Genomic DNA, 72,089 nt, shown 5'->3' on the forward strand with positions numbered 1-72,089 from the left:
CCGACGAGATATGCATGCGATATATGCTAGAAAAAATTTTTTTCTAACACAAAAAGGGTTTCAATTGCTGGATACTAGAACAAAAGTACTGCTGGTTCCAATAAAATGTATATATTTATTCTCTTTCACTAGCTTTGTAGTCAGGTCATATGTGTTGTATTCCAACTGCCCTTTGTTGTACCATTTTCCGTGCAATATTAATGAGTCAATATTAATACAACCAAAATTTTACTAAATTACCCGATTTGTATTTAAACCTTAATATTTTATTCTACTTGCTTTAAACGCTTGCGCAAGATATGCTACACAGCAACTCCATCACCCATTAAATATTTTAACTGCTTTAAGTTCTTCGCTTTCTATTTTCATCACCTGGCTCATTCTCTCGCCATACAATGCAACAGTGTTGCATACAAAATCATTTTCCGCCATTCGCATTCATTCACGATGCTTAATATTTAGTCCGTGCCTGCATTTCAATACCTCACTACAAATGCGCAGTCGTTTTCCACTTCCATTTGCGGCCTTCAAACACTTTTTTGCTTTTTGCGTTTCTTTGCACTATTTCTGTTTTCCATTTCACTGTTACTTTATGTGTTTATCTATAACTGCTTTCATTCACGCTCTATTCTTCTCGTGCTTTAATTTCTTCCCATTTCTCAGCTAACTGTGCACTTTTCCCATCACCGTTAAGTCGCATTTGCCACTTTCTTTCACATCTTAACTTCTCTAAATGGTTTTTGTAGTGCCTCTCTATTCGTTGCATTTACCCATTGTGAGTGCCAATGAATGCATTTCCACAGTCAAGTTGGCTCACTCAAGTTGAGTTACCGTTTCTAGCTCCTTTTTTACCATCGCTTTGATTGCCGTTTTTATGCCTTCACCAGTCGGTGAATTACTTCTGGTCTTGTTGAGCATTGGCGTTAGCATTGAAAAAATTCAAGTTGCTGGAAAATCACAGTAAAGTGAAAATGGAAAAACAAATTTAAATTGAGTTCTATTCTAGTTTATTTACGCCTATATACACATTCTACATTTTACTGTTGATCCGTGATAATGTGTACGTTAGAAAGTAACTTTCTGCAGCAGTTTTCTGTTTAGACTGAAATTTTCTTTCTAGGCCGAAAATTGGCAACAGTGTTCTGATAAAAAAAATTTTACAAAAATACTATGCCCAAGTCGCTATATTTTTGAACACGTACAATAATGGTGCTCTGTTTTATAATAAAAATACAATTACTATGTAACATAATTTTGTTTCATAAGATACGAAAATGGGCAACAATGCACTGCAAGATCTTTCCCTTTGGTTGATTATTAAAATTTTTTTATTAAATATACAAATGTATTCATGAATATAATGATTATTAATCTCTCATCAAGAAACCTCAAACAATGCGTTATGAGTACATGATTAAATACTATACAAAACAAACAAAAAAAAACCAGGTAAGTAATTTATTGTAGTAATTTAGAATTTTCTTTTTTAATAAATACTCTAGAAAAGTTCAACTATAGATTTCTCGCTAAATTTAAATTTTATTTCATTTAAACAAATACGTACATCTTATTTTCCATTTATAAAAGCTCAAGGCCACCGTTCTAATGATATCTAAATATATCATTATACCTAGCCAATAGCTTGATACCGCCGTCAAACACTGGCTACTCATTATAGATAAACAATTTTTTCTTCGAAGTCAGTTTTTTGGTTCAATTCGTGAAGATCATTCTACCCAAGATATAATTCTGCTTTTCCGATTTTCTCAAAATCTTCTTCTCACATCTAGTGTATACAATGTTTTAAATTGAGTACAATTAGATGTACTACATGATCTATTTATTGATATTCATTGAGCAAAACAAACAGTATGTTTTAAGAAGATCGGATCTCAGTTGGATGAGTAATTATTTGGCGCAAGGCATTGGGGTTAAAATTTATTTTTAAGAACAGTGTAACAACTTCTTGGTGCGTCTTTAATAGAAAATATGAACAGGCTAAAGTCAAATAAGGTTCAAAAACATTTACCAGTCGAGTAAGGATGCTTTGCCTATATTACGAATATGTCAGTCCAATTGTGCGTTACTTTTTTCAGCACAACCGGCCTATTCTCGGGCTTTAGCCAGTTAAAGCACCCGATAGAGTTCCAATCGAATCTTTCATATGATTCACTCCACAAAAGAACCCCCCAATGCTATATCATTTTTGTGTACTTTGTAAACTGTTATAAGATTGATACTGATACTGCTTAGAGCGCTGGATATTGAGTAGAACGTTAGCTTCAATTTGTATTTTAGAAAAGTAGAGACGTTTAAAAATAAAATTATAAGAAAGAGTAACTTTTGGTTTTCATGCTAGTAGACCAAAGACACACCTCTGAAATGTATCTCCCCGCTAAAGATGGTTTGCAGAAAAAAATGTAATTCACGGCGGAGAACGCAAGTTTTCGTAATAAATACCCAAGATTCTTTAAAGTTTCTCCGAAGACAGTATTTGCTTAGTAATTTTTAAACACAAACGAAAAAACAAAAAAAAAACTAATATATATGATGTAAACTAATGCTATTTGCGCTTAAAAGTCGCGAGACGATAACAGCATCTTAAAATGCCAGATTAAATTTCCCAATAACATCAACGTAATGCTCCAATTCAATTTCCTCGCGCGCTCCGCTAATCGATAGCGCATCAATGGCAGACAGAGATAAAAAAGATTTAAAAACAAATGAGACGCACGAGGCTATGCTTACTTTGATTAACATTATTAAATTACATTTTAATTTACTTGTATCTTCCTGCAAAAACCGCTGCGCAGCATTTAGCCGATGGAGATCTTAAAGTGCGCTGATAAACGCCTTGTGTCGCCGATGTTTGTCGAAATTTGCTCAACCGCAGGCTAAAAACAAACAAATGTCTGGGTCGCATTATCCACAACGGCGTGCTACTGACGCCACAAAATGGGGCATCGAGCACCTTTGTCTGCACTAACAACACATACTTGTATATATGTTTATATAAATATATATTAAGGTGTGCGCTGGTTTATAGCACCGCAGTGCACTTGTACGCATGTGTGTGCGTTTGGAGGAAAGTGTGTGAAAGCATTTGCTCCATATCCTAAATATTCGCCACATTGTGTACCTTTATGTCTGCTCTAGTATACAAGCTATCAGCTTTCTATGTCGTTGTACTGATGTACAAGTATACAGCTGTATTGACGTATGTATCTATGTAGTTGTATATATGTGTATTTGTTTGTTTTTGTATGTGTGTAATCTTTGCTGCAGGTGTTTTGGTAATCGCAAGCTTTTGGAATTTGAAAACAGATTTGTGGTATTTTAAGTGGGTCAACAAAGTTGCCTAGCGAACAGCTGTGCTGTTAGAACCCGTTAGTACGATATTTCGTTCTGCTATTAATTTGATTGAAAACGACAGTACATTGTGGTTTTGTAGCCGCTGCACAGATGAATTGCGAAATGTTTTTGGGCCAGTGGCAAGAGTTTAAAAAGGAAAAAATAATAATAAGAAACAAGTTAAAACAGGAAAAACACGTTCACTTCGGTTGCGCCGAAGCTATAATACCCTTTACAAATAAGAAAGATTATACACAAGAACTTGATTTTGATTGGTCAGTTTGTATGGCACTTAAACATGAGTGATTCGATTTGAAAATATTTTTTGAAGATTGTACCGTTGTTTTATACAATAAGCCTTGTCAAATTTCGTGCAGATATCTCGTCAAATAAAAAAGTTGTTTAAATAAGCACTTGACTCCGATCGTTCAGTTTGTATGGCAGCTATGTGCTATGGTAGTCCGTTAACGGTTTTTTACAAATGAGCAGTGTATATAAGTACAGTATATACAGGGAGACTTTGTTCGGGTTATAAATAAGTAAAATTTTGATATGAACTTTAATAGTGCTGAGTAATGTTCAAGATAAATTAAATACTGATCTATGTGTTTCTTCAAACTTCTGGTTGTCCTTCCTCCAGAGTAAAGTATTTTAACCGACTCTTTAACTTGACGAATGAACTCTGAATTAAAATTGGACATTGGTAGACATATATATTTTATGGCTGGTGGTTGAAGCATTCCGCCATCTGAATATGGTGAGATTACACACAGCAGACGTAGCTGCTTGGCTAATGAAACAACTGACATTGTGACGGTAAAAAATTGGTTGGCTGCAGAGATGTCGCTCACAAACAGTATGAAAAGGACCGGCATGGAGTATTTTTTAGATACTTCCGGAGCAGGACCCTCAGAGCACGAAAAATCGCAGTGACCAGCAGGAATTTGACGGTAAGTGAAGTGAGTAAGGCTTTCATATACGGCAGTATCTCTAACACTAGCAGGGACACTCTTTAAAATTAATGAGGAGTTCTACGGAAAATAGAGTAATAGTTAAAAGACGAATACTACGGCTGGGAAGCCCAAATCGTACCGTCGACTTGCAATAAAAATTTTGGAGCGCTTCAGTTGCAATCATGCTGAACAGACATCATAATACTTGACTGGAGGGTAACAAGGTTAGAGAGAACAGAGAAACCTTAAAGGGATAAGCCATCTGACCTGACTGGTCCACTGAGACTGAACGCGCAAACCGAACCGATTAACAAACACACACACATTACTACATTGGTGCAACTTTTTTTTATTTTCGTATGAAGGTTTATCTCCATATGTCAATTAGTATGTGTTTGGCAGCTGTTTGTTTGCGACGCCTAAAGTTTGTCGAACGATTTTATAAGAAGTAGGAGTTTACTTAAAATTTTGTGTTTCCAATGGAATAACCGCATCATAATCATTTAAAATGTTGCACAACGTTTTTAGGTTTTAGCAGGTCTCGTAGCGAAATACCTGAAAATATAACTTTACTGTTGACGAGACGTGGGTATATGAATATGACGTTGAAATTGTTCAACAATCTAGCGATTGGCGCTCCAAAAATGAGCGAAAACCGAAAAAAAAACCCGCGCTGAAGGCACTGAAAGTCATTCCCGCTAAGGCTTATAATAATTGGATAGAGAATTGAATTAATCCTTGAAGCCGATAATAAAGATTTTCAGATTTTGTTCTTTTTGCCATTGCGGATCAAATTTGATCAGATCAGATTGGTATCGGCTTTTACCATGAGACTTTGAACTCACACAATGCAAATATTTAGCGATATTTTCAAATACAAATTATTAATCTTGGTCTTTCTCGTGTTAAATAAGGATAAGACAATTCAGCGATATCTAGAAGACGAGACCACCCAAACCACCCAATAAAATCTATACAGAAAAAGAAATTTTTTAACTGATTAAAAGCGTATCCACTGTGCTTTTGCAGAGACAAATATGTATGCATGGTTGGGAGTGTAAAAACAAATCAGCTTAAAACGTTGAGTAGTATCAGAAGATTAATTTAGATTTCAAACTATTGTTCTTACATAAATTTATTACTCGCTCTTCACACCAGCAGCGTAAACTTAATCACACAACAGTCTTATATAATCGTCAAGCGTTCTACTAAGCAGAGGCTGAAATGGAATTTTCAATTTCCTGTTTGGTCTAAAATTCAATATTAACGAGTAAATAAGCACAGCAAACGGTTATCTCTTAATCCCGGCAAACACTTACACGCACACACACACACAAACACCCTCTAAATATTTACTCAGAAATTATGCGTTTAGCAATTGAAATCCTGCTGGCGTGCTAAATAATACAAGCTCAGCAAATTGAAACAGTGGCGACGAGGGAAAGACAAATTGTGATAAGTAATCAAGTGCTGTTAGAGAGTGGGTAAATATATCAACGATTGTAACAGAAACTAAATTAAAATAAAATAGAAATTGAAAATATACAAAAAGGACTTTGCATATGGAAAAGGATTATTATTTTACACGAAGAGCAGAAAGCTGAAAGCATCAGTAGAATTGAATATTATATTTATTTAAAAATAAATTTAAGGATTGACTACAAATGTCGTACAAAAAGATATAAAACACAACAAAATAATAATAAGAATGCCTAGATTTTATCTTTCACAGTTTTCACTTAGAAGATACACTAATATATCTATATATGTATATCTATTTTAGTTTACTTATAGTTATATACTTTTTATTTACAGTTCCAACTGCATTTTATCCTTCACCTTAAAGTGCTCACTCTGCAGTGCCCGTTGTCATGGTGTCTGCTTTCAAAACTACTTGAAGCTATTTTCCTTCAATGTAAGCAATCGACAAACCGCTTGAATAAATTAACCACTTCGCGGTGGTCAAAAGTGCTGAGCGCAAATTTGTCTAAGCAGTCATTTGTGTCTAGAGTTCAAATAACGTTGGTAGGCTTAGTAGGTGTGGGGCTTCATTGCTTAAGGTGGAGAAGCTGGATTTCCTATGGTTGGATGGAGTTCGATGGAGTCGAAGGGTTGAGCAGGGGAAATTCAGGTATAAGCCTTTTATTATCACTGGAAACTAGAAATTTGGAGAAGTGGGACTACAACTGTGCATAGTAGGTCAAAAAAACAAACTAGCCATTATGATCAGGTACTTAAGAGTTAGCCTTTATTTATAAGTAAAATTATTTTAAAGTGAAAGTCCTTGTTATGACTTAGAACTTTCTCTCGACATTAAAATATTATATGAGGATGTCGAACTAATGACTACCAAGAGTGTCAAATAGGAATGGATTGGCAGATATGTACCTACAATGGTAGCGCCAAATTGCAACTCCTCTAACTTTTCTGTTAAAAATAAATATGATGTGATGTGAAATATGCATTGTACCATATGATTGCCATGTGATGACACATCTTATGTGATATTTCTATATCACATAATATAAAATTTAATTATTTGATGTCCACCAAAGAAGCGATATTTTAAAATGTGTCGCAATGATATTACGGGATTTCCAATCACATGATGTTTCTCATATCAACCCAAGATAAGAACCGAATATCATATGATATAATGATAAGATTTATAATCATTTAATGTTCGCGTGTTCTATTTAAAGTACTTCTTCCCGTTAAGCCATCAACGAAATAATAGTTGCAAAACTTTAGTTTAACTATTGTATGAACTGCATTAATTGAACAATATGCGTAACAAAAGAAACCAAGTGTTATCAAACATTAATGTAAGAGAGTCGCCTGATTTAATATCAAAATATTGACAGTAAATTGGATTTTCGATAAAATTTTATATTTTTTTACTATATATATTTGTGTATGCAACAAAATACGCTATTCAAGTAATTTTTTTATGGAGTTGCCACCCGATTTAAACTCTAAATCACCTAAAAATTAAATATATAAAAATTTTAATTAACATGTGTTGGTATAAGGTAGTATATTTTCAAAAAACATAATTGAACTTTTGGTTTTAAAGTGATTGCCACATGCATTTTATTTATATGTAATAATTAGCTTATAATTACAAAACCCAAATTGAATATTACAAAATAAAATGTTTTCAAGAACATAATTTTACAAAAATAGCTTATGATCCGACGATGGCGCCACCTTAATATAAAAAAAATATTTTTTATTATTTAAAAAGTTTAGTTATTTGAAAATGTGCGTTACAGAGAAGAGTGAAATCTCATATCCAAGGGTTTTTTATGCTTTGTTGTTGCCAGTAAAATTTTTTTAATATTATATATTATTCATTCAAGTGTATAATTTTTATTTTAACTAGTAATACATCTTTATGATCATTAATTCAATATATTTACCTAAAAATCGAAACCTGCTTTTAAAAAACGTTCTGTATGGTTTATTAAAAAATATTTTGATATTTTGATATTTTTTAATACATTTAATATTTTATTTTTAAAACATACATTTACATAAAATTATTTTAATTTTTATTTACAAATTTTTTTTTACTTTTCTTTTTATAAGTGCAAAGTTGCTGCTTTGGATTTTTTTCGATTATTTTTTGTTTAATATAACAGTATCCATCTATGTGCCTATGTAAGAAAATATACGTATGTAAAAAGGAATGCACAATAGGTCCCACTGTATCAATTTAACATGTTACTGGTGCGGTTGATCAATCAAATTTTAATTTAGAAACAACAACAGCAACTATCAATTTAGTAGCATATAACTTATGCCATTCAGTGGCAATTAAATCCAATTCAATCTCAAAAATTTCCCACGCCAATAAAATAAACAAAATTCGCTGTTATTAGTCAATGCAATATTTTAATTTGCGCTACTTCAACTTGTTTTGGCGTTAAAATAGTTTGTTTTTGTTATATTCTAATGTCGTTGCCACACGTCCCGCGCATGATCGCGTCTAAATTTATGATTTTCATCAAAACTGGCGGCGATTAGTTTGCGGTTTTCGCATACCTAAATGAGCATAAACAAGCGAATTGGCGTAAAATTCGATTAAAACCGCCGCAAATATCAAAAGCGTGGACGCAAAGCAATTACCAGCCAGTTATGAATCTAGCAAAAATGACAAGTGCACAAAAACAAAAAATTTTATAAAAAAAATGAAATTAATAAACAATTTTAGTTGCTAGCATCTTTTTGACTTTCGTGTGCACAATGCAGTATGGGCACCTAAAAATGCAAATCTCGTTAGCGTTACCATGACAACAACAATTTCCGCTACTTCCGCTTCCGTTACGGCATTTCCGCTGCCACTTTGCAATTGTTTGTGACACAAATGGCACTAAATTAATATGAAGCGAGCTTTCGGTGCTTTTGAAATTGTGTGCAATGATGTGTGTATTTTTGTATCTACTATGTTCATACATATATTTGCCAAAAGTGCTACTTCGTCAACACTCAATTAAATATTTGAATCACTGTCATGTCATTTAAGTTGTTTCAGTATTTTTTTTTTTTTTTTTTGCTTAGTGGAACTTTGTATTCTCATATTTGCCAATGACATGTCGTTTTTAATCGCAGCCTCCATTGGCATTTTTTGAGTTTGATGGCAATCGCAAATATGTATATGTAGGAATGTATATATGTTCATAATTTTCATATCCTTGTCCCATGAAATTTTAATGAATTAACATCACAATGCTTTCATAGCAGCTTGTTTGAAATTTTGTTCTTGTCATGTCCATATTTCTATAGAGGAATAAAAATTGTTTAATACTTTTTTGTAAATAAATAAAAAATATATAAAAGCACCCTAAGCAAATACGAAAGCTTCCAAAAAAAAATTTATTTTGAACGTGCAGTTTGTATGGCAGCTATATGCTATAGTGGTCTGGTCTTAACATTTATTTCGAAGTGTGCACCGTTTTTGGACAATAATTCATGCCAAGTTTTGTACAGATATCTTGTCAAATAAAAAATTTTTCAATACAAAAACTTGATTTTGATCGGTCAGTTTGTATGGCAGCTATATACTACAGTTGTTTTATTTGAATGATTTTTTCGGAGTTTGTAGTAATACGTTAGGTAATAATCTGTGACAAATTTTGTGTCGTGATCTTGTCAAAAAAAAACGTTTTCCATACAATGACTTTAGTAGGATCGGTTAGTTTATATGACAACTACAATATATGCTATTATGCTCCTATTTGAACAATTTCTTCGAAAATTGTGGCGATATCCAAGGTAATAATCTGTGCCAAAATTCGTGGTAATACCAATGTCAAATAAAAAAGTTTTCTATACAAGAACTTGAGTTGGATCGGTCAGCTTATATCGCAGATATATGCTATAGTGGTCCGATATCGACAATTCCGACAGATGAACAGCTACTTGGTGAAAAAATGATGTGTGCACAATTTCAGGTCTGAGGGACTAGTTCGCTTTTATACAGACGGACAGACAGCCAAGCCTGGCTGAAATAAAATATACTTGTATGATATGCTGTAGTCAATCTTCCCCCCGTTTTAAGGGCAGCAAAGCAACCTTTTGATAAAGTTTTCAAGAATCTATGTCAAAATCTATACAAAAGGCATTTATTTATAATGTGCTTGAGCGTTCATAGAATACAGAATGCAAGCTTGACACTTAATTATACTATTATATAACTCTTTCTTGCTACGTCATTAAATTTAAAACCTCTAAGAGTATATGCTGAACTCTTGCATAGAAAAATTCTACATTTATCTCATCTTTTGTTTAATTTTTTTTTTTAATGTAGAGATTTGCCTCGTTATTTCATAAATACATAAAACAGTGCACTGAAGTAAAATATAGGACCCTTCCGTTAAGTCAATGCAGTAGCCAAAAACCTCAAATGGTTTATATCGTCAAATACATTTATATCGTAACATGTCACTTCAAACCGCTGCTCATTTTTTTTTCTTTTCTTTCTGCTTATACCTGTGTGTACCCTTTCATATATTTGCCTCATTAACGCATAATTTTTAGCTTCGTTTGATATAAATACTTCTGAACAGATCTTGTATATTATTTTAGTTTCATGTGGCTCAAGTTTCAATAGATGAATGCAATATAGCCGTGAATTGAACAGAGTTTAAATATGTGTGCTTTGAGAGCACTCAAATTTATGAATATTTGTTAAAGCTGCTGGTATATTTACAGGGTAGTACTATTATACAATAAATAAACTTTAATTACAGAAATTGGAAAAACAGGTTTGAAAATATATTATATGCTATAAAAATTTAATGTAAAAAATTTAATTAATTAATTTGATAAAACTTTATTAATTAAAAATTAGTTATTAATCAAATTGTGTTAAATTTTTCATTTCTTTGTGGAAAAAATACAATTGGAATTTAAAGAAAATGTTTTTTTTTCAGTTAGTTAAAAAAATTTAATTTGATTGAATTTGAAAAAAAAAATTTATGTAAAAGAACTGATTTTTTTATTTAAAGATTTTGAATTATTTGAACTGCTTGTGATTTTACTGTGAGAGTAATTCGAAAAAAAATATATATATGTAACCATAATTAATTATGAAATAAATAATGTTAATTTTTTTAGATTTTTAGACAAAAACTATAATTTTATTTTAAAAATTCTGCAAGTTTTTTTAATAAATTAAAAAAGTTTAATTAAAATTATAAAAATTAATGAAAACACAAAATATAAAATTAAATAAAACGACGGACGTTTGAATTACAATTTTTAACGTCTTTGGAAAAAAGCAAATTTGTAAAAAAAAATTTTTAATAACAAATTAAATTTTATATTTTTTTTTGCCAAAAAAATTAAATTATAATAATTTAAAATTTTAGTTCTTTTATTGTCTTTTACCTAAAAATATGTATTGTGATAAAAATTAGTTTAAGCAATATCAAAAACTAGTTTTTAGGTAAATAATTTAATTAAAAAATATTAATAGTTCTTAAAAAAAAATTTACATACAGAATTTTGTATACATATATATTTCTATTTTTTACATTATTTTAAAGTTAAGTTTATTATATTTTGAGCTTGTTCTTTCAAAATTACAGTTTGGTGTTACTTCTTATTTAATTTAATTAAACATATTCAATTACAAATTTCAAATTAATAAAAATATTAAAAACTCTAATATTTTTAATTATAAAACAAAACTCAAATTAAGCTTAACCACAAAGTTTTTTTTATTACAAATTTTAACGTTTTTTCCAAAAAAAAAAATAATTTGAACCAAAAACTAATTAAACCGCTAATTTTTACTATTTTTAAAAAATAAGAACAAATAAAAAAATGGTAAAAAAAAGTCTTTTTTTTTTCAAACAGTCGCCATTTCGTCAAAAAAAAATTTTTTACTTATCGCTAGTTCATACAATTTCGACATCATTGCAGATTAATAATCTTTTTTTTTTCATAGATGACTAGGAGTGTTGAAGTCATGGGTATGCTTTTTTTTAATTTTTTCTGTACTCTTGTAGCAGTAATAAATAACTGATAAAAAAATCGATAATAAAAATATTGATTGTGCTTTTTTACGACACTTAAAATTAAAATTCATGTCTCTAGAATAGAATACCCCCTCAAAAAACTAATTATTTAATTATGCATTTTTGTTTTTTTTTTTCAAAAAAAGGCTTGCCTTAATCTACATCTGAAACGTTTTCTAATTTTAATTAATTAATTTATAAAAATTTTCTACAAACTTTTGCATATTGATATTTTTTATATGCTCTTTTAATTTTATAATTTGGTTTTTTTAATTATTATTAATATTTATTTTAGTTTTTTCAATGATTATTTGAATTTCCATATTTTATCAACATCATCTAATTATTAGAAAATTTTTAAAACCTTTTCTTATTTCTTTCTTCTCAAGAGCTAATGACCCAAAAAAATTTTTTTCAATTAATCTATTTTTGTTTTTCGCGCCACGCGAATCGAAATTTGTTTATTAAAATTTTATTTGTAAATATGTGCGCAGATTTGCATGAGATTAGTTGTGGTTTTATGTTTCATATTCATTATTTTCATAACACACGTTCTGGTAATAGAATATTATTTTATAATATAATGTAACTTATACATACATAAATAGAATTTGTTTCTGTTATGAATCTCATTAAAAACTAAAACATCTATATATTTATGGAAATTTGTATACAAATAAAACAAAAAAAAATGCTTATCCTACAAATGCCTGTAAATTTAAGCTCAATCAGCGCACACGGCGTATACGTAACATCACTGCCTTCATATCAAACGTTACACATTTGTAGGCCGTCCCCTATCACGTGTGAATATTAGCGTAAAATATTGTGTAAGCATGCAACCAAATCATACTATGAGTAAAAAAATCACAAACACATTTATCTTTTCTATATTTATATATAGATATGATTTTCGTTGGCTTGCCTACAAACCTATTAGGCCAACAGCGCTTTGTTTGTATGTTTTAATGAATGTTTATGCGCGTACGCTTGTCTTTGACGGCCATAAATTTTTGCTGCTAAATTTAATTTGACATTAGCATCCGTTAACTGTAATAATAGCTGACACTTTGGCGTAAAAATACATAAACATTTTTACATGCGAGCTACTGTGCTCTCTGCATATTATAATATATACATGAGGCTGCGTGTGTGTAAATATGTAGAAACATAATCACATATGCTCTGTTTATAATTAAATGCATAAACAAAGGCAGTAAATAAACGTAGATAAACAGTGGTGCTATGTATGTATGTGTGTTTATAAAAAGCAAAATTTTACCACAATTTTGTGGCATGCTTCTAGGCGTTGTAGTCTCTACACATTTATATGTGGTTTTTACAGTTATATGTATGTGCTGTAAGGCTATCATTTACTGCTGAGCGATGGCGTCTGATCTAGTTGACCTTACAAGTCTCTCTCTATATATATATATATATATCTGTATATATACACAGTTATATGTATGTGTATGTGTGTGTAATTCTGTTATCTTTTTCTAGGCGTATGCACACATGTTGTATATTCGGCAGTCAATTGACATTAGTGTTGTCTATTAAATAACGTTTAACTTGAATTGACATATTTAATGTGACTGTCAAACCTTTCTAGGAGACAGGAGCATTTCTAACGGTATCTATGTACATTCTATGGAGATACAACTAAATATATTTAATAAATATATAAAATAAACTTCGTCATTAAGTTTACCATAAGTATTTTCATGTAATAAAAGATTTAGTCAACTATGTTAAATAAATTTTATATCTATGGGTAAGTAAATTAAATAATTCGTGAGTACGGGTTGTCTAGTCAAAAAAGTGCAAGGAAAAAAGTATTTCAAAAAAGATTGAGACCCTAATTCCTAAATTGAAATTTATTTATTCAAATTGTCAACTCTTTCTCGTAAGAAGTTAAAACAACAACTATACACTACTTCAAACTATTTAATAATATTTATTTTAATTTACCCGAACAGGTGGCAATATCATAAATATTTATTTTTCTATTAATACTAAATTTATAACCATAAATAGAACAGCATAAAGTTTATAGCATCAAATATATAAATTTGAAAAAGGTGGCAACATCATTTTAATATATTAAGATAATATTTTGATTAACAGTACAGGTGGCTTCAACACCAATATACAATTTTGTATCAATACCAAATTTATAGTAATAAATAAAAACAGCATACATTTTATATAAATAAATATTTAAATTTGAAAAAGGTGGCAGCAACTTGTATATATATTTTTGTATTTATAATAAATGCTTAACCATAAATAAAAAAAATTTATAATAAAAAGATATTTAAATTTGAAAAATGTGGCAACATAATTTTATTATATAATATTTGCATACCAATTATTTCGAATAACGGAAGAAAACTTTTTTAACAAAATTTTTTTTCATATGCAAATCAGGAGGCAACTCAACAGAAAAGATGGCAGCTCTGTGATAAAGCAACTAAATAACTCAGGTGTATGCAATAAAAAGAAATATATGTGCATCAGCACATTTTAATTTGTATGCTGAATTTCGGCTAAGTATTTATTTAGATTTAAATTAAAAATTGTGGCAATACTTTTGTAATATATCTATATGGTACTACTTAAAATAATTGAATACTTAGAAGAATTGGAAGAATGCTTAGACTTTTATACCAAATTTTTTATGCAAAATTACACATTTTAATTTATTTTCATATAAATTTTGTTAATAACGATGTGGCAACTCTATAAAATAGTCATGTGTTACCTTTAAATAAACATATTCTGTTTTTGTAATGAAACTGATTTTATCAAAAAACGTATATTAACTAACTTATAAATAAATACTCTATTCACATTTTTTTAAAGTGCGGCAACACTAATTCAAAGTATTTATATGTAAAAGCTACTATTAATAATTAATTTAGAGTTTTGTATTAAAGCTTTGTGTAAAATTTTCTAATTTTTATTTACCATTATGTTTATTTTTGTTTATTGAGACGTATATGGCAACTCTAAAAACCTCTCTTTTGTAAAGCAACAATATTTACTTTTTCAGATAAATGTAGTTTATATATTTACAGCATTTTCTAGTAATCATACCCTCTATATTTGAAATAGGTGGCAGCACTTTTTCGCCAAACACACAATTATTTTAAAACAACATTAAAATTTGCGTTTTCATAACCATATTCTTTTAATTTATTATTAATTATATTTCATACATATTTTAGTTAAGCTCAGGTGGCAACGCTTTTTTTTAAATAAGTTTATTCTAGTTCAAAAATTACGCGTTTTTTTAATTGCGTAATTATACACAAAACTAAAGCAGTCGATGTTGTTTTCATGACAACGGTAAACCTACCTGCTTTCTAACGGTGAATTAACGCTTTGTTACGGTTTCTTAACTTCTTCGTGTTTGTTTAAAACAGTGAAATTTAGTTTGAATCGTCTATAAAAGCTATACAATTGCATTAGACTCTGCTTATGCCACTGAATATTCATTTTATCTATTCAACTATAAGAAAAAGTGGCAACCTTATAAATATGAAATAAATTCGAAATAAATATGACACTTAAGTGTCATTAATGTCATCTCAAATGGCACATTAAATTTGCTTACAGACAGCAAACGGCAGGTATCAGCATTTTTCAGCTGTCATTCCCGCTTCGAGCTAAGTAAGTGCCATCCAAGAGTGTTTGAATTTATTTTCCGCTTAGTGTAAAAGTAAGTAGGTATTTTTTGTTGTTATTTTAAATTATTTATAGCATTTCTGGTATTAAACTCGTGACTTATGTACTTTTTGGGATTTTTCCACTCTTAAAAAAAGTTTCTCTTAGCATAAATTACGTCTCCCTTTAATATCTGTAACTGTTTATATCTGATTCTATTAAATTATAGAAGTTTTTATTAATCAAATTCAAGTCTCTTTTTTCTCTCTATATTTGTTCAAAATAATAAATAAAAATTTTTTAAAATTCACGTTCTTATGCTCTCTGTGTTTAAGAAAAATTCGAAATTAAACTTTGAATTCGATACCAATAAACTTTTTTGGTCTCGACATTACTTGTCGAAGTTTTCTGAGAGGCCGCAATGTAAAAACCTCTCAAGACTTTTTCCGAAGCAATCCACTTTGGACTTTACGAGATGACTTGTATTCCACCATCAAGCCACATACCTTGATATTGACTCGCTAGAAGCTTCGTTAGCTAGATTAGGAGGTTTGGCTGCATCCATCTTATAGTGCGGACCTGGCACCAAGCGATTACTACCTGTTTCTGTACCTGTGATTGATTTTGCTGGCAAAGAATTCGTCTCAAAGGAAACGACTGTTCCAATTTTTGGTCAATAGGTAAAAATCGCCAAAAACAGTTGACTACTCCGAAAATGATTTACGTTGATCACTGATCGCAAACAATTACTTCTTAAAGTCACATACCCGAGAACTTACGTTCGAAATTTTTCATTGCTGGTTAAAATAAAAATATTTTTGAAGAAATTTTTCGATTTCTTTATTTTGTGTCAAACATAATGAAACATGCCTCGAAATTCATAGAGGAAATTGAACAGCTAAAAAACAGCAATAAAATAACTCAGTGTAATTTTTAATCAAACATATATAAATGTAAAGCGCTTTAAAACTCAATCAAAACTAAACAAATGATTGATTGATGATTGATTTTCTAAATTAAAAAACTGATACAAACAAGCTTGCAAGCTTTCCGCTGCACACAAGTGAGCACAAGCAGTCAAAAACTAATTATTTTGTCTGGAATTTTTTTTTATAATTTTTTTATAAAAAATAATTATTTTGTCAAAAAATTTTTTATAATTTTTTTTATAAAAAATAAATATTTTGTCAGGAAATTTTTTATATATTATTTATTACGCGAAAATTTTTTGTTTTATTTTTAATACAAAATTTTTTTTATTTATTACTTTATTGTTTTTTTTTTTTGCTTTTTGTTGTTGTATATTTTCAGTTTGCCAGTAAAAACAGTTGTCAAATATTTTTTCAATTAAATGCGCTCATTCCAAAACAACAACCAACACATTTTTTATATGTACACACCTGCAAATTTGTGCGCTTAGTTTTTAGTTTTCAGTTTAGAATAATCAACTTCGGCACTTACCTCTGCAACCAGTGTGACGGACAGCTAATACCAGTCTCCAGCTGCCAATGTGCTCAACTCGAGCGAACGGCAAGCAAAAAAAAATCGCACATCGCACATTTAATTTTAATGCCACAATGTAAATTTCAATTAACTAAATTGCAATCAATTTTTCAGCAGCGCGCCTAAATTTAGGCAATCATTGCAGGCAAGCGCACGCACACAGCCTTGCATATACATATATAAAGAGAACGGCTTGTAATAAAATAGGCGGTCGATGGTTTTATCGATTGATTGGTGAGTCGGTGAGGCGGTGAGTTGGCGTTTACACGGACGAAAATCGGCGAATTGATTTGAGTACTAGCAACAACAACAATGCGCATACTAAATGGCTGAGCGCGGCGAAAGGATTGATAGACTTCCAACAAAAAGAGACAAAAAAATAAATAAAACACAAATAAATAACAGAATAAAACTGCCGCAGCGTAATGCACTCAAAAATACACACACAGTCTCACACAAACAGTAACCCACATACACCTTAACACGCATGCACACTTTCCCGGCGTTACCAGCCTTTTACCAAAAATACCACTAACAAGAACAACAGCGTATCGCACGCTTGCCCACGCAATTAATCAAGCGGAAATGAACGTGTTTGCTTACGGTCGACAATCGCTTCACTCGCTTATCTGCTTCACTATGCTGCTGCTTTTTTCGTTTTATTTTATTTTATTTTATTTTCATGCAGTTTTTTTTTTCATTTTTTCGCACTCTTTTATTTTGTTTTTTTTTCACTTTATTTGACGCGCTTTGTTTTTGCTTTAGTTATTGGCCGTCTATGCATACATTTATTTATTTACTTATTTATTTGTTCGGTTACTCACTGAGCACGCTTTCATGCCGATAAGTCAATGCGCCTAAAACTAGACAACATACACTAAATGTAATGCTATTTTGAATTGCGTTTGTGAAGTATTGTTCTATTTTTTTTTACTGACAGTATCGTGAACGCGCTGTACTCGCGTATAGTAAGCCAAGGTGTTCTTGCGCCTAAAAGAAACTAATCAATTGGCTGACTAAGCGAAAATAAGTATTAAAATTTTCGGATTACCATACATTTAGTGGCTGCAATAGCATCAGGTTTGCTGCAAGTTTACATATGCAAACATACTTTTATATGATTTTTTGGTATCGGAATATGTACCCAATTTAAGCACTCTAAAAGTATGCAATAAGGTGTAACTTAAAAAGTTTCTACTTACGAAGTATTGGCACTTTTCAAAACAAGAAACAATAAAGTTTTGAACTAGTTATGAAGAATGAATAAATATTTGAAAAAATTTATAATTTATATAAATGAATTATTTTTTTTAGTTTTCTTATTTATTTATTTTTTATCTGTTGTAAATGCTTTTAAACGGCCCTCTCCAAAAATATGCCAGAATTTCAACTGAGAAGTTTTTAGCTGCCGAAATTTTGAAAAAATTTAATTTTTGGATTTAGATTATAAATAGTACTTTATTTATATTATAAAGAAACAAAAGGATTTAAACATATGAATTAAAAAAAAAAAACAAGTTAATTAAAAGTTTTTAATAGCAAGTAAAAAAGTATACATTAAAAATATAAAAAAAAATTATAATAATATACATACATATTACTCGTATAACAAAAAAAAAATATTGTTTAAAAAAAAATAATATAAAAAGAATAATAATTAGACAGCAATTTAATATGATATATATAAAAAAATATTTTAGAAAAATTTTATGATATACAAAAAAAATGTGATATATGTACTTTTAAATAAAAAAATGTTGGCTTTCAAAATGACTTTTAATCAAATTGATAGTCAGAAAAATATATTAAATAAAATTTAATTTTATTCGATCAATTTTAAAATACGATATTAGTAACAATAAGATTTCGACCAATATCTTAAGGTCCGGCGGAATAAGTGAAATAATAAGTTCGCCGTAAAACTATACTTCACCAAAAATATATAATTCAAAATATCAAAATTAGCAATTTATGTTATGTAAGAACCGCTCAATTTTAATTTGCCCAAAAGTATGGTACATATAATATCTTCGCCTAAAAGTATGCTCTGCTGATGTTTCAATAGATCAATTTTGTCTCTACTATGACAGATTAGATGTGTTAATAATTTTTTAATGACTTCCAAGTAAATTAATAAAATCCTGCATCAAAAACAAAATTTCAAATATTTTATGCATAGCTGGCCAGTAAATGAACCTAAAAATATGCTACTTTTAAAGACAAAGATAAAGATAAATCTATTTTGTTTAATGGTTAATAAATTTCTTAGGTTACTTTCAAATGTCATATCGATAAATATGTCATAACTGAAGACCAATTTTAACAATATTACCAAAACTTTTACCAAAACCACTTCTTCTAACTTTTTTGTAATTTGTAGTATTTGTAAAGCAGCTTAAGTCACCCGAGTGACCACAAATATGCTGTATTAAGCCTGAAGTTGAAATATACTCACACTGAACTGCTTGCTCCACATCAAAATTAACAAGAACAAGCAAAGGCACTATAACGCCTAAAAGTATATAGCCAGTGATATTATATTCAATGCAGCTCCCGAAGATATGTGAGACTATTCTAGCTAGCAACAAAGATTATTTTGTAGTACACAAAATGAAGCCCAAAAGTTGCTAAAATTATTTCAGTAGAAATAAATTTTCAAGCAGTTTAGAGGCATAAAGGAGCGCGAGCGCTTCGAAATATAACTTTCAGGTTTTGGTGCAAATCGGTGAAAGCCGAACACACCGTGATCTTTACGTTGAAATTTAATATGCAGAAATTAATTTTGTTTATATGCGAAATCATCACCTAAGTGCTGCCATACCATTCATTCGAGTATAATATTAAATCTTTTGCTAGATAGATGACGCTGTACTGCAAACATTATAAAATAAAGGTTCTTAGAGTCCAACTTACCTTATGTTTAACCTATATGCCGTATTAGTAAGAGAAATGAAACTACTACTATGGACTTGAAAAAATTGTTCCGCTAGGTGGCGCTTATGTTGTGATATTTGGAATACTCGTGGTATATATATTACCGGTGAACAAAATGAGACTAAAGTATTAGAAAAGCCATTTTATAATCGATCGGTTGTGTTGGTCGGTATTCATGTCTAATATGCAGTAATTTTAAACATCGATGAAATCTGAAGTTTTTGGTTTTCATTCGTCTAATTTATGAGGTTTATTTATTCCTAACTTTCTTAAGACTGTAAAGTATGTAAGTGGCTCATAGACAATTTTTGAGTTCGAAGCTTTTTGCATTATAAAAGTATTCTTGATTCGTGTCGTTTTTAACTCTAGGTAGATAGGTAGAAAAGTAAGAATTTAAAAAAGCTCAATGCCAGCTATATGGTTGGCCCAATAGGTGGCGCAATATTGACTATAAACTTTTTAAAATAAACTTTGTTCTAGTACCGACCAATCAAGCTTGCTTTGATTTCCTTACATTTGTTTTCCTTCATAGATATAGTGAGGATTTAGTTAAAAAACTCAAGAGTTTCGAAAATATAAATGCAAGATAAATGGTTGAGCCGATTGGTGGCGCAATATTTTCATACTAATTTGTGTTTGGCAAACTTCGAAGCAAATTTTGTTCTGGTACCGACCAATCAAGCTTGCTTTGATTTCCTTGCATTTTCTTTCTAAAACTGTAACGGTTAAATTTTCCTAGTACAAACAAATTTTGAAACATTGAAATAAACTTTTTCTGCTAATTTTTCAAACAGAAAACTTTTTCGCAATTTAGTTGGTTTCAGCTTTTGTATAAGTATTGAGAGATTATTTTTGGATTATGTAATATAATTGGTGTTCATTTACGAGTTAGCACGTGATCTAATGGAAATTGTTAAATAGATTTATTCATAAACTCACCATCTACCGGATCGCCAATATTACCGCTATTGCTGTAATCGTAACCACTGCTCAGATTTGTTTCCGTAATTAAAGCATCGTATTTACAGTTTTTGCAGTCCAACTGTAATGAAGTATGGGGAAAATATTATTCAATAGAATTTCAGAATAGCAATAATAAATCACTACACACATAATATATTTAAAATTATGCAATCCAATACCTTTTTAATATGCTGGAATAAAACTCATATTCTCTAAGAAACCAACAAAGCCTCTTACTTCTGCACATTTTTAATTTAAAAATTTTCTTTAACAAAAAAAAAAACAAAAAAATAACCTTATGGTTATAAGCTAAAATGGTATAGTAATATTTAAGGGAACCAAACTGATTCTACTGAAAGTTATTCATCTGTCGATATGTAGCATAATATTGCCAGGCTTAACCGATTTCGTTCGAAGGAACTTTAAAGCTTGTTAAGAGCGAGTTCCTACCCATAAAACACAATAACTAAACTTGCTCCGAAGAACTCACCGTAGCTTATTTGAGTTCATAATATTATTTATATTTCATATTTCACCATTCCATTAAGTTGGTATTTCGTTAAAATATTCATGTCATAAAATAAAATATTTTGCTAAATATGGCGTTTTGATAGAAATATCTCTCAAAATATATTAATTAGATGTTCTTATGAATAAGGAATATTTAATACACATTTGTTATGTCAGGTGAATAATTAAACTGTAAGTATTAGACTGTAACGTGGTTTACAGTGTGTCAAATTTAATGACACTAATTTGAAAAAGCAAAATTTTGATAGGTAGTAGTGTATATCCACTTATTTGGAAAAAAAATTGTTTCTTTGACAATAAGTTGTTAATTTTCATAGTAGTGAGAATTTGTATTAATTTGACTGATGAATAAAAAATTTAACATATAACACAAGTTTGCTAATTTGTCACAAAAAGAGTTGTCAGTTTCACTTGGGCCAACAATTAACACAAACTCAATAGACAAGCACAAATTAAATTTGTTTGATAGATTAGAAATCTGAATCGGAAAGTGTTGTTATAAATTATTAAAAAAAATAATATTCTTATTCAATTCCATAGGTTTGACTAAAACTGTCATTAAATTTGGCGTAGTGAAAATCTTCTTTATAAAGAAGCTGCAGCAATGGCTAAAGCTCTTTGGTGAACAGAGTTTGAGTTTAACTTTTAAAAGTTAAAGATATCGGTATAAGTATGACGCCGATTTTAAAATGGTCGGAAACTGGACCGCAATACTGACAGAAATACGACACGAATGAAGAATTTGGTGAGAGGTTTTGAAGATTTTTTTTCCATACTCGGGGATTAATTTATGTATGAAAATAGTGAGTAAATCATATAATTTCTTCTTGTTTGTTTTTTCCTCTGCTTTGGATCGTTGGATTAAAACTAAATATTCCTTCATCTTGAAGAGGGTATATTAGGTTTGCCACGCATATTCCATCATCCGCGAACTAGCGCATCGATTTTTGAGATATCGCTCTGATATCTTACACACGCTCCTTTCTCTTCAATAAGCTGCTCATATTTTGGAATCGTCGATATCGGAACACTATAGCATATAGCTGCCATACAAACTGACCGATCGCAATCAAGTGCTTGTATGGAAAACTTTTTCATTTTACGAGAAATCTTCACGAAATTTGACAGAATTTATTGCCTAAGACAATTATACACTTTTCCAAGAAACTTTTTAGTTTGGATCTATATAGCATATAGCTGCCATACAAACTGAACGAACAAAATCATGTGTTTGTATGAAAAACTTTTTTATTTGACAAGATATCTTCAAGAAATATGGTATAGATTATTGTCTAAAAAAATGGAATAACAGCCTAATATATTGTTCAGTTTCGGTATTAAAAGTTTCGGTGCAATCGAAGTTCAGGTTGTTCTTGTTTCAAAATTTATTCGTGTTATTTCATTTGTATAAATAATTGAATGACGTAAAACTGCCAAAACTACAATGAAAATGAGCTAACGCAATAATAGCCCAAAAGAGTTCCATTTCATATATTTGTATATTAAAAGTTCAAATAATAATATTCCTTAACATCAAAGCACTATCCAGAGTTGAAATTAATTCAATATTTCATTTAATTAAATTAAATTCCATTAAACCCTTGCTGTTTCCCGAAAATTTCCTTGCAACCATGTGGTGTGTGAACTTACTAACTGTGTATATACAATATATAACACTTTCATTTGGCTATCTCACATTTTCTGCTCTGCTCCATGCTGTGCTGCGAGTATATGCTCCGCCAACTAATCTCATTCACGAAATCCTACACTAAATTTGCTATCAAAGCATATTAAACGAGCGGAAGAGCAACGCGTGATAAAGTCACACTAATCCTTTGAACAAAACCTCAGTGGCCACATGCAACACCAGACACATACAAACACACATGCACAAGCTGACAACTCGATGCTTACAAATTTATATACAAATGGACTTTTACAGTTGTCAGTTAACCAATCAGTTTGCTGTTGCAATGAAAGGACGTTGGGGGATTTTATTGGTGGCGTTTGCTACGTTGAGTGTGTAAGTGTTTCTGTGTATGTATGTTTGAATATAGCTATCTAAATGACTTCGTGACGCTGCTCTAAGCTACAAGGTGTGCTGGGGTTGGCAAATCTAAGCACTTCTATATATTCAAAATAAATATCGGGCTATTTATATCCTCAACTGCAGCGTGTGCTTGCTGGAATCCCTTCAACATTCGATTGCTCAAGCCCTCTACATGCACACATGCACATTTATATGCAAGAAAATCGTTTTACATATATACGCACATACTAACATGTAGAATTTTTAGCTCCCCTTTCCACATTTTTGCCACATACGATTATTTCTATGCATATCAGTTTTCGAATTTTTTCGTCCACATTGCTAGACAGTGAATTTCTCTTCTTTATTTTCAACGATTTGCGACTTTATTTTAACAGTCAATTAGTTCACTTGCAGCTTTCTGTGGCACAACACCACTGCTGTAGTGTCTGTATAGCTAGCTGAAAGTCGATTGGCTGACATTTGAGCTTAAAAGTCCGTTGTGGAGAGCAAAGCGGTACGTGAATGCAATTGGTCTTGAGCTGCAGACCATATGTGGTGTAAAAAATTGGATATTGGATTTGGTAATGGAAAGCAAATGGGATTTGGAAAAAATAAATAGGAACATATATGAAGGTAATTACCGCAAAGATTAAAAAAGAAAACAAGTAGCGAGGAAAACGTTGACTTCGGCTGCACCGAAGCTATAATATCCTTCACGGGTGCAATTTTTATAGCCTAAAGAGGGCATAAAAAGGAATTTATTTTGACTTAGTTCGTTCAGTTTGTATGATAGCTATATGCTATAGTGAAGCGATCTGAACAGTTTCTTCTGAGACTAAATCGTTATCCTGGGCAAAAGTCCATGATAAATTTCGTGAGGATATCTTGTCAAAAAAAAAATGTTTTAATTGCAAGGACTTTATTTTGAATATTTTGTTTGTATGGCAGCTATATGCTTTAGTGAATCGATTTGAACAATTTCTGTGGAGATTATACCATTTCTTTCAGCAATAATTCATGCCATTTTTTGTAAAGATATCTTGTCCAATAAAAAAGTTTTCCATACAAGGACATGTATTTGATCGCTCAGCTTGTATGGCAGCTATAAGCTTTGAAAGAAAAGAGCGTTGCCAAAATTTAAGATCCATCTATATCCCATAAACCGCTAAGCACTCAGTATATGCACAAACTCTCGCATATATACAAACAGACAGACGAACATGGCTAAATCGACTAATCCCTTCATTTAATTATGGATGCTGGGAGAGCCGTAAGGACATACAATTAGCACAAACTGCTAATTAAACTATATTCTTGCCGCAAAAAGCAACCGTGCTTACATAACCGCAAGCAAATTTACTACAAAAATCAAATAAGTTAAATAAACGCAAGCGACATGTGTTCAACATGTGTGTGTCGCGATAAACCGCAAAAGCTTGTTAGTAATGTGGTTAACACAAACGCACGCATTATTTAAGCCAAATAATTGTGTAGCTTAGATATATTTCTAAACATAACTTCGTTAGAATACAAGAATTGCTGTAATTTGTTAAGTATTTGCTTAGCTAACTGCCTTCTTTCGCCGTCTGCTTTCTTCCTTCGTTCTTTTTCTTTAAACCTTGCACTATATGTACTTGTGGCAAAACCACCGAATTTTCCTAAAACCCAAACGCTTTTTCAAAATTATCGCATAAATTCGTTTAACGCTTTCATTTGCGTGCATAATTTGCCGCTTCGTAGCGCCACAAACCGCAGTGTGACACTTTGTTAACCAACGAAACGCACACAAATTCCATACGCAGCTCAGGTGTGTATGCCACGGCGTATACGCAACATCACTCAACTACTCCGTTGCGGTCTGGAAGCGATTTGTTGTCTTACTAGCAGCTTCTATACTATTTACCTTGTTCGCTTAAGCTGCTTACTTCCGGTTATTGCAACGCCTGCTGTTATAGTAATTTAATTACACCTCCTCCCCACAAGCCTCTTCAACACCGCTGTAAGTTCTTGTCCATTGCTTGTCTTTGCTAAAGTCCGTGTCAATTTTAAGCGTTGAAAATTTGCAAGCATTAAAAGTTTTCACACATTTTACTGCAGATTGAAGGTGTTAATTAGTGTAGCAAGTACCTGTCTGTGTGCCTGTTTGAGTTAGTAAGGGTTGTAAGTGTGTGGTTAAGTTGTTGTAAAGTGATTGGGTTGTTTTAAAGTGGTTGTCTTGCTGTTCCACAAATTTTATCGTTATTGTTGTTGGTTGGAATTTGTAAATATTGCGGCTGTTGTTGGTTGAATGTCAATGTATATACATTTTTTCTTTGGCGTTGCTAAGGAATGTGTGAGTACAAACAGATTACTGTACTTGAGTTCAATACACTTTTTTTTATTATTTATTATTTGTAACACCTAAAATTAGGCGAGACAGATAAATAGTTATCCGTTCGTCCATGCAAGCGATAACTTGAGTAAAAATTGAGATATTGAGGAGAAACTTGGTACACGTGCTCATTGGTTCTCCTCATTTCGAATATTGACTACACTGTGAAAATAGGCGCAATCGAACCAGTGTAACGCCTACTTCACAATGTTAAAATTCCCTCTGATCCTTGCACTTTACGGTATATAAATCGAGAGCTAATGATGTTATCGAAATAAAACGAGCAAAACAATGCTATCTTTAAGGTGTACCAACCTAGGACTAAAAATAGTCGAAATCGGACTATAACTTCTCAAGCTGCCAGATACTGATATGAAGGCCTTAGTACCAATGGCTAACCTTTTTACCGTAAATATTGGTCTATCTGTGAGATATTTTTGAGGATTTTAGCTGAAACCTTTTGCCGGTAAAAATATTTCCTTGTGCCTAAAATATACCTAATACACAAATTTCTAACTTCTGATTATCTTTATACTGATCATTATATCAGATATCTGGAAAGAATTAAGTTAACATCGTATATATTCTAATTTAATGTAGAAAATGTGTGTAACCGCGAACTACGTCAGCCCACATATACAACTATAAGTTCTACAGTATACTTGAGTAATCTCAAACAAACTGATGGCATGAGTAGACCCTCTCATAGTCCCAAAAACATATATCATATATACTGATTTCCGACTTGCAGAAGTGTAAAATGTTCCGCTAGACTCGAGTTTAGCACTTCTTAACTTGTTTTTGGTTTTCTTTGTACAATTATATGGATCAATATGTGCTTGAATTATTTTAGCCATTCACCAAATACAGTGATTTTCGCTTTCCAGTTTACTTTGTACCAGATATATGTATCAATACGTGGAATATTTTTTTGAAATAATGTTGACTGTGGTCGATCCTTCTTGGATAGTTGAAATATACCGCAGATATGACGAGCGAAGTGTTTTAATTTTGTGTACACTTAAAATCACTACAACTGCCTGGCGTCCAAAAGTAAAAAGCAAAGCGAAAATGAATTTCCGGTTATGTCAAACAGTTGGACTTTGACCAAAAATTCTGACACAACTCTATTAATTTGCTTTATTTTCATTGAGCAATGCTGTATAAACAACCATTATCAACAGCACTTTTAAACCAAATATTTATCTTACCTTTTTTTGTTTTTTTTGCAACAAAATTTTTGAACCAAATTTCTACTTTGTAGCAATTGAATTTTAAGAAATAGTTTGCTTCAATTCCAACCAAATTCCAACTCACCTTGTTGATCACAGAATTGTATGATTATTTTATAATTTAAAGTTTTTCTAACATGCACTTGTACGAGTCTCGCGCCCAAAAGTATGCTTCGCAGACAACTTGAGTGCTAGAAAAAGTCAAGTGAACTTGCGCTAAATCGTTTTTTTATTGTTTGCTCTGCAATATACTATTTTTTCACAGCAGCTTGTTGCATGAAATTTTCAAAATTTTTTGCCTGCTCTTCTTCTTTCGCCCGCATCATATTTCATTTTCTAGCTGCCAACGCTTTTTATAGCCGAAAGCGCTCAATATCCCGCAAGGCCTGACTACTTTAAATGCTGGCGCACACAACCACACATATCTGCTCTACATATTTACAAGTGCAATATTTGCCATTGCCCGCTGGCGTTGCAATGTTTTTCACGAGCAAAATAGCAAAAAAGAAGGAAAACCAAAAAAAAAAAAACTGCTGCAGAATTGAAAAAAGCGGGAAAACTTTCAAAATTGCACTAAAATTGTTTAAAAATTGAAAATGAGTTCAAGTGCCGCTTTTAACGAGCTTCTAAGTGGGTGTGTTAGCATATGTTGCTCGCTTCGCACTACATCTCCAAGTGGCGCTGTGGAGTACGAACCGAACGTAGGGCGCCCATGCACCCGGGCAGCCAGGCGCTCGAGTGCTAATAGTGGTAGGCCACTGCAGTGAAGTGCGACGAGTAGCTGCTGCCGCTACTGTATAATTTATATGCCAACCGTTGCTGCTGCTGCTGCTAACACACTCTACGTGTGTGTGATGTGCGTCAGCGTGTGGGTTTGGCGTAAGTGCTTAAGTGAGTGAGGTGGCAAATTTTTGTGCGACTATTCTATTCGACAAAAGCCCTTAGTTAAATTCTTTAAACGCCGTTGTGAAGCTTAAGTTAATTTAGGCGCTTAAATTTGCGAAATTTCTATTGTGCGCTTAAGAGAGAGTGAGTGTAGTTAGTGTAACGCTTTCATACGGTGAAAGAGTAAAGTGTGTTTGTGTTGCATACTTTTAGTTGTTTGAAGTTTTTATTGAAACATTTCTGAAGGTAGCTTATAGTAGCCAAGCAATGTGCCACTTTTACCTTTGTGGATTGCACTTTTCAGCAAATAAGATATTTCGCAACATTTACCGTAAAGAAGGAGAGGCCGGACTAGCAATCTCTCTTTAGGGATATCCATAGTTAACATTTTTTACAACTAGACCTGCTTCTAATTACTCTACGATAAGCTTCCTAGAGGAACGCATTATTCTCTTGAAAACATAATACCGCTCTTCGTATACTATTATATAATTCGGGAACATAATCGACTATGTATCCATTTTTCATCGCCAGTGACAATCCGATGCAAAAATTACTTCTTTTGGGGGCGTTGAAGCAACATTTCCGACATGCAGAATCGACGTCGCCTTATTTCATAATAACTTGAAACAAATTGTTGTTCAGGCTAAATCAAATGATATCTACTAAAAACGACGCAAAATAACAGTTCCTATGAAATTAATATAGCCACAGATGAACACGACGCGAAATAATACTAGTAGAGCCCTCTCTAAGAAATCCGCACGAATTAATGCATACACCCAATGTCGAGAGAAATCTAGTTTATTCAAAACATGCCCAAGTTGTGAAACCGAATGGTCCGAAATTACTGCGATTCATCTGTTTCTTACGTTCTCGAAATCTACATACCAAACTTTTTCAGTGTAAAACGTCTAAAACTTTCTATCAAGAACTCGCAACAAAATTTCATCATATAAATTTGATCTCACTCAAACTTACGGCCAGTTGACAGCACAGAAAACATTTGATGGCAGACTGGGATTCACGCAAATGTTTTTATTTATGTAAATTAAGTAGAAACCTGACTCTAAATAATATGCTCAGGTAAGGTTTTATGGCATCTTGAGGAGCAGTTGGATCACACTTCAACTGCTTTAAATAGTCCCTTGTGAAGTCAGAAAAGGAACTAATCTAACTAGATCTCATAAGCCGTTAAGGCGTTTTACAACTCGACTTAGGCGTTTTACTGTTATTCGCAATAATTCACAGTGATCTCTGAAATCGTGCTTACATAAACCTTGAGCTCGCAAATGTTAATGAAGTGTGCAGCTGTGTTCTAACTCGCCTTCTTCTAAATATACGTATCTTCCAATAGACTAAGCTTAAAAATTTCTCTCTATACTAAACAAATGAAAGATTTCAACTTCGGAGTGGCCCAAGTCGACTAATGTTATAGCCTTTCGTGCTGAAGAGACCGCATTTTTGTAGCCTATAGAATTTTGTTTGTATTATATATAGTAGGTCTGAAACTATTTGGACATACAACATTTCCAAAATTGTTCCTTGGCATATTACTGGAATGATTAGTTCTTAGTTAATCCGGGTCTTAGCCTTAGACTCGAGTCTCGACAGAAAGTTTTCGTTTTGGCTGATACTACCGTCCAAGCATATGCTAGGAATATGACGGCAGCCCAGAAAATATAATATTCGATAATGACTCTAAGAACCTATAGGTAATATTGGGCCTTACGTTCACTTTTCGTACTGCAGAGACCACATACACGTTTAACATAGAATAGTGTTTGTCTTATCTAATAGTATTTTGGCTTAAAGCACTTCCAAAATAGTTTCTTGAAGTACTTTTGAAGATATAGTCTTTAATTAGTGCGGCTGTTATCCGGTTTTTTAGATCCGACTCTTAAAGATAACTTTTCTATTAGTAGGTACTATGGCCGCAGCGTATGCTAGAGATGTTTGCGGTCTAGCAAAGATATTGTTCATATTAGCTGGAACTAATAGCTAGCATTACTTTAATTTTAAACTCGTGATAGCTGGAAAGCAATTGTAGTCTTGATTTGATTACAGTTACTTTAAACCGAGTATATTATAAAAAAAAGCAGCCTGGAAAAACATATAACTTCTTGAAATAGTTAAAACAAAGTTTTCAGAGAGGAAACTCTGTGATCTATATATAAACTTGAGAACTAAAGTAACATAATTATTTTTTTTTGAATGATCTGCACTTAGAATTGTTTATATCGAGTGAGATTCGATAAAAATAAAGATGTTTCGTTACCGCAACAGTCAGTTTTACATAATCGAAACAGAACCCGGTTTTTTTTTTTCAAATGTATCTTTAACAGTACCTTAGAAATGAATTTATATAGCCACAGATGAACACGACGCGAAATAATACTAGTAGAGACCTCTCTTAGAAAACCGCACGACCTAATGCATACACCCAATACGAACACCGGTTGATATGAAATTTTAGAGTAGTTCGAAAATTGCAACCACATATTTTTTTTTATTTTTTAACTCTTAACTTTATATTCACCCTCTCGCCAACAAATTCATGCTTCACTCTCACATTTCTATTTGTCTTCAAAGTATTTTCGTACCAAAGTAATTTGCCAACTTTTGACCACTACACATTTTTCATCATTATTCGATTACTTAAAAGTTTTGCTGAGTAGAATTTGTTGCTCAATGCTCGGACTTTCTTACAATCCTACATATACTCGTATATATATACGCTCATATATAATTTAAAGTGAAAATTGCCAACCATTGTAACGTCTGTAAATTGAAAACTAAAGGGCAGCAGCCGGCAATGAATCGAATTTGCCATAAAGGCAGCGCAAAATAAAAGCCGGAAACAATATTTAACTATAGAAATAATCGAATAGAATTGCTGTTAACTTTTGCGGTGTACATTTCCAAAGCAGGTCAACATATGAGAGCAACTGTAACATGTCCTTGCTGGCAAGAAAATGTATTATGAAGAAGTTTTCTAGAGCAAATGCGCAAAAACATAGCATAACATAGCATGGCATAGCATGACATCGACAAGAAAATTAACGAAAAACTAATGGCACAAAACTGTTACTTGGAGAAAGGCATAAATGAGAAAAAGAGCGAGAGGCGACTAGGAGAGCGTGAGAGGAAGGGGCCAAATTCCTACGGCAACTGCCAAAAGCAGCTAAGTCAGGCAAGAAATTGTTCGGTTATGCTGCTGACTGCTCCTTGTTGTTTGTTGCGAACTTTGTTTTTGTTATTATTTGTTGCCTTGTTTGTTTTTGTAAAGATACGTAGAACTTTTCGCCTTACTTTCAACAGTTTCTTAACAAATATTTATTCGAGTGTTTGTTGCGGCGGTGTTGGCCTTAAAAAAAATACCTGCAGGTTTTTGATTACAACCCTTTTATATATTTGCTACTTCTTATGCAAAGAGAAACTTCTTTAGCAGTTTTTAGATTTCAATTCATTTAATTTTCAATTCGGAAATTTTACTAAAATAAATGTGAGTTTCCTCGCTAGTTTATATGTTTGGAACGCTCTGCAAATTAATATATTATATTGTGGAGTTTTATATTTCGAGACTTAGCAACCTTAGTAAATATTTCAATATGATAACTCCCAACTTTATTGTAAAGTTTGACATTTTTGATGTTATACATATTCAGAACATTTTGACATACGAGCGCTATTTGTGTTGTTAACAGTAACTTAAAATATTCATCTCGGCCAAAAAATGGAGTTAAATCGCGAACATTTTAGCGCGAATATTTTTTGCAACTTACGATGTGTATTAAAGCAGCAACAGTGCTGAACTTAATTCAATTTTTGCCGATGAAGCTCCATCAATGACAAGTGTTTATCGATAGTGTGATGAATTCAAACGGAGTTGTAGGTCACTCCAAGACGAATTTTGCGAAGGTTGTCCGAAATCAGTTGTTGTTCCGCAAACTATTGATGCTGTACGCAAACTGATATTGCAAGATCGTGCTGCGGAATAAATCTGTGACATTCTGATAGGTGCTTAATCGAGTACCGAATCCAACAAAAAGTGTTACTTACATGGATTACCAGGTCGCCTGGCCCAGCGCTGGCTGTCGTTTCTCTGATCACAAACAAGGCTCAAGCCTGGCGGTGAGGGTTGGTGGAAGAGTACACTGTCGGGCACTAACAATCAGCTCCAGTTTTAGGCTTTCCGACTATTGCAGCGTGTTACAAAAGGAATTGTATGCCATAAAGTTAGCAGTAGATCTATTGCTCCGGAGCACAGCCTCCTATTAGTCTTGAGCTCGCTACTACGCATTCAAGACTAGTAAAGGGATGACTCTTTATCTCTAGCATCGAGTTACACGATTAGACTGATTTAGGTGCCTGGCGACAGCAGCATTGTAGATTACTGCAAAGCTGATAAGCTTACTAGAACAGATACTTCAGTCTCAATAACTGCGGAATGGGAACGTCTTCCCCGTACTCCGTTGGCTTCTTGTGGTTCGCTACTGAATTTTTGGGCCTCAGACCAGCTCAGCAAGTGTTAGTCAACTACGATCGCAAGGCTCTTTAGGCCCAGGGCAAATCGTAAAGAGTTTTGTGACCTCTTTGATCTCAGCAAAATCAAGCTTGCAATGGTTTTAGAAGTTCTAACTAGACATAATTGACCGATCGGAATTCATGCGGTGAGCTTGAACTTTCCGGTAATGCCAGTTTCATCAACTAGACCTTTAGAAGGAGGTGAGATAGAATGATCTCAACACTTCCGCTTCAAATGTTTCGCCTTTGTCAAATCAAGGCAAAGACTGCTCGGATCTCATACTTTTACAGATCCAGGTGCAAGCGCGGAAATAGAAATAAAGCATCTAAGCAGATGTGATAGTGTCAGAGCGTTTTGCCGATAGCTGATATCCAACTATAGGAGTTTCTCAACTGAATTTACAAAACTCTGTACATCATAGTCTAAGTGTGATCTCCCCACCATGTTGAGTGATCAGCCATATAATCTAACCTAGCCTAGGAAAACAAAAACAAATTATGTATCCACAGCTTTTTCTTACCCCATATCGCTTGTCTATAACTTTCTACCTTCAACAGCTACAAAAGAACAGGTGGTTCTCTCACCATTGCTCTCATTTTAAAGAATTGTTCGCTACTTAAGTACTCATTACAATATTTAATTTATTTATGTAATCATTAAAGCTGTCGTTGTCGTTTTGGCCGCAATTATCTAGCCCAAAGCGAGTTAGTAGCCGCTGTCAGCAAAACTTTAATTGCTGGACGTCAAGCAACAATTACGTACCATTAAGCTTTCAACAATTGAGTGTAAACAGTTGCAATTATACAGGTATATAATTCAATTAGAGTTAATTATAAGTTAAGTAGCGCTCGAAAAGCTGAATGTGAGAGAAAGAGAGAGGGAGGAGAGTGAGAGCGGTTGAGGTAGTGCAGTATGAAGGCGGCGCTGCCGGTTCGAGTTTTGAGTTGAAGTTTTTACGAGTTGAGAAATATTAACACGCCATAAAACGCGAGCGGAGTAAACGATATGGAAAGCACGTCGCAAACCAGGTAAAAGTTCGACACTAGAACAATACGTAAGTGTATATATATATGTATGTGTGCATGCGTGTATGGCTAAGAAAGCGTTTTTCCACGAAAAATCGCTGCAAATAACTCCATCAGCCGCTGCAGCAAAGAGTTATGGCCTTAAGTAGTCGCAAGTAATAATTTGTGGCATGCGGCAAAAATGTGCATACACAAAACGAAACATACACACACATACACATTGGCCTGCTTGTATGCGTTTTGCTGCACTTGTTGCGGCCAACTTGCTGCCACAAATTGTTGCGCGCTTTAAGAACGCCAGAAAGCCACGCGGTGCGCGCGTCAAGGTAATAAAATCACAATAAGAAATTGTAGCTTGCCACAAGTCGTTGATGGTAATAAGCACACATGTGCGTTAGTGCAGCGCAGCTCAACCGGTTAAGTGAGTGCAGAGTTGCATAAATGAAATATGTTAAGTGGCATAAACTGTATTATAGGCACGGTGCCGAGTATGTGCGCCTATATGTGTATGTGTGCACTATACTTGTGTGTGTATGTGTGAGTATAATTAATGTGTCTGTGTGTGTGTGTGAAGTGAATGCTGAATTTTCGCCCTCCAAACGGAGTTTAAGCTGTACCTACATATACTTGCATGTATCATGTGGCATGGTGGACTGCAGCATGTGACATGCTGTTGTATGTGTGTTGCATGCGTGACTTGCGCTATGTTTTGTGGCAAATGTAAATAGGCAATTAAAATGGAACACATATTTTAGATGGTTGAGTGTACACCCAGTGTAAAAATGTCATAATTATGCGGTTGCAATGGAGAGTTGGAGTAAAGGATGCGGCAATTGGTATTTCCTTTATACTTAAATTGTGAAAAATGCCTTCCTGGCAATAAATGCTGTCTTTGAAAGTTAGTCGATAATAATTTGGACAATATATTACTGTTTTTTATATGTAATGGGTCAGTTAATATGGCAGCTATATGATATAGTGGTTCGATCTGAACAATATATTCGAGAATTGTAGCAATACTCTAGACAAGTTCATTGAATCAACAGAAGTTTTAAGCTCTTCTCTCTCGGTTATGGAAGTGGGTAGCTGCTTAAAGGAAACTTTTTTTCATAGAATATTTTTCGAAAAGAAAGTTTTCTAAAATCTCTTTCCTGTTAAATGTGCCATCTACTCACATTCTCACATTTTTTTTCCATTATTTCTATGTCATCTTTTGCGAGGAATCGCTGATTTTTCTTTTTGGTTTCGCGTGATCTAAACCTTTTTTGTTGTTTCCCTGATTTTCTTCCGAGGAGATTTTTTTACGAAAACAGAGTTTTTTTCGAAAGAATATACTTTTTTGAAGCAAGAGTCTTACTTCATATCAAAGTATTATGTAATCATTAACTTTATTTGATTATTTCTAAATCCAGATAGGGAAAATTTTCATAAAATGGGTGCATACTCGTATATATAGAAACACCACCTAAACAATTGAATAAAATACCAAGTATGACCGTGATGAAGAATTTGAAAATGGTAAAAAGTGAAAGAGTTTCTGAAAAAACTTGCCATAATAATAATATAATATGTATGGCAGCTTTGCCAGAAAATGAGTTAAACCATTTCGAACCCTTAAATATTATACCAGCACCTCCCCTTCCTATTCCTGTTCCCGACCAAAGTTCGTAAGTAAATTATTTTTTTACTATTATTTTGGTTATTTTATATTTCCTTTTCCAATGGATTTCGGGTTTTATCCGGACTACGTTTTTTTTTGTTCTGAAAAATTATTGACCCTGGTTTGAAATAAACTGGATACAGTTTTCATGCGTTTTCCCTATAAAATAAACAGCCACTGTTTTAACTTTCAAATTGGTTAATAAAATCTCTACATTATAAAATATGAGTTACTAAAATCTCCTATCATCTCCAGTGAAGAGAAGCTCCATCACAAAAAACACATTTACACAAAAAGTAAAAATAATAAACGAATATTTGCGCAACGACAAAACTAAAAGCAAAATTAATCAAATACAAAAACAAAAGTAAAATCGAAAAGAAAACAATAACTGAAGATAATGAATAAATAATGGTGTTGTATGCCAAAAAGCAAAAAAAAAAAAAAAACAAAAAAAAAAATCATAACTGCCAAACACAACAAGGAATGAGCGGCTGGAATTATATAAATATTTATACATTTCAGCCCGCCAGCATTATTGCCATATTAATGAAATGCGAAAATTAGAAGACAAGTGGATAAGCAAAGCAAAAAATAAAAAAATATACAAGAAAAAATGTTAACTTCGGCTGCTATAATACCCTTCACATATATTACAAATACAAAGGATCCTTAGAAGAACTTGATTCCAATCATTGCGCTTGTATGACAGCAATATGCTAAAGTGATCTGAACAATTTCTTCGGAGATTCCATTTTTTCTCAAATAATAACTCATGCCAAATTTCGTGATGATATCTCGTCAAATGAAAAAGTTTTCCATACAAAAACTTTATTCCGATTGTTAAGTTTATAAGGCAGCTATATGCTACAAAATAACTGAGTAGCCACTTTTTGAGAAACGATCATATCTTAAATTTAAGATCGATATCTCAGAAACAAAGAGACTAGTTCGCGTATGTTCAGACAGGCAGACGGACGGATATTTTATAGGGTCTGCGATGTTTCCTTTTTCGTCGGCAAACTTAATATATCCTGTTCAGGGTATAAAAATGAATAATAAAGATGAATAAAGTACGCATTAGAGGGATGAAAGCGGGTGGTGAAACAGAAACAGGGCAAGTTGAAGATAGTTAAGACCAACGAACATGTGTAGAAAAATATGTGTGGATGTAGATATGATTGAGTTTGCCATAAAATCGTTAAATCGCCATAATGAGACCCAGTGGAATCATTCGAGAGTGTGGAGAAAAGCGCGTGAATTGATTAAGAGCTTTGTTGCAGAAGTACAATAAGTGAAAGCAAACTGTGCGAAAAAACATGGCAAGAAATTGGCAGAAGGAAATGTGGGACCTAATGAAAGAATAAAAGAGATGAGAAAAATTACTTAATTTTCGATATGTAAACATGTATGCCAGCCAACTACTGTCATAAATATGTATGTGCGAGTGATAATGGGCAATAAAGACTGCCGTTGGCTTATTGTTTTCCATTTTCGCCCTTTTGTTTACGATCGAGTTTATTAATTTTGCATTATGAGAATATGGGGGAGAGCAGGCTGGAGAAAAGCAACAAATTTCTACGCTAATGAAAATAAGAAAAATTTAATATGCCTGAACAGGCACACCCATACCGGTATGAAATCAGTTTTTGTTGTATATACATATACATATAAAATATTATGTACAGAGTTACAATACAAAATAAATTTAGTAGTAGAAGGTGAGGAAATTAGGCGGAGTCTACAAGTCAAATATTAGTACGCAGACTGTAGCTAATCAATTAGAAATTACAAAAAAATTACAAATAAACACGAAATTAATTTGTATACTTATCTATGTGTATACGAGTATATATGAGAATGTGAAAATGATATAATTACATTTATTTGAATATGAGTACAAATATGAATATGAGTAAAAATAAGGTTGTGAGTATTAATATAAATATAATATACCGCAAATAATATGAAAATGAGTGAAAATATGAGTATGACTACAAATATGAATATATGTAATAATATGAATATAAGTAAAAAAATGATTATGATTATCAATATGTGTGAAGATATTGAAAACATTTTGAAAATGAGTAAAAATATGAGTATGCGTACATATATGAATATATGTAAAAATATGAGTACGAATATATATATGAGTACGATTACATATATAAGTAAGTACATATATGAGTACGAGTATAAATATGTATATGAGTACAAATATTAAAATGAGTAGAAATATAAGTATGAGTAAAAATATGAATATGAATAATAGAGTGAGTATGAGTATAAATATTAATATAAGTAAAAATAATAATATGAAAAGCAAGAGTATAAATATGGTCGTAAATAAATGACAATATGAGTAATGTTAGATGCAGACTTTCGGAAAGTTCCAAGTCAAAGGCTTTCATAATGGGGAAAAAATGCGCATGTTCTCTATTACTTATGTAGCCCGTGAAATATATTTCTATAAAATAAAAGTAATCATTAGACGTTATAAAGTAGTTAACAACTGAACAAGAAGGACTTCCTAGAAATTTCTAATAATAAAAATACTAAATAAATGAGACTCCTGAAGGTAGATTTTATAATGTTGCAGTTGGCAAAAAACATTTTCCGAAGAAATTTTCAAATGAAGATCAGTAAAGGAAAAAAGAAGCTCCACTAAATTTTGATTGTTTTCTCACTCTCTCTAACTCTGACTATTTTCTCACACTACAAATATATTTTATATTAATAACATTTTCAAATATTTAAAGAACTTACAGCCACTTTAACATAATACGATTATCTAAAACATATTCTCTTTTCTACTCACCTCATGTCCCTTTTCCTGCTGGCAACCGTTAAGTCCGCGCTTCAGCAGCACATCATTATCTAAGCTGTCCGCACTGCAACGCCTCGCATATTTACTAACGCCACCACTACTCACGCCTATTGTACCAGCTGATGCCTCGAGCAAATGCCCACTCTTCTCACCGGTCACTTGCAGGTGATGTGTTTGTTGTTGATAAAGATCATGTGGCGGCGGTTGTTTTTCCTTCTCTCTATGACCCTTTTCATGTTTGTGCTGCTGATGGTGGTGGTGATTGTGTGGCTGGCTGTGTTGATGGGTATGGTGTTGATGGTGCTGATGGCGCGATAGCCGACAGCAGATACGCGCATAGGTACATTGTAACGCCTCCGCCAGCAGCGCACCCAAACTGGAGAGGCACATCAACATGAGCGGCACACCGATTAGGGCATACAAAATGGTTGCGATTTTACCAGCGGCAGTGCGGGGCGTTAAGCTGCCATGACCTAATGAAAGCGGGCGAGAGAAAAAATAGTGTTAAAGTGTTTGAAATTGCGAAGGACTTAAAGGTTCTAGTTTTTGGTGTAGAAGGGAAGGGTTAATTTTCTCGTTTTACTGTGAATAATATTAGTCGAAGTTAGAATAATTATTCTTCCATAAAAAAAAGAACTCTTGTTTTGAACTCTTTAAATTCTAATATTATTATGTTAAAATTAAAATTATTATGTTTGCCTTTTCTTCGGTGTTAACTGTTTAAAATCAACACAAAGTGAGAATGGTAGGATTAAGATTCATAAAGACATTCTCAGGTTCGGTTAGAAGTTCCAAAAGATATACTATGAAACAGGAGAAACCAGCGTAACGGTAACCGTAAGTTATCTTTCTTTGTATTTTTATTGCTCACAATTAATAAAGCAGATGATAGGAATAAGGTGAAGAGCAGAGAGAAGGCGACCTAAAATTTCACTAGACTTCGCCTACGAGCTCTTCGGTCAAAAAGCGAAAATCTGTACAACACTGCAGAAATTGCTGAGATAAATCGACCAAATTCGTCGAGAGCATCTCAGGTTCGGTTAGAACTTTAACAAGATCTACTATGAAATTAGTGTAATGGCTATCAGAAAATAAAAGCTTACAAGATCTACTGGTTTCCTTATTTCTTTCTAGAGAATATAATTTATTTAAATTTATTGCACAGTATTAAATTTTCTACCGTCACTATTATTTTTTCTACAATTATGAGAGAATGTGGAAACGGCAACAATTTTATTGTCAAAAATACATGTGTTTCAATATTTCGTTTTCTTTTTTCTTCTTTATGAATAGCTTTTACATTTATCTGAATAAGTATGAAATATTTTTTCCAGCGCATATTGCAACGCTGTCATATTTCCTTCCCTCTCTCAAGCCTCCGGTTAGCCCAGCGCAAGCAAACAATAAAATTAAACGCTTCCTTTCACAGGGTAACAACAACAACAAACAACAACAAGAAACATGTACCAATATTTACATTCTTGTAACACGAATCATATTTGGGCCATCAAAAAGCAATAAGTAGCCGAGAAGTACGAAACAATTGTGAGAACAGCAGCTGCCTTCGATGTTAGAGCGGAAGCAAAGCATAGACATGCATTTTATTGGAACCAGCTGCAGGCGTTGGCCGGCTGTTGAAGCAATAACAAGAGAAGTTAAGTGTATGTGCCACCCAGATAGGAAGCAGTAGCTTAGCAGCAGCTGGAAGTAAATAGCAGTATTGGAAGTTGCGGTCGGCCGCATAGAGGTCCCTTGCTTACGCCATCGACAGCAGTTTGTGGCACATTCATATAATGATAATCTGACGTGCCTGTCAGTGTTTACTTCAATCGAAGTACTGGGTAAACAGCAGCCAACAGGCATTACAACCAGTGCAATTTGAAATCAGAACCAATATTGTGGACACTACTGTAGCTGGGGCACAGCGCCTGACTAGGCCATTGGTTGAAGATGGAGCGCAGTAGGCATATTGCTACAATTGTTTGTGGTTTCCATTAGAAATGCTTATTTTGCGGTACCCGATTGCTGGTTGATCGGTGTTGCCTTGCTTAGCATTTCAGCAGCATGAGCCTTAAGTTAGCAATGGCCACAAAGTCATAGATATTCGTGCATACAAATATAGGCTTTCATTTTAATATGTATGGTGTAAGCTGGCGGCGATTATTTGTGCTAGTGAATTGCTGATGAGTTGCTGTTTGATTATCTATAAACCGAAATGAGGCTGAGGAAATTACGTATTGACTTACTCTATTAAATTGTGATCGGTTAACGGCGATAGAGTGTGTGTTATTAGTATTTTACCAATATGTGCAGGGCCTTATTGAGCCCATTCAAAAGTCAGACGTCCGACTGGAGCAACTTGCTCCAATCACTAGAAGCTACTTGATAGATCATACCTATCATCCGTATGACATCATCGGTAGGGAAGAATACTTGATTCCAATATGCAGTACAATTGCTTGTTTGTTCAGCCAACGATTGTTTATAACTCATCTCAAAGAAACCGAAATAGATATCGAGTTATGCATATAAAAATTATCGGGATTACGAGACAAGTTGAATTCTTGGTTTCCGTCTATTCAGCTCTTCTCACGGCGATAACTTGAAAAAAAATTGTGGTTAGAAACTTTGAGAAAAGTGAGTGCAGCCCCGCCCTCCAATAGGTTTAACATACATTTCCCACAAACTGCTAAGCTGTATCAACCAAACTTGCTGACATCATTTCCCTCTGACCATGGTTAACATTGGACTATACCATTTCAAGCCCCCCAATATCGAAAAAAAACCTCAGTGTCAGATCAAAAATATCAGCCAAGCCTTGTGGTATTGTAGTACATATTTGTGAAATCGATAAATATTAAATTTTTTATAATTATCGATAAATTTCAAATTCACTTATTTTATAAATGTAAAATATATGTATTATTGATAACGCGATATTTTTAACAAGGTATTCTGCTCAGTAATTCAAATTTTATCGATAAGAATGTATTTTATCATATATGCTACACATTTATTTAAGAGATATCGTGCATGTAGATTCTGATTTGGAGTATTAACAATAACGTAAAATAATTGATATCGATAACTATAACTTGTATTTACTTAAAAATTATCGATTTTATGCTTCGAATTTATTGTTTTACAACCGTTTTATTTATATATGTTAGTATTTAAATGTATTGAAGAAGTAGGGTTTTGTAGAGGGCAGTGTCCTACATATATTTAATAAATACGAAATTTATCGATACTATTATTAATGACTAAATATGCTTAGTAATTTTTAAAAATGTGCCTTACCAATAGATTCCGATCTGGCATATTAAAAAAAAAATTTTATCGATAATAACTTGATATCGATAACTATATTTCTATAATAAAATGTTTTATACCGGTAAATAGTTGATATCGGTAGATACATTTCTATACATATGACGGTTATATTTGAATAATTATCGATAATTTAATATTCAAAATTTCGATTTATTTTGATAATAAAATATTTAATAACACATTAATTGCCTTGATTATTAAATATGTACCTAGTAAATCAATATTAATTAAACAAATTTAATAAATTATTTTAAAATCGGTAAATAGCTGATGTCGGTAATTTTTTTTTAATATTGTGGATAAATAGCTGATACCGATAGATATGTTTCTACATGTAATCCGCTTGTATTACTAATTATTTATAATTTGAGATTGAAAATTTATCGACATTAATAAATTCGATAACATATGCTGCGTAATTAATAAATTTGAGTTAGCACCTTTAATCATATATTTTGTTATTGAAAATCACACAAATAATTGTTTTATTACTAAGCTTTCTAAAAACTTATATTTTTTAAAGAGAAAGAGTACGAAAAGAGCTACGTCCAACCTCGGAAATTCAGTCTCTCAGAGTTGGCCTGTTTACAGGTTGCAGTGGACACACCTTATCACCCATCCACCAACAACTATATTTTCACAAATATATATGTGAAGGCAAACTTGTGTGTATACCTTGAAGGTTACTGAGTTGAATGATGAGGCTTTCATGATGTATTCATATAGTTACTACATTTCTCTCGGCTGTCTGCGGTCAAAAGCACATGAATGCAAATAAATGCGTATGCTTTATAACATAAATGAATGCATTCAGCTGCATCTCTATTCGCCTACACATAGATACAATGGTAAATTTACATACTCACACACACAAACACACACAGGTTGGCATCTGCGTGCCTGTGAATGGCAGCACCTGCCGGCAAACACAACAAAAGACAAATGTTTATCTTCAATTTTACTGCAGCTCTGCAGTTGTGCACTGCGGGCTGAGGGTCATCACAGTGTGTGTGTGTGTTTGTACCACGCTGCCAACGCGTTGCCACACAATACAAAATGTTGGCGGCCATTTGCTGCTGCTGTTGCTGTTCTACATTGCCACTCCGTTGTGTAGTTGGTAATTTACCCTTTAACCCTGCCACTACTATGGGGTGTTTGGCATACATTGCATAACCTTGGTTCACCTAAGCAAATAAGGCAACAACAACAAGCCACATAGCTATACCATATGGTAAATATATGATATCTCTGAGCGTTGCAGCAAAATGCGCTTACGCATAAAATCTCTGCGTGCAGTATTCATAGGAAATGCCCACCGGAGTTACTGTACACACACAAACAAATGTAAATATATATTTTATTTGTGCATATATCCCCTACTGGCTATGTTGCGTACCTGTGGCAACTCTGCGTTTTTTCATTTGCTTCATAGGCAAATATGTTGCTTTCTGTATGTACTAGTTTGTTGTTGTTTTCGTTTATTTTGCGGTATGCAGTAATTTAATCTTTGCACTGTAATTTGTAAACGGGTCAATAAATCGGTAAATTTCCCCGCAAACTGACCCTCTCAGGCCAAAATGGCATTACTTATCTTATCGGTTGGTGGGAGCGGTTTTGTGGAAATATTTAACGGCACTCAAATGAACTAATAAATGCCATTGAAACAACACGTAGCAGCAAATATTTTGACTAGTAGAAGAGAAGAGCTCCTCTGCCTCGACGTGCGAAAGGACCAACATATTTCCTATAATGGCTGGCCGATTCAAAACACGTAAGGTCGAAACTCTATATATAATTCATATAAGATTTCTAAAGAATTTGGCACATAATTTACCGAAGAGCCTGGTCTATTTTATACTTTCGGTACCTAGCTTACCCACTTATTCTATATTCATTACGCTCGAAATGAAGGAATTGGGTTCACAATAAGACAATGAGACACTTTTTGTTGTCTAATCATATTTCGACTCACTTCCTTCCATACAATTCTGTCCTCAGATTAAGAAAAGTTTTACCTTGTTACCTCGAGAAAGGTAAGCAAAACATTTTTCAATAAATATCGGGCCAAAAGTACTGTACGAACTCAATACTGGTTCGTACCAAGTGGCAGCACTCTTTGAGAAAAGACATTTTTTTATCACTCCAAAAGAGTGTTGCCACATAGCACGAAATCTCGTGTGGTATTAAATAAACCATCATAGTACTGTTTTAAGAGAGTTATATATAATCTCATATCGTAAAAGATAAAATCTGATATTCGACGCTAATATCATTTTTAACAAAAATCGGACTATTTAAGTGCAATGTTGAATCTGTTCCGCTACCGATGTGTTACCGTTTGTTACCGATCACTTTCTTCGAAAGATTCAGAGCTTTTTTAACACATACCTAAACCATGGTCAACTATGGAACTTTGCGAAAGTGGAGATAGATAAGTCACATACTGCGAAAAGATGCTACAGACGTTTTCCGGCAAGCTCTGGACTGGAACCCTAAAGCAAGTTGCAGGAAAGCCCACCCTAAGACCACTTAGAGCAGACCACTACAAAAAGAAATCGATGAATGCGGAAAATCAGGGAAGGAGCTAATGATGCTAGCAGAAAAACAGGAGGAGATGGAAATGCTTTATTGAGGCACTATGCTCCAGTGCGAAATACAGTAAATCATGATGATGCATGGTGATCTCTGTTTAACTTTCCGTGTAGGGGATCATGACCAGCTAGCTTTGCGTCGTTTCAGTTAGAATTTTTATAAAAATATCTTAGAACCAATAACAGTGGTTCAATTAGAGACGTTCGTAGCTAAAGTTGGTGAAATTAATTTTGGATTTTTATAGTGTTTTTTAGAACTGTATATATTTAATTACATTGGTCAATATTTAGGCTTCATTAGTTCGAAAATTTTGTGGCATTTAGCATTTGAACAGCATTTTCAGAATAAGTCGAACGAAATAAGTTCACGGTGCTTTTAGGTGACTTTCGAAATTAGCCACCCAAATCGAAAAATATTTTCAATATTAATATATATTATAATATTTTTCAACAATTCTAACTTCACACTTCGAAGCCAAATACTTTGATTTTGCCAGCAAACTTCGAAAAGCGGATAAATTCCTTTTTTTAGTATGGCTACCTACTCAACAGACCCATATCTTCATTCCCATATAACTCTTTGATTTGATGCTTGCAAGTGAAATCAAGTTACTGTCGTGGTGAAACCATTTAACGCTAAAACGTTTAATTTTGATGAGGAAAATCTAAATGGAAGCTACAAGAGTCTTATAAGGGCACTTAATGGTCTCTGAATTGCAATTTTACAAAGTGTTTTGAACGTAAATGTCAAACCCAGCTGTTTAATTTGACAATTGCTTTGACAGCTGTCCCTCTAGGAAATTTTATATATCTGAACAAAACCGGTATTTGCTTGTGGCTATTTGCAGGCGTATTTCGACAAAGTTTAAAAAATATTGATTGAGTTATATTTCAGGGCAACAATATACTTAAAGGTTAGGAAAATGAGTTACGAAACTAATTTCAATTTTAAACTCAATGGCTATTGAACTAAAGGAGACTTGTGGATTATTAATATGAAAATTTAGTCTCACTTACCAATTGTTGTTATCACAGTGACTGAGTAGAGCAAAGCCTCGCCAAAAGTCCAATGTGTCGGCGCCAACATGACATCTGTGGACGCGTCAAATGTGCTGCCATAGCGACGCAACGCTGTTGAACTGCCGCCAAACATACCGATGCTGTAGCTACTGTTATTCGTATGACGTGTGGCAGCCACTATTGAATCTTCGAAGCGACGCAGCTGTTCGTGCACCAATGTGGACCAGTTGCGCTCGTACAAGACGTTGAGTTTTTCTGGAGATGTGAATAAAGTTGTCGTGAGAAAAAAAATATTTTTAAAGTATTGTATTTATTAATGGGTCAATATTTTTAAGATGATTTAAACGAATATCAATATTAATGAATGCAGGTAGCAGACAGTTTCAAACAGAAACCGAGGAGAGCGAAAGTTTGGTGCTTCTTTTGAGAGATCGTCACCCCGACATAAGTGTTGCCTTACACTTTCCTATAATCGCAAAATTTTTATCCTTAAACTTATAGCTTAGTACACTTATCACTCCGTGTTTAAGCTTGCCTAACTGCGCACATTCCCCGTTGCATTACCACATATATGCTTAAATAGTCGCCTATATATGTGTGTATGCCACAAATTGCATAATTGCTTGAGCAGCTAAGTGTCTGCACGCGGAGTAATTTCACCTGCTTACATGTACATATGGTACATACATGAGTCTATTACACAAAAGAACTTAGTGGACCCGTCTCGAGCGCAATTTGGTGGCCTCAGTGGCATACTCTTAATAGGAGAGCTGTTTAGAATGGCATAATTTAGTCGTGCATATCAGGGATATTATATGCGCGTCTGTATGTTTGTATATTGCATGTCCTTTTTGGAGGCCTTGAGCATGGCATTCGCATGTCCTTCTGCGTACTTGCTTGCTCGTTTGCTTGTCTAAAACAGTTGATGGCATCTTAATTTACATATGCCAACAATGCCTTGCAACTTGCTTACAAATGCATGTTTACATGCTGACACGCATATATAGGTATGTGGAAGGATTTGTACCTCTCATATAATGCACTAAGGACATACGGCACCTAATTATAAATATATATATTCGTACTTAAATTATCATAAGAGCTCGTTGTGTGGCGAATAATTAGATGAAGCGAACTCGCAGTGATTGCACATTTCAGAAGGATGTACAATATATACATATAAACTAGTAACATATCGTTTCATAGCTGAGACTGAGGGCAAATTGAATAACTTTGACGTTTTCGAATTTCTTTGAAGAGCATTGCTACCACTACGAATGCGCAGTTTTGAGACGTTTGAGATACAATAACATTTCACTGAGTGAAATAATCTCGAACATGACAGCCTCAGTACGGAGCAGAATAAACTAGTGGTTTTCAATCCAATTTTTTTTATCAACCAATCAAACAAAAATGGGCTTAGATATATGTAGGTATGTATATACTTTATTCAATATTTTCAAGTCTATAATCTATAAATGTTTATAGAAATATAATAAACAAAAAAGGCAAGGCTAAGTTCGGACATAGTCAAAAGCCGAAAATTACTTATAATGTATATTAGGGCTAGTATAAGGTCTGAACTGAATATATTAACTATTTATAATTCCAATATACCAGCATAAATGGCAAAAAATCAGCAAGTCATCGAAAATAATATAATGGCAACCGAATAATTTATATATTAGGTTTATGGGTTCTAGGGGTAGTATTGACCTGATCTTATCGATTTTAGGTGCAAGATACAGTTTTCTCGACAAAATATTTCTCTTAATTTATATATATTGTAATATCTTAAAGATTAACCAATATATTCGGTAAATGGTCAACCAGAAACAATAATGTGCATATATTCCGTAGCTGGGGCTGTAAAAATTAAAGTGCAGTTTCGGCATTATATAGGCGTGAGTTGACGCATTTTAAAGCTACTATTTGTGCAAAGTTTCATGCTGATAACTTGATTGGCATTTGATTTATATATTATAACGTTGAAGGATCAGATGGACTTTAAAATTGTGATATAATGGAATTAGGCGTGGTTGTAATGCGATTTCTTAAATTTTCACATTATAACTTAAGAATATCAGAACAATGCACCTAGTGATGACTTAAGTGCGTCCGTCTGCCGTCGGGCACTTCCCTTTTCAAACAACTATACTACTGTTATCGACTCGTACAACTCATTTTTAGAATTAAATCAGATTAAAATTAGTTCAATATTCTCTTAGCCCTTTGTTGAAAATTTTCATATTCTGCTCGATATGTAAGCTACAAAGCCGGTCAGTGCGATGAAAATACTGGCTATATAATATTGGGATTTAGTTAGGGTTTCAGTCGTTTTCTTTTTCTTTTTAACAACAGAATTTAAAATAAATACCACAGTGTTACATTCATTGTCGCCTTATCAAACTGATCTACTGCAATCAGAAACGTCGGGCCACTAAAACCACTATAGTTTCAGTTTCAGAGGTATTCATTTTCTGTAGATCGTAGACATATCTACCTAGCTGAAAATGATTTTTTTCCGATGTTTTTAAGCTATCGAAGAGTGGATTCTTGGTGCATGATATATTTTGCTGTACTCTTATGAGCATTTTATTAATACAAAGATAGGAAATGGCAATGTGGAGGATCAACTTTTTTACTTGACCAACCATGAAAAAAGTGTCATTCAGTGGTTTTGTATAAAATTATAAATTATTGACTAGTAATTTTATAAGTCAACTTCGAAACCGCAATTATATGTATGACTTTAATTTGGCAAGCAAATATTGCAGTCAAATTATGTGGTAAAAGTCGAAAATTACTCTAAATGCGAATCCAGTAAACCACAATTTAAAACAGCCAAGTAGTTTGCAAATTATTTTCCATTCGTTATAAAGACATTGAAATGTTTTTGGAAATATATATACCTGTTAAACAATGCCACTACTAACAAAGGGTTTACAACTATAATAACATTTATTTTCCGGTAATTTATTTAATTTATTTTGAATTTATAGAGTTTCACCACAATTGTGCGCAACGGCCATGGTAAAATGTGTTCATGTGCGCTGCATGTGAGCTACTGGTAATTGGTTACACTTTTTTTCAATGTAGGTGAAGCATGGCTTGTAAGGTTAAGCGCTTTTAATTTTACGCAAAACAAAAAATTTTAATTGTGACTACTTGTCCACAAAACTATTATTGATTTGCAGCGGCAAAATTCACACAAACATTTAGGCATTTGCTGAATATTGGGCCTAAAACTGTCTAGTGATGTGTAGCTCATTCAAGTGGACGAAATCACAAAATTTGTGGTGAATGTGGCTTTTGCGGTCTCATAGAAACTTTTAGTATTACAAATATATTGAATATTGTTAGCAATATACATACAGATACTACAGCATTTCAATTACAAATTAGTTAATTTTATGACATAATGGCACATGGGTAAACCGAAATATTAGGTAATTTATTAAGTGTAGTTGGTGTGTTTGAATTGAATTTTAAAAGCCGTAATGTGGTTAAAGTATAAGCTATAACATATACACATACATTTTGAAATTGCAATAAAAATTATTTAATGCATTTCACAACGGAATATATTGCACAAGCCGGGTGAGGCTAGAAGTAAAACCAGTTAGAAAGAAAATGAATACACTTCACAGGTGCATTTTCTATAGCATAAAGGGAATAAAATTATATTTTTCTTGATTTTGATCGGTCATTTTAAATGCCAGCTATATGCTATAGTGGCCTGATCTGAGCAATATATTAGTAGATTGTAGCGATGGCTGAACTAATAATCCGTAACAAGTTTCGTGAAGATAACTTGTCAAATAAAAAATTTCTCCATTTAATGACTTAAGTTGGATCGTTCAGTTAGTATGACAGCTATATGCTATAGTAATTCGATATCGGCGTTAACGACAAATCAGCAATGCCTTGGTTAGTGAAAGTCGTATGCAAATTATCTGGTTAATATCTGACAAACTGGAGGTCTAGTTAGCGTATATACAGACGGACAGATGGAAATGGCTAAATCGACTCAGCTCGTCACCCAGATCATTTATATACATATATGCTTTATAGGGTCTCCGAAGTTTCCTTTTGGGTATTACAAATTTCGTTGAAAATTTAATATATCCTGTTCAGAGTATGAAAAGGAGCTCGTGGACTGAGCAACGTCAAATAAAAGCGGTCATGGTCGAATCGCGATGAGCAGGCGCAATTGACCAAAAGGCCTACTATGAGCTACTCCGATACAGCCAAATTCGGACCTGTACTGTCAAAAGCTGTACCGTCTGAAAAAAGCAATCTCCAAGAAGTGTTGAGCTTTGACCAATAAGAAACGAGTTCTGTTCCACTAGGACAACGCTAGGACACATAGCTTGATAGTGATTTTCCATCACTGTTTTAACTCAGGCGGTAAGAGTTCTAATAAGGAATAAAATTTGGTTAATTTGATTGGGGAACTGAAAACACGCCGTTGCTTTGAGTGTGGACAACACCTCATAAAAATAACAAGCAATAGCGTTTTTTCTAATTAAAATATTGTTGCTTCTACTCACCCGTTATAATCCACAGCTCACGCAGACACTCCTCTCGACTCTTCGCGATCGCCGCCGACGTGTTAATGTCCTGTGGTGCCTCAAGTAATGGAAATATGCAAGCGCCGAGCATCGAGTAGCCCACAACCAATGCCACCAAACCGGGTGGTGAGAAGAATACCTTCAGCAAGAGCCCAAAACAGCTGCCAAAGATGGATGTGTCGTCGGCAGCGCCACCACCAAATTCGCCACCAGCGCTGGTGATCAATTGATATTGTGGTTGTTGTTGTGCAACAGTTGCGCTGTTATTGTAATTATAGTGTGTTGTTGGCTTACTATAGACTTGCTGTTGTTGCTGCTGGTGATAAAGTTGATTGTGGTAGAGTTGTTGGTGTTGTAACTTTACCGCTGCGGCTGCTGCTGCTCCTGGTGTTGTTGCTGTTGTTGAGGAGTGTTTATATGGCAATTGCTCACTGTTTGCTGTGATGCGTTCTATTGCTGTTGTTGTTGTTGTTTTGGCTGTTGCTGTTGTCGACGCTGTGTTTGCTGTTGTCTTCGTTGCGTTTCGCGCTCTTTCAACGTCCGACATTTTAATTGTAATAACAGACGTGTTTGTTGCATTTGTTGTACGCACCGCCGTCGTCGCCGCCACGGGAACATTTATGCTGGTTACACGGTGTGCGGCGGGCGTACGAAGCGTTTTTGATTATTTGCTTTTGTTATTGTATTTTTATTTATTTTTTGTTTAGTTTTGGCTAGACTTGCTGGAGTTTTTGTAAGGTTCTTATGTGCTTTTCATATTCATTGTGCGATTTCAGTACTATAAGAGCAGAAATTAGGTTATGTTCGGTCTATTTCAGTTATCTCTCGGGAGAGAAAATTTATAAAAATAATGTATAATATAGTTATTTAAAATTTTTACAGTAGTAGTTGTAATATTAGCTTGAATTCGGGTAACAGTCGTTTTTAAACAGTTAGGCTTATGTTGTAATATTATATTCTCCACAGATGGCGCTGTGACTTATCTACTTAAAAAATAGAAATGAACGATCTTCAGAAAATATATCGTATATTTCTAAAATAAGAGTTGAAAAGTAGACTGTCTTCGATTCGGCAATTCTCAAATCGCTAAATTTATACTGTGCTCACTTATAAAAATTTCATACGCGAGAGCAACAAGAAAATTATGGTGTCGAATTCAATGAAGAGAAATAAAATATGGAAACCTCATTAAAGTGGCTCAATAGTTTGCACTTCTATCTCTGTTGGATTATGCCAATCTATGTAAAGTATATATTATACCAGCTTATAGTTCGATTCGCCTCTCTACAAGGTCTATTTTTGTGAAGAGATGCCACAAATCTACATTATGTTATTTACTCCTATCAAATAATAAAATAATGGGAATATCATAAAATAGCCAAAACACGTAGGGCGAATGGAATTAAAAAAGAAATGTTGGTGCTGACTTTTTGCAGAGGTGTTGCCAACTGTTAAAAATTTTTTTGCTAATAATAAAAATTTTTCAATATGAACAACAGACTACACAGGTTTAGAAAATACTTTGCTTGAATATTTGATTTTTTTCATTTTATTATTGGAAAGTGTGGCTACGACAAATTTAAAAAAATGAAATAAATGCTACAATATTGGTATTAAATGAAAGGTACTTGAAAAGTTGCTCAAGCTATAAAACTATTTTCAATATTATTTTATATATCATACAACAGTTAGCACCAAACCAATATAACTATATGCTCTTTTTATCGATAATAATTTTTAGAAAATATCGATAATTATTTTAATAAACTACGCTTAATAATTATTACATAACTTTATCAATGCTTTAACTCTTACACTCTCAATCTCTTTCACTCTCTCTCTCTCTATCTCTTATTTGATACACACACCGCCCTCTCTCCTCTACTGACTTCCGCACGCACACGTGTGGCTTCAACTGTCTCAGCTGTCACTCTTCGTGACGCGCTAATGTCGTTTTAGCCAACCGGAAGTGTTTATGTCCACACTTCGCTTAATTTCCCCAACACCTACACAACCGCAACACAATTGAGCGCTCAGGCGCCAACGCGGTGCTTTTGTTATTTCGCCGTTATTTTTATTACTTTTCAGTATTTTGTTTTTATTTTTGGGTTATTGTTGTTTTTAGTGTCTGCTAGTGACGTGACATTGTTGGCAAAGTGCCAACAGCGTTGTTCTGCCCGCCCTAATTTAAACACATCCTTCAAGCTGTCACTGCAACAACACTGCACTCATGCAACAACACAATTTCATTTCACGCAATGGAGTATCTTTGTGCCTCTGTGCATCTCTGTATGTGTGTGTGCTTGCATTAATGTGTGTCAGCATTGTCTTGACGGTGATTATGTTGTTGCATGCAATTGTTGCAGGCATTGTTCGCGTTTGCCTTACAGCAGTTAACGGTAATCTTTGTTGCAATGCGATGTGTTATTGTTGTTGGCTTTGCATTTCTTTCGCCTGGCGTAAGTAACTTTTGTTTAATTACACTTTAATGTCGTTCATGCCGCCGTCCATCCGTCTACGTTGCTCAGCCGTCGCCGGCAGCAGCGCTCTCAGCAGTTCGGCTGTGACGCGTGCACCGGCGTCGTCGCCATTCGTCGCCTGTCGTCAGCACTTCCTGTTGTCAATGTTGCACGTAATCTGTTGTGTTGACTGACTTACTCGCCGCCTTCAACGAGTGCGCCGTTGTGTTGTTGTTGTTTGTTGTTGCTGTGTGGCTTACTTTTGTAATTCTCCGCGTTGTTTTTGTTCTTGTTGTCAGTGTCTCTTCCTGGCTGTTAAATTGTTTACACTATTCCTCTCCTACATTCGTTTTGCTACGCTTTTTGCTGTTGTTGCAACATAGTTTTTGGTCCAATTTTTCGATTGTGTTTTGTCTGTTTCCTTTCCACGTTCACTTCATGCATTTAAATTTGTCCTTACACTGCTCCATTCCCGTTGGCTTCATAAAAATATTTCAGCAACTATTTGCGCCTGCAATGAAAGAGCAACAACAAAATATATAAATTAAGCATTTGCAACAATTTCGAAAGTTTTGAAACACAATTTCTCCATTGCTACTACTTAAAATTCTTTACAGTTATAAAAAAATACAACAAGTATTTAAGTTATTTTAATTAAATCATGCTAAGCAGCCAGAAGGAATGGCTCAATTGCAAAATACTTGTGAAAAGTGAGAAAAACAGCAAATATCTGCAAAGCAACAACTGAGACTCTCTCTTTAAGAATATTTCAAAGCGAAACTCCAGAGTTGCTGCTTCATCGTTTTTAAAGTCAGAAAAGCACATTGCAATTGTGTTCAACCTCGGTTCTAAAAGTTTGTTTTCTTTACCAAGAGCAGTATTTAGTTCTATTAGCAGTCAGTCAACAAATCTTCAATTATTCCTTTCTCTTATACTAACAAGTTCTGATAGCATCGCGTCACTCGAGCCTCTTCAAGGCTCTTCAAGTAGGTATTGGGGGGAATAGTATCTTTTTTAATAGAGTTAATACCCAGAACAGATTATATGAACCCATTGTCTTATATTTTTGCGACCCTTAAAAGAAAAGGTTTACGATTTCCGAACATACTTTGTGAAAAACTGCTTATAAAAGATCGGAAGAAGTCAAATCTTAGCACCTTACTTTAAACTCTTCAAAAAAAAGTGTGCGAGTTCGTCGGTTGCAGCCTTATTTTGTATACAATAATTATTATAATATCCGCCTTAAAAGGGCGTGGCATGCTGAGTCAATTTAGACGTGACCGTCTATCCGTATGTATATAGACAAACTAGTCCCTCAGTTTCTGAAAAATCGCCTTTTCTCTGTAAGAAGCTGCTTATTTGTAGGAACTGCCATCACCAAACTGATGGATCATAAGCAGGTCCCTGTATGGAAAACTTTTCTATTTGACAAGCCATCTTCACGAAATTTGGCATGGATTATTGCTCAAAGCTACGCTATAAACTTCGACCAAATTGTTTAGATCGGACCACAGCTATACCCCACTGCCATACAAACTGACCGATCAAAACCAAGTTCTTGCATGGAAGGAAGATTACTATCTTAAGCAGCGCTACAATTTCCGGACATATTAAGCAGATCGCACCACTACGGCATATATCTCTCATACTATCTCACTGATTCCCGTAATGAAAATAAACATCTTTAGACCAAATTTAACGATTTTCCTTGTTTTAATTCTAATTAATAGATCAGTTGATTTTCGATATGGTCTGGGGAGCTGCTGCTTTATTTTTCAATCACTTTCCAAACCAATTTCTGCAGCTTAGTAACAGTGAATATCAGCCGCGTCTTTTACCCATGAAAGATTTTTAGTTCAGCAAGCAATTTGTAAACATGTGAGGCCCAAGAAATGCCAAGTCGAATATGACTCTTTACAAAGCTTAAGTAACCTTAATAAGCTTGAGTGTTAAACTCGAAAAGTACCAAAGAAATTAACTTTCTTAATAGGTTAGATTAGATTATACTGGCTGGCTGTCACGTTATACATAGCCCTACAAGTCTCTTGTAATGCCAGATGGAAGTTCAGTTTAATACAAGCTTAAGTTCACATCGTGCAGGACATTAACACTCTTACAGTCTTGATAACTAGTTCTGGTACTTCATTTGGTACCTTGAACTGCGCTGCTCCTAGATATCAAACACTTTTGTTGTTGTTGTAACGGTTATCTTTTGGCAGTCTCATCGGCTATTTCCTTTCCCGAAATTCCTTTTTAGCCTGGAACCCAGTATATATGCATTCGCTTTCCGGCAGCCTATCCATAATTCCATATCTACTACCTCTTTTTATCTAAGCACATTCACTGACGCAATCTATGGACGTATATGATGTTCTTCGTGCTGTCGTTTCCTGCGTTATTAGCTATCTTAGCAGCTTTCTAGACCGAAAAGATTTCTACCTAGAAATAACCATTATTTCGGCAGCTTGAAAGATCTAGATCCACGCAATAGATCCCGACGCTCACTCCAGCAGCCTTTTTTGATCCGAGCGATATTGATAGTTCCGCTGCTGGGTAGCGTGCCTCTGCGCCGTCCATCCGCTTTTAGTGTGACTTAAAACCTTCTCTCCCAGATTATGCGTGATGTAAGTGGTTTTTTATCCATAGACCCGCTGCTTATCGACCTATGCCCGAATGTTCTTGTGAAAAATTCAACAAACGCCGCCAATCTTGCAACTGATTTTGCTGCCGAGCTTTCCACTGCAATATCAATCTAGTGCATCCGTTGGAGTTGTTCCCGCGTTATGCAGAGAGTCGCGAGCTGTTGTATGCACTCCAACTGTATGACATTTTCTCAATATAGTATTTATAGTTTAATCTTAGCAGATCACTTCACTTTGTGGGCATAAATTTGTTTCTGTAATTCTCATGTCGAAATTTTCAAACCAAATTGCTCTTTGTGAGTGCCCCAAAATGAATAAATTTCATTTAGACATGTAGCGAATTTGGCAGCAGTGTAGTAGATTAAGTTCAACATATTATCGGTTCAAACTATCAAAGTAAGTTAATTAGTCTGATGAGCATAATGAGGGCAACTCAAACTCAGACAACTTAACTGATTCTCAACTCATAATCTCAACTCCTCAATAACACGATGCACACAACTTTTTTAATAAAAACCTTGGAGATATGAGTATTTATATATACATGTTTATTATACTTAATCCTTCGGTATATGGCTAATATGTTATTATATATATCATTATACTATCTCATTTAATGTGTCTTCATAAATTTATGCTGAGCGCACCCATTCTGTCTTCTACATAATTATATATTTTTACAACAACAAACAATTGCGAAAAATAGTGTTAAATGCAACCGTTAGTGAGCCAGGGCAATTATGAGCATCGTTGAGCAACAAACCAAGCAACTAACCAACAATTTAACTATTTAACTGACAGACAGACAGACACTTTGACAAACTGCATACAAAATGCGAGAAGTAGAGTGTTAAAATGGAAAAAAAGGAGGCTTGCAAGGGAAAGGAGCCAAGAAAAAATTGTAAAAATTTTATTTTATGCGCAGATTCTTAAGCGCGGATTAAAATTTTGCCGCCAGCGATATAAAATTATACATACATACATATAAGAAGAAAGAGAAGTGTGAAAAGCGGCGAAAGTGTTTAATGACGGAAATTAAAAATAAAAGTTCGTTAAAATAGTGCGGCCAGAAACTCATAACTTTTTTATGAATTTCTCATTAAACGCGCGGCTAACTGTAAGTCGCAACCAATACCACCACGCGCCATACATTTTTTTTGTTTTTGTTCTTCAAAGTGTCAGCTAGCGGATGGTGACTGCAGGCGAAGATAAAATTCTATATATATATATAGAAATATATTGAGTGCGAAAAATACAATCAGGGTGATGCCAGCAACGAAAACAAAAAATATGTGCGTGGCAACAATAACGGTTGATAATAACAGACAGGCTGTAGGTACTGCGCTGCAGCGCTATTGGTTGGCCGAGAGGCGAGTCATGTCACATCAAGTGAATGTAATTAAACTGCCCTGTTATTGTCGCTTTGAAAATTTTTCATAATTACAAAAAACGCTATCAGTGGCTGCCTGGCCGACCGATCCGGTTAGGCAACAAAGGCATAGTAAAAGTTTAATGAGAGCGTGGCGGTGAGAGATTAAAAACGCTGCTCGGTTTTATTAAAAATTGCAGCTGATAGTTATAATATAATTAAAATTTAATTTTCATGGAGATATGAAAATTGCAGTTAGCGGCTAATATCGTTTATTGCAAAAAATATTTGCGATTTTAATAGAAATTGTGATTTGTGAAGAGAGAAGAGAGAAGCAAGATTAAAAGCCTTAAACGAAGTAAATTTAATATTAATATTATAAGTTTTGTAGTATGCAATATAGACCTCGTACAAAAAATAAAGTATGAAAGAATAAGAAATGTCTCTCTGTGTTTAGGGGTTAGGGGTAGTCAGAATTTTCAAAAAATCAATTTGCTTTTTTTTTGCATTTTTATTAAGTGTAATATCTTAAAAATATTCTCTGACAATTTCAAGTTTATCTGATAATTACTTTTTAAGTTATTCGACAAATAACAAATCGCGCTCGGGCACTTAAAAGCGCTCGGGAGCAGGTAGCTAGCAGTAGCTGCAAGAAACTTTAAATGCGTTCTTTTCAAAACTATGTTTTTCGAACTAGTAACAACTGCAACTGGAAAACCGCTCAGTAGATTTTAGAAGCTTTTAGAATACATAATAAACTCGGGTCTGATCATAGGATTTTTTTTCAAAAATTTCAATTTTTTTCCAAAATTTTGAAACAAAAAGCTTCGATCAGGCCCAGGATTATCCATTTATAAAAATTATTTTTTTTATCTGATTGATTTTAGATAAATCTCCAAGGACTTATGATTGTCACCGCAAGGACCTTTTGTTGGAAGTGGGTCAACACAGACAGCTATAACTTTCGAAATTAAGAAAGGTTATTTTCTTTTTAAATTTTCGTGACTTCAAGTCAAAACATTTTATAATAATGCCATATTACTACTTTTGTAAAATAACATGATTTAATAGCAAAAAAAAATATTGCTGAAAATTCTCAATTTTTCGTGTCTCTTACTACGCCTAACCCCTTAAAAATAGCGTATTTGTAGAAAGTGTAGATAACGTAGGCTCTGCTTTAAATTGTCTTTGCTTTTATGTCCATCAGTTCTGCGTCTATGTTCCAAAGTTCATCAAGTCTTCACGTGCTATTACCTTTGACTACTTACACCTAGCGGAACCAAACTGTAGCAACCAACAACATACGCATATTTCTACACTTGTAACAACTTACTCAAATTACCCACATTTTCTCCAATATCACACTCACCCTGGCAACCCGCTTAATACGGCCAACGTTGCTGTTCACCGCTAAACTGGCAAGTGAGTTGACTTTGTTTCGCTTCTCGCCTTCGCTGAAAGAGCAAACAATTAGATTGCTGTTTGAACGCCTGCAGCTACAAGGATATCGAATTACCGCGCCGAAGCAGAAAATTTAACGGTTAATAGTCGCTTGGTGGAGAAAGCTCAGTAATTGTCGAAGTTAATTGTATTGACTTAGATTTTCTGTGTAATTGCTTAAATTTAATTTCTTGTAAGTCTTTAGTTGAAGTCTTTCGTGGATTTGTGTAATCTTCAAGTGATTAAATTGTGTGGACCTTGATTGTAAAATTTGATTTAATTGTGGCCTTTGGTTGACTTACGTTAACGATGTTTGCTGGTGATTAGCGATAGGCTCGTGGCTGACAATTTTATATAGTTTTATTGGTTTAAAAAGTTGTTAATGATATTATTCGTTAGCGTTAGCGATGTTGTTATGTTGTTTAAATTAACCTTGTAAGTTTTAGGTTGATTCGGGTATTTTGGTTGCCTATGCAGAGCATGTAGCTTTTTGATTAAAAAGAAAATTCCTGAAAACCGTTTATGATCCATAACCTTGGGTTTCTAAATGTTTTTACCAGATTAATATAGTGTCTTTCAAGCGGAAATGGCTGCCATCACGGTAAGAATAGCTTACTGCTTCCTTGAGAGAGGTGTGTATTCACTCCGATAGCTAAGCGGCTTTACTAGCCTTGAGCTCGCTGACCGTGCGCTTTAAACTAGTCAAGGATTGCATGACTTAGCTAGCAATAGCTTTGAACTTCTTCCATATAAGACTTGTATGTGTGCCCGGCCACAGCGTAATCGCCGGAAACTGCAAAGCGAGGTCATTATTTTCCTTATTTCATCTGATTGGAAGCGAGTCGGTTTTTAAGTTATCTTTGACTATTTCGATTTTTTTACTAACTATTTCAGACAAGACGATGTGTTTTCTAAATGTTTTAGAGTCGAAATACGAAATATTCTCAGATTTTTATATATTTATTTATATCTTATATATTAGTTTAAGGCAATTTAGGCTAGTTTAAAAGTTCAGTTTACATATACCCCAAAAACGATGTTAAGCTAAGCCTACAAGAAAATATAGATATATATTTATATATATAATATGTAGATATTTTTTGGCTAATTTACATAAAATCGGTGAATTATAGAAGCTCAAAATATAATGTCCTCAAAAATATATTTTACAACTTGAGAGCATCTTCAAAAGATACCATTCACGGTTCAGTAGAAAATAATGCACAAATGTTGAATATTTTGGGGATAAATTGATATCGTTTCACTCTACCTACACATATAACGATTTAAGTTCGCGTTCGGTTATATATACCGCTTCCAGATTTCTTACCAGTTACATGGAGATTTTCGAAGATAAGCAAATCCAATTCAAAGTTGGTAAAGATGTTATAGCGTGTGGTTAGAACTCAAATAATTTTTTTCAAACAATTTAGAGAAATCCTCTGGCGGTTTGTTCAGTCTAAAATTGAAAAAAGGTACTATCTATTCTACTGCTTTTACCCTCTGTTTTTGAGATGTCGATCTGAACTTCAGCATACGTCCTTTTTTCCCAAAAAGTTGCTCATTTGTTGAAAGTACGGATATCGGACCACTACAGCATATACATACTTGTATATAGCTGCCATACAAACTGACCGTTCAACTTCACGTCCTTATATGGAAAACTTTTTTGTTTGGCAAGATAGCTTCACGAAACTTAACAACGTCTTATTCTTTACTACAACGCTTAAACCTCGGAAAAAATTATTTGGATCGAACAACTATAGCATATAGCTGCCATATCAACTGACCGATAAAAATCAAATGCTAGTATTGAAAACTTTTTTCTTTAAAAAAATTTCCTTACGAGATTTCGTATGGATTATTGTCCGTATCAACGCTACAATCTCCCAATAAAATTTCTAGATCGGACTACTATTACTTATAGCTGCCATACAAACTGCCCGATTAAAATTAAATTCTTGTAGGGAAAATTTTTATATTTGTGAAGGGCATTATATCTTCAGTGCAACCTTTTGGTAAACCTCCAATATTCTTTATAAAATAATAAAATATTTTCATGAAAAAAATGTTCTGCAAAGTAGTCTAAAATTAACCCATAATTGCTTTCTTACAAAAAGAACTACATCCACTCCAATCATTCCACTTACTTTCTATTCAGATTATTATTGCTTACCACATGTCGACTAAAATTAAAACGCAATATTTTCACTATGTTTAGCATTCTTGCGAAATTGCGATCAAATGCACTCACACTCCCGCAATTTTTTTTTTTTTTTGACTACTTTCTGCGATCATTATGCGCTTTAACAATGCACAAACTCCTTTTCTTCGTATTGCCCTGCCTTGATTGTATGCCGCCTTTGTTTGCGTAACGCCATTGTCTGAGAATTATGTACCAACACATGCTTTGTTGTATTAATATCCTTAATGTGACCAAGACACGACAGAGGAATGAATATGTGGCGACAGGAAGCCCACCATGTTTAGAGAGAAAGAAACGAGGCAAAAAAAAACAAACGAGAAATTGAAAAAAAAAATAGCAAACCAACACAAACAATTCATGCTGCTAATACACTTAAATTTTATGGCACTCACTGTGCGAACAACAACAATCAGACGTATAACAAAACAACAATGAGCCATAAAGGTTTGTCATTTTTGCTTATTTTTCTGCTTTATCCCTTGCATTAGCGCTTGCTCTACGCACACACGCTCTGCTCAGTTCCGCAATCATCATATACGTCAGCTGCCATGCATATATATTTACAGTATTGACTGTTCGTAGCGTCAATACGCGGCGGTTTGCATCAATTTTGGCAATGCCAATGTGCCGCCTTGGCGTATACGTAACCTACTTGTATTGGAGCGCCATTGATTTGATTTCTTTTTAATATTTCCACTTCGCTGCCGACTAATGGCGTTCTGTCACAATTATATGCATACATACGCACATACATAGGTACCTTTACATACATACATACACATACACATGCTTGTATATATGCAATTACATACCCACGCTTAAACACGCATCAATTTCTCTGTCATTTCCACTATGCTGATTTCCTTTCTATTCAATTCTATTTCAGCACGAATTTCTATCATCGGCTTAAACAACTGAAGTCTTCTTTTGCTATTTGCAGTCACATTGCTCGCATTACATTCTTTCGCTGTACCGCACTCATTCCCTTGACAAGATTAATTGATTTAATGACTAAATCCACTGGGACTGTTTAAGTGGTTTTGTTGTCTGCTAGTTGTTGGTTAATGGTTGTTGGTGATTATAGTATGATTTCTTTGCCGCAAATTGACTGATGAGTCCAATGCGTACAAATTGTAATCGGATGCTACTAATCGGTTTGTCATTCATACGGAAGGATTAAGTAAAATTAACAGTGCGCAAGGTAATGTCAAACAAATTTAGTGACTACTTTTGTTACAATAGTTGAATTTAATCGAGTTGTAAGGAATTTTGTAAAAATAAATTGACTACAAAGAAAATCTTATCAAAAAACTGAAAGTAAGAGCAAAGTGTTTTTGTGAGACGATAAAAAGAAATTAGTATTGAATTGAGAGAATATGCTCCGAGAAAGAAATGAGAGATAATGAAATAATGTGTGCTATGAAGCCACCACACTGAAGATACTTGAATAGAATACTTTCAATTTGAAATGAATAACAACCGCTCGGGGTAAAAGCCGCTAAACAAGAACGGTATGTGGTTCGCGCTCCAGTTTTCTGTTGAATTTTTTCATTCAACATTTTCGCATTCGCTAATACAGAGTTTGAGTCGTTAGGATCTCGAACAATTAAAAATAGAGCAACTCTTAAGTTTTTGATTGAATGCTGATCTAATCTGTGCTTTAAATTTGTAGTAATGGAGCTTTTTGTAGAGGAACTCGCTGAAAGTCGATTGGGGTTTCTACAAGAAGCAGAGCTTACGATTTTAGTCGACGATCTATATATTGGCCTACAATATTATAATTAAAAAATTTTCCACACAATAGTATCATCAAGTAATTGTTCAAATACTCTTAAATTAGTGTTTAATTATTCAATTATTGTGTAGTTATATTATTCATATTAGAATTTAACTATTAATTTAATCTCAATTGTACAATTAGTATTTAATTGTGCCATTAGTCTTTACCTATTCAATTAGTATTTAATTGTACAAGTAGTCTTTAATTATTCAATTAGTATTTAATTGGGCCATTAGTCTTTAACTATTCAATTCGTATTTAATTGTACAATTAGTCTTCAATTATTCAATTAGTACTTAATTGTGCCATTAGTCTTTAACTATTCAATTAGTATTTAATTTAACAATTAGTCTTTAATAACTCAATTAGTATTAATTTATCCAATTAGTTTTTAATTAATTAATTAAATTGTACTTATTCAAATACTATTCATTCAATCTTTAATTGTTCAATTAGTATTTAACTATCCAATTAGTTATAAGTTATTCAAATTGTATTCAAGTGTCCAATTAGTCTTCCTTATACTTTACTTATTCATTTAATCTTTAGTTTTTCAATTAGTATTTAATTGTTCAATTAGTTTTTAATATCTCAATAAGTATTTAATTGTCAAATTAGTCTATAATTATTCAATAAGTATTCAATTGTCAAATTAGAAACGTCGGAAACCCTACAAAAAATATATGATAAACAATATATTATATAATCTTTTTTATTTGACGAGATACATATCCTAACGAATTTTGGTATGAAATATTTCACAAGTCAACTGCATAATCGTAGAAAAAATTGTTTAGATCGGGCTACTGTAACATATAGTTGCCATACTAACTGAACGATCAAAATCGTGTCCTTGTACGGAAAACTATTTTGTTTGACGCGATATTTTCAAAAAATTTGACATAGATTATTTTCCAAGGCAACGATATGATTTCCGAAGAAATTGTACAGATCGGCCTACTCTAGCATAAAGCTGCCATATAAATTTGATCTATCAGACCAATTTTTTGCATTTGTGCAAGATATTATAGCTTCAGTGCAACCGAAGTTAACGTTTCTTCTTTTTAGATATTAAATTAAATTCAATTATTTGTATAAAAAAATCCTTAAAAACAAGCAGAAACTTTAAAAAATGAAAAACTCATTCAGCGCAATACAAGGTCGAGCAATACATACATAAACTACAAGTATGCTCATTAAACTCATCCAGCTTGGCAACCTTCAAAGATTGGCGCTTGCAACGTCTTAATCATAAAACCGGAAATTGCATGCTCACTAATTGCAACTTTCGTGTAATTTTAATTTCACAATATTTTTGCGATTTTTTTGGAATGTTTTGCTTGCTGACTTTCCAAATTTTTAATTTCACGAATAATACGTTTATTAAGTTTTTTATTTTCTTTACTTTTTTCTCTGTTTGTCTTTCAATTATTTGAGTATTCTCAAACATTGGCGCTTTTCCTGAAGTTAATTTAATTTTCAAGCTGTTTTACTACACTCTACTTTGCTGTCATATACGCATATTTATTTCCCTGTAATTCGCTAATTTATGCTCGTCCTGACAAAGCATGCTACATTACATAAGAGTCTCATTTTGGTCCTTTACGCACAAATCCTTTTCAAGCTTCAACCTAACCAAATATTTATAATTTTGTACTCCATACAATGCTCTTGCTGACTCTTCCTTTACTATCATTTAATGTCGTTTTTTTCGCCAGTAGCAACATTTGGCCTTCCGCTCATCTTTTGTTTATTTTTCTATAGGTGCCTCATAATGGTTTACCTCACAACTTTTATTCATCAGTTTCACGAATTCAGACAGCAACTCCCAGCTCGTCATCATTGTTTTTTCGCATGGTCTTTTTTTTCATGTTTTGCGCGCGCTGCATTTTACGGCCACAGCGTTTCTCTTTACCCTTCTTTTTTGCTCTTGTCGCTATGTTTCACTGTACGCTTCTCTTCATCCTTGTCTTTTGCATGCATTCCTTTCCAGCCATTTTTGCTGGCACTTACTTTGTGCACACTATTCTTGCTTTAAACTCTCTGCGGATGTTGTAAATTTATTTGTTTATGCTCCAAGGTGTTGCACCTTAACCTTTCATCCTTCTTACATTCATGCTCTTTTGCATAGTTTTTATTTTCACTTTTTTTTTGCATAATGTTGACTTTCTTAAGCGCTTTTGATCATTTGTTTACACCTTTCATAAATTTTATTTTATATTTTGCTTTAATTTTTCTGCTTCTTATGGTCTTTATGGTGCTTATGGTTACTTTTGGAGCACACACTTACTTTGGAGTTAGAGTGCTAGCTGAGGCCGCTGTTTCTTGAGTTTGGAAAGTATGAGGATTTAAGAATTTTAAAGCGTAATAAGCGAGTAACGTGTTTATATTGCGAAAAAGAGTTATTCGCAGTTAAAAAAAATATTAACCAGAGATCATATTTTTAGTGCCAAAATGTCTGCGACCAAAATTTATTTTTGTATATTCCTTCTAGAAGTTCTCTTAGGAAACTGTTGAGCTAAGAAGAATTTTTAGTCAAGGTTCGGCCTGATAAAATTGGACAATCTTTTGATCAACACTGATGACCTATTAGCAGCAGTATTTAGTGACAACTGACATAATTTCTGAGAGTTGATTCTACAAAAAAGTAAAAAAATCGGACCAAGTTTATGGAATTCTATCTGCAATTCTATCTGCATGGGCGTTCGATTCGCTAACTTTCGAGATTTTTCAAAGTGAATATGGTTAGTTATAGAGGAAGTGTTTCTCTTAAAGGTAATTTGCGGCTTGCTCATAAAATTCATACTTTATTTATGTAACAATAAAAAATATACTTAGAGCTTGTTTTAACTAGGCAGAATATAATATTCTGTAGCCCAAACTCACCGTGCAAGTTCTCACTAATTAATTGGGAGTCAAATCCGTTTCCGACCAAAAGTGTTGTAGCATAGATAACATTGGCTAAAATATTATATATGAGACGAGGGGAAGTGTTCTGTATACATGTAGAACATAAACTCAATATCCAAAGTTTATATCTAAATGTATTATCTGCGCAACTATGGTACATATCTTCCGTTCTCTTTGTTCGCTCATTTTATTTAATTTCAACAATGTACTGACAATTCTAAATATTAATCTCAAAACTCAGGCTGTTCTGAGACACTTCTCTAATATCCAACAAACCACATAGAGATTTATAGAGCATTACAATCTGATCAATGATCTCTTGAATCATAAAGACTTAATTTTTTCTGGGTCTAAGTCTGACTAGAATCAATCTTTGTATCAATATATTCTTTACATCTTATCATACTTCATATAACACTGACATGTTACAGTACTTTCTGTCAGAATGTCTTGGTATTACAACGTCCGGTGTGTTTTACGTGAGTACCTGCCGTCGACGGCCTTACCTCACGGTGCTCCAAAGCACAACGTATCAAAACAATGCGTTGATAAGCGCCCCAAATAATACGAGCTTTTTGCAAGTATTAATTTGGTTACCAGTGGCCAGTGTGTAGGGGCACATCGACCATCTTGGTAAGATTCGAGGCCGACCTAAAACCTCTTCTGTTTTCGGGTACGGAACCCAGTGGCTTGTGCAACTTCTTTTTCGAACTGAAATTCAGTTCTTCCAGCATTTAGGTTTAAACCACAGAGCAGATTTAACTGAAGTCCAAGGGCATTCTGCTCAATGGCTGGTGACATTTGTTGCTGGAACTTCAAATGTCTTTTTATTTCCAATCTCATATAAAGTATATAATATCAGTTCAATCTGAGTATAATATTATAGCACTATTTCTGACATCATTTACTATGCTGATAATTCTGGGCAAAATAAATTAACAGTCATAGTGCATTTGGCGTTTAGTCGCCTTTTACGACAGGCATGCCTTACCGCGGGTAAATTCTTACCCCTACTCGACAGGAGGGGTCTTGATATTACAGTAGTTTCGACAGCCAGTTTCAGGATCAATATGAAAGTATTTTGATCGAGTCGCCAACACGCTGGTAAATAGTTAGGTCAGGTTATGTCCTAGAGCTGATACCCGCATCAATGGAACATCATGTTCCCGTTTGGACAGCCGTGAACGCTGGTGCTTTGAAAATCCTAAAGCTCTTTCATATCGATCACTCGACCTTTATAGTGCTACGAAGCATTTAAGCTCACACCACTTGAGCCGCTATGCTAGTTCGCCGAAGGTGTGTCTACCAAGAAGTTTCAACTTCAGTTTAACCAAAGTCGGACAGTTGTAAAAAATATGATTTTAGCTCCATACAGCTTTGGCAAATTGCATCCAACAAGATATATAGCATAATCACGTATGAACCTATTGGACAGTGACCAGTCAGAACACCTGTCATTGCGGTGAGTTTTAAATGCTCAATAGTACTGGTTATCGAATTTACTCTGCTGTTTTTAGTTATCGGGTGTGAAGTCACAAAGTCAAGTTTGCAAAATATGTAAAAGTTTTGGGTAGATCACGCGATATGAACTGCTTTCCTTACTCAAAGACCTCTACATGAACATTTACCCCTCCTGCACTGTAGTGACTGACTTTTTAGTTGCTCATTTCTTCTACTTTTCTCTTCTCAAGCTCAAGAAACTTTATTCTAGCCTTCATTGCTGCTAAAAACGGCTAAATTAACTACTTTTGTACCCGCTTGTGTTCGCCAAGGCAACACCTTTATAGCCATTTATATTAACAGCTCTTGCTTGCGCGCGCCTTCCGTCCGTGTCATGTAATTAAGACCGTCGTCGTCAACTAGCCGAACTTCCGCTGTCGTCTATTTAAAATGAAATAAAAAGCAAGTGTTTTCTTGATTACACTTTCTTTGCCAATTCTACAACGCATTATCCTACTTTTAGCTCAGTTTAATTGCTTCAAGTGCATTCAGCGCATTTAACGAGCTAACAACAACAACACCAATGACAACAACAACGCTTAACACCTTAATGAGCCAAACGGCGCTGTCGCCTCGTGTCAGTTGGCATACAGCAAAAGGTTAGTTAATAGTATGTGTGTGTGTCTGAGTGGGTGCATGCTTTTGTTGCCACTTTTTTTTTTGTTGCTCATTTAAAACTTTATGCTGCCACCGCCAAAGCATTCATGCACTTTTCATAGTTCACAAGTTTTCTTATCTTTCGGTTTGGTGCATTTAACTGCGCTCATAGCTTTTCTTGTTCTTTTCATCGATTTTTTTTGCACCCACAAGCCCGCTCGTTAACTGAGCGCAACGAGTGGCGAGCGCAGTTCTTCTGAATGCCTGAAGTTTTGGAATTTCTGCTTTGTTTTGAATTATTCGGCAAGTGTTAATTTCATTTTGTTGCTGTCCAGCGCGAGCGGATATCCTGGGGCATAGTTTATTTGGGCGATTTTGCGCTCTAGCGGCTTTTTCTGGTATTTAATATTGGCTTTACTTTCATGCTACAAGTATTTATTCGTTGGTTTTATAATTTCTGTTGGTTTCACATACTTTCTGTTATCTCTAGTACTTGCAACACTCGCCCCTCTATTTATTAGAGTTGCCATTATGTCGGTAAAACCCCTGCGTTCCGTGCTTTAATGCCTCAGCAGCCCCCTCTCACTCCGTACACTTAATTTGTGCGTAATTACCTGACGCTAACACTAAGGTAATACAAAGTTGTCTACAGAGACTATTAAATTTTTGTTGTTTCACATAAATGTGGCAGCTTTGTAACCATAATTTCTTTTATACATACGTTATATATATTTGTTTACCCTGAACAGTATATATTATTAAGTGCCTCGGTATTTGAGATATCGACTTGAAATTTTACGCACGTTTTCTATTTTTTTATTTGAGGAAACAGGTTATTATCTAAGGCAATAATGGCATCTCCGACGAAATTGTTCAGATCGAATCACTATAGCATATAGCTGTCAGAGATTTCTCCACAAACTTTGGCATGGAATATTTTCCAAAGCAACGGTACAATATCCAAAGAAATTCTACAGAGCGGCTAACTATAGCATGTAACTGCCATACAAACTGAACGATCCAAATCAAGTTCTAGTAATCTCTTGCATTAGTGAAGGGTATTATGACTTGGGTGCAACTGAAGTTAACATTTCCCACACTTTTTCATGTCCTTTCACATTTTATATGCAAATTTGTGCTTGAGCATTACTTCTCAGCTTTACTGCTCAACTTAAAGTTATTGCATATCCTTCCTCTTACCTACATGCTCTAATACTGACTCATAACTTTTCACTGCTTGCCAACGCTTTAGTTTTTATCGCACATTTTCACACACAGCTCAAGAATTCACTGCGCTTTAATCCTTTATTTCCTTTATTGCTTATAATTCAGACTAAAAAAAATAAGTTAATACTGAGCGCCTTTCTTTTTCTATGCTCTTTTTGTTATGAAAATTTTTAATTCCAACTTGTTTTGCGGTTAAAATTTAAGAAATGGAGTGTAGAGAGAGCACAGAGCGACATAATACAAATTAGAACTAGTTATCACAAAGTCTGCCATAACAGTTGGCAAAGTTTATTAAAATATTTATCAATGTGTTTTAAAAAAGGCGCGCCGAAATTTCAACTCCTTTTCTTTTTTGGAAACTCTCTTCAGGTTTATCAAACTAATTTTTTATGAAATTTTAAATAAATATCATTCTCTCATAAACGAGCAGCAAAAGAACACTCGCTAAAATAACAAAATTCTGTTGAGAGAGCATAAAGTTAAACAAGTTTGGTGTAACTGAGCGGTTATAAATTGTATTGCAATACGATAAATTAATTATTTCAAATCACCAGACCTAAATATTCTCAAAACTCTAGCAACAAACAAATTTAAACATATATTTGACAATTGAGAGCTGAGCTGTCATAGCTGTTGTTAATTACATAACGGAAAAATTCAGCTGAGTGGCGCAAAGTTTTACTACTCGCTTACCTACAGGTAAGCTTTCTTAGCAAAGTAAATATTTTTACGCATTCTATGACTCAAAGAAACTTTAATTCGTTGAATTTTAGTAGCATTAACATTATGTAGAAGTTTTGTCTTAATAATTATTTGAGTTACAGAAAAGCATAGTTTAGCCTGCTCTATAAATTTACTATATTAAAACTACTCATAACAGAGTAGGTAGCAGATAGCTTATTTTATTTTTAATACAAAAATTACAGACTTTGAAGCTTGCGTCTTGATTTGACTTGACTTAAATGACAAACACATGTGTTTACTTTGACAACTAGTGTAATAGCTGTCCTTCTAGGAAATAAACTGCAAGTACATCAAAAAAATTATGATCTGACTGCGGCAACAATTAATGAAAATTATGCTAAAATTATATATAAATTATTGGAGTAGTTCATCTTAGTGGCTGGGCATGTGAATACTACGAATGGGTTTAAAGGCTTTTACTATAGAAATATTTGTAATGTACAAGTTTAAAATTATGACTCCATGATCTATTTAAATTAATACACATTTAAATGACTGCTTCTTCAGTTGTCAAGTATTTATATCTTTAAATATGTCTTTAAAGATATCAGTCATAATTATAAAAAATTTCTATAATGCCTAGATAGAGGCCTGGCACATTTTTCGTGTCAAAACTATTTATATTTTTTATACTTTTATAAAAATTTATGATTTATTTTAAAAACTTATCCTAACTGAACCATTTTTTTGTAAATTAATTTTAATAACTATCAAGGGGTAGGGTCAAGGGTGTAAGGGAAGCATTTATTTACATAAAAAAGTGTTATAGCATTTTGAATATATTCTTTGAAAAAATTGTTGCTATCAACTTTTTTGTGCCCATACTATGTATATAGTTTATATTCCTGGTTTCTACTTCTACAAGTATAGTTAACGATAAGCCTGGTAAACATTCCAGATATTGCGCAGGCTATTTCTGACATGAGACATGAGAACCGTTTCCTTAATATACCGCGTTATTTCTGCTAGTCTTAATTTAAAGAAATTTAGGTTACGATTGGCTACTCTCTCTCTCCGTTAAAGGTTGAGAGCCTTCAAAGCAATATATTGTATTGTAGTATACTTCCTCTCTCATCTACTCACGGCTGATTCGTTCAATGGCAATTAAATATTAATCGGTTAAACAGTTGAGTGCATTTCTGTATTTTCTTTTGTAATTTAATTACCGTAAATTTAATTATCGTCAAATATACATAAACATAAATGCATAGCTCCATTAATTATTCACGTATATTCAATGTTTAACTGATATCCTTGAACATTTAGACACAGCAATAAAAAACTACAACCAAACTCACATAAATACACATATTTGTATGTAAATTATGTATGGTTTTTAATTATAGTAAGTCCTACTTGCTAATGGCACAGATGCGTATCTAATTACACTTGTAATTATTGTATATATTTAGTAGCATGCTTATTAAAATATGGTTCTGCTCATGGGATTATATAGGCGCATCATTAAAGTAATATGAAACCTGCTATGCTGTCTCCAATGGTTTTGCATTTTTTCCAATGACACCAGTTGTTTGTTCGATTCACCACATTACAAGTTTGATAGGAGACCGGTTATACAGTTGGGAAAGCTACAGCTAGAGAAGGGAACACAAGCAATATCGGTTGCATTTAATCACTATCAATAAAATGCTGTCTTTGGTTTCTCAAAACCTCATTGCAACAACAATTATTGTAGGACAATCGAAAGATCGCATGGCTATTTTTAACAATCGAAACTAATCCTGGTGCGAATTAATCGGTGCCATTGATTACGTTGTTGCCATCCAGTAATTAACGCCTTAAAGTAATTGTGCTTACGAAAGCGGCAGACTGCCATATCACTGAAATGCTAAAGTGATTATAGTGAGTGACACAGTGCAGCACATTGAATGCATATGTGAAAGTTTTTGTTGAAGGCTGATTCAAAAGAAGAATTCAAACTATGTACAAGTATATGATTTTAACCTGAAGCGACTATTGTTTGGCGTAAGCAAAAAATATAATAGAATAGATGGTGCTAAATATTTTTAAATGAGATAGCTTAATGTTACCTAGAAGAGTGTTCGTGTTTATGATTTTGAAATAAAAAAAATTCCAAACTTCATCGAGAGATCAAAAAATATATACATTTTCACAACTATACTACAACTACAACTATTCACAACATACTACAAAATACTTCAACTTTAAAGTTCTATATTCATGAGCTTTCATATGGAGTGGCAACACTCTTGACTTTGTAGCTTCAGCCTATATCTTTTTTGCACTTTGCAATTTTTTCCAATATCATCCCACTGTAATACATAAACCATTAACCATTCAGGGCCGTCAGAAGATAATTTGCTATTAAGTTACTTAACGTTAAATATATTACACAGCAAAAATTAATTACCCAGCGATTGTATTTTCGTGAAAGGCAATTAAAATGGATAAGTAAAAATTATGTGCTGATAAGTTGAGAGAGTAAACAAACTGCATGCAGCAGAGAAAAGTTGGTGCGCATGTAACTTATGGGCGATTATGCAATGAATTATTACTCACATACATATTATGTACTATGTACATTTACCATATGTAGGGAATATGGGCAGTTATTTTGTGGTCAGCGCGATAGTAAAGCAACATTTTTTATCAGTTTATTTAACGATAAGTGAATCTTACTTAGTATAATGAAAGAAAGATTTTGCCAAGAAATTTTTAGATTTTCACCTAAACGTAGTTAGTTCTGGACCTCCTTTAGTACTAGTTTTATTTTTATAATTATTCCTAAAGCTTACTTTAATCCTAGTGTTAAGTGCAACATAATTTTGGTTCACCGCCATGCCTTAGAATTAATCTCTATATATATTAGGTCTAAAGAATAACACATTTATGCCAGTTATTTATACAAAGAACCTTTTTATAATTATTTTAAAGTGTAACAATCGCTTGACCTAATTTTATTTATTTATTATACCAGTTATTTTGTTGCAACTCCAAAAAGTTCTAGCAGATCAAAATTGTTTCAAAAAAGTGTGCTTACTGCGTAATAAAATCAGTATTTTCGGTTTATGCCAATTTTGCTTTCAAAATAAAATTCTCTTAAATTTTGTGAATTGATAGCAGCTTCAAAAAAGTGATATATCCGCTAGCTATTCTAACTCTTCTTGATTATACTTATTATACCAGTATATTCGTTATATTATAGTTGTTTATACAATATGCCACTGAACAAAATTGTATGAAAGCAATAGCTTCTTTAAGGTGGTATAGCTGCCTCATATTGGTCCTTAGCCCATTCAGGCGTGTCTGTTTATTTTATACCAGTTGTTATATATGTTATCTGTCTGTAAACGTAGCAACCACATTCTTGAAAGATATAAATCTACTTTCAATTCTACTTATTTGATTCATATCAGTTGTGTATTCAATGAACATTTCTTCAAAATTTTGCACATCGTAAGCCGTTTCATTAAACTCATATTAATGCGTTATTTTCTATCTCTTTTATTATACCAGTTTACTTGAATTATATCAGTTTTAAATTAATTTTATACTGAACAAAAAAAGTTAAAGAAATAGCTTTCTTTAAGTGACATAATAGTCTCAAATTTACTTTTATTTACTCATGCGGATTATTTTTGATTTATACCAGTTGTTCTAATCGATATCTGCTCGTTTAACTTATAACTAGTTTAACTAAATAAATAAAATTAAATTAATTT

General features: G+C 33.5%; 1 protein-coding gene across 1 annotated transcript; it reads right to left on the bottom strand.

The window, feature by feature from the left end:
* Positions 1–15,992: 15,992 nt before the first annotated feature.
* LOC138856913 (uncharacterized) lies at positions 15,993–50,333 on the bottom strand. The gene is made up of 5 exons (XM_070107861.1): positions 49,491–50,333; positions 44,935–45,192; positions 37,985–38,466; positions 20,876–20,978; positions 15,993–16,156 (listed from the first exon to the last, which is right to left on the bottom strand). Exons 1-5 carry the CDS (start codon positions 50,056–50,058, stop codon positions 15,993–15,995), a joined length of 1,575 nt encoding a protein of 524 aa, XP_069963962.1. The 5' UTR covers positions 50,059–50,333.
* Positions 50,334–72,089: the final 21,756 nt, after the last annotated feature.

This window comes from Bactrocera oleae, chromosome 4 (genome assembly GCF_042242935.1).
Source record: "Bactrocera oleae isolate idBacOlea1 chromosome 4, idBacOlea1, whole genome shotgun sequence".
Taxonomy (NCBI): Eukaryota; Metazoa; Arthropoda; class Insecta; order Diptera; family Tephritidae; genus Bactrocera; species Bactrocera oleae.

Bases quoted from the DNA above. Each gene is read 5' to 3' on its own strand.
- LOC138856913 (XM_070107861.1), bottom strand. From the start codon at position 50,058: ATGTCGGACGTTGAAAGAGCGCGAAACGCAACGAAGACAACAGCAAAC. The intron at 20,979-37,984 runs GTGAGTAGAAAA...ACTTCATTACAG, and splicing joins AGCAGGAAAAGGGACATGAG to TTGGACTGCAAAAACTGTAA. The intron at 16,157-20,875 runs GTGAGTTTATGA...AAATTGGAACAG, and splicing joins TATTGGCGATCCGGTAGATG to TCGTTTCCTTTGAGACGAAT.